Source organism: Myiozetetes cayanensis, unplaced genomic scaffold (genome assembly GCF_022539395.1).
Source record: "Myiozetetes cayanensis isolate MyiCay16 unplaced genomic scaffold, myiCay2020 scf10, whole genome shotgun sequence".
Lineage (NCBI taxonomy): Eukaryota > Metazoa > Chordata > Aves > Passeriformes > Tyrannidae > Myiozetetes > Myiozetetes cayanensis.
Window position 1 is genome coordinate 8,400,852 of NW_026086605.1, and position 60,948 is coordinate 8,461,799.

Genomic DNA, 60,948 nt, shown 5'->3' on the forward strand with positions numbered 1-60,948 from the left:
CATTTAAACTAAGATATATACACATCATTACTGCATTGATTACTGTTCTTTGTATACAAACAAAGAATTGTGTTTGGACTATTTTGTTTAGTGGGTTCTCTCTGTCGTAAAGAAGACAGACATTCCATCTTGATTAGGAAATGACTGTAAGAATGAAAGGAGTTAGGCATCTAATTCTCCTTCACTTAGTACAGAGGTGTAGGGTATACCTATAGAAAAATATTTCTTGGGGAAACCTTTCAAATGCATGATTCTGGTAGATTCAAACTTCATAACCGTGTGAAAGCATATGATGTCATTCTTTTGGGAGTTTCTTAGGAACCAAATGTCTATAGAAATGTTGTTGGTGTTCATGTGACCTGTAGAACAGAAGGTCAAGCCTTAAAGCTGACTTTAAGATCAATTTCAGCTTGGTTTCTACTTCCTTAGAAAGTTACCTTAGCTTATTTTTCCTCCCAAGAAAAGTTTTAAAGTTTGGATTTGTTTGTTTCTGCTTCCCTTGCTGATACTGAAGGAAATTAGAGAAGAAAGACAAGTTCAAGAAAAGAGGTCAATATTGCTGTCTGGGCTGGAGAACCATGGCTTCTTTGGAACTGATAGCAACAAGCCATAGAGGGCAGAAATTTTACAATTTCTAGGCAGCTCTGACTACCTCTGGTAATCAGAATTGCTCTCAATCAGCTGAGGAATGAGAATAGAGTGACAATTCAAACTACCTTTTGCCATGCCATTACCAGGACTGTAATGACCTATAAGTAAAGTGAGGATTTTTAAAGTGGTGGTATCATCACTATGAGGTCCAAGTGAAAAAGGGAATAAACTGCCTGTATAAAAATTTTCTTGGTAATTCTAAACAATGCACTATTAACTTTGATGTGGAGTGACTCCTAAAATGTGCTCTGGTAAAACTTAAATCTTCAAAATATACTGCATTATTCAATGCTTGAACTAGGATCTACATGGAGAAAAACTAATTTCACTGGTGCTAGAATTACAGAACTCAGCAATGGAAATTAAGTAGATGTCCCTGCATTGATCCAGATCATAAGCTTTTGTTGCTTTTTTTAATGCTTTGTTTAGTTTTCATTTGACTGAAGTGAATTTCCACATTACATTCATTTCTGTGCACCTCAGAAAATAATTTACATTTAAAACCATGTTCCAATGACAGAATGAAAGAAACCTGTAAGTTTAATAGAAAATATTTCCTGTGTTTAGAATATTTAAGTAAAATGGCTACATTAGAGAAGTTCCTAAGGTGGTGCTTTCCTGTGCTCAAATACTGTAATGGAAAATACATTTTAAGGCAGAAAAGGAGGAGGGGAAAAAAGGCACAGAGAGAAATAAAAAGCCAAATAGTAATAAAAAAAAAAATCTATAACAGAGCTGGCAAAGCTACATGCCAAATTTCAGCTAAAGACATTGAATTTCAGCTGACTGGTTCATCTAATTTACTGCTTTGTTTTGGACATCAGGTTAAAATGCTTTAAAGAAAAGCTGGACCAAAACAGCTCTGTCCTGAGTTTTCCAAGCGTGATGAGCTCAGCTTGGAGAAACAACTGAGTACTTGACCTTACTGTGCAGAACTTGGGTTCTTTTCTTTTCTTTTCTTTTCTTTTCTTTTCTTTTCTTTTCTTTTCTTTTCTTTTCTTTTCTTTTCTTTTCTTTTCTTTTCTTTTCTTTTCTTTTCTTTTCTTTTCTTTTCTTTTCTTTTCTTTTCTTTTCTTTTCTTTTCTTTTCTTTTCTTTTCTTTTCTTTTCTTTTCTTTTCTTTTCTTTTCTTTTCTCTTCTTTTCTTTTCTCTTCTTTTCTTTTCTTTTCTTTTCTCTTCTATTCTCTTCTTTTCTTTTCTTTTCTCCCCTCCCCTCCCCCTGGGAGGTCAGTTTTAAGCACATGCATAGCATCTAAACCAACATCATTACATTAATTATTCCATTGTCAAATGTTACTCAAAGACAAAGCTTTGGCTTTCTGCAGTCATTAAAAAGCCCTAAAAATAGGGGTACTATCTCCAGATTCCAGCTAAGACAGCTACTTAATCTCTATTTCCATGTGATAGTATGGCAACACATCCTAGAGTTGTTATGTATGTCATGTTCTTGTATGATGTGTCGTAGGTTTGTGTTTCCTTATGATAGAGTGGTAGATTAATGTGCTGGTCTGTATTTGTGTAGCCCCTAAGTGACCTCTCAGATGGAGGGTGTTATGAAAGGTAAGTACATATTAAGAACGGTAAACTCACCTCCACAAAGCCTTGAAAATTCATCTTGAAAGTTCAGCTGCCGTTTACAATTATTAGTGTCATACCTCACTGTCCAGACCCCAACAGGAGGAGAGACACTTGACATATGGACAAAAATTTCCTGTCCCATTTTGCAGTAGTTTCCCCCATTGTGCAGGGTGTCTCAGTGGAAAATCAGAAGGCCGGGCTGTTACCTCTCTGCTGCTCGTTCCCTGTCACAGTAGCCAAGATTTTCAGCTTTCGATGGCATTCCTGAACCATAATGAGCTGCAGGACCTTGCAGCTCCCAATGGTTCCTCTTTGCAGATGATGTGAGCCTAGGTTTGTCATTGTATCCTACTCTAACTCCAAGAGCAGAGCACAAAGGCAAAGGAAGTTGCTCATCCAATTATATTCTCTGTGGAACATGTCCTTATGTGACAAACAGAACAACCCCAGATGAAATGTTTTGGAATTCAGCGGGATGAGTGAAGCACTCAACCCCAAGGATTTCTAGTAACCAAATAGCAAGTGATGCTGAAGATGATGACTTAGATGAGCTGGCAGAACAGCCTGAAGTCTGTGCACACTGCTGCCTAGCCATGTTTTTAAATCATTCCAGTTACCAAAATAGTCTAGAAAGTCTGCTCTGTCTTTCACCTTCCCAACACAAATAAAGTAATGAACATGTTGGCAGGATTTAATTTGTGTATCTTTGCTTTCTGCACATTCTTTCTGGTTTGGGATAGAGAGGTACAGTCCTCTCATCCACAGATCAGGCCCATTTGTGGCAGCAGCTATTCAAGATTAGGCATATCTGGGGATGAAATGTACTGCACAAAAATGTCTGTTACTGTCTTTTCAGCTCTGTGCTTTAGCTCAGTCCTGGAAGGACCTGCTAAAAAGCACTTCTCTTTCCCAATTTGCTCAGCATTTCGCCTTTCTGCAGTCAGCCTAATGCCAGTTAGCTATGATGAGATACTCCTGGAGCATGGCTGCATGGCCACTGAGAGCAGACTGACACTACCAATAATAGGTATTAAATTAGGTATGAAGTGGATAACGCTTGCTTCCTACTTGGAAACTTTCTGGAGGACAAAAGTTCCAGTTTCTGAAAAAAGAGATTTAGTAGATGTAACCTGACTGAAAATGATCTCTACATGAATGAAACTCACAGTATGGTCCCTTCCAATTCAAAATAGTCCATGATTCTAATATTCTATGAGTGCTTCTGTCCTCCCTAATGCCACACACACTCTCAGAAGTCTTGGTTTTCTTATCCATGGATATTGTTGCATATCTGTTTCTTTCTCTCTGAAAATTTTGCTTGAAATTTCTTTTTCTCAGGAATTGCAAATGTGGTGATTTAATCAGCTCCCGAATGTCACGCCCAGGTTTATATTTTCCTACAGTTCCAAAATAAGTCTTTCATGATTGATTTGCTTTTTTGTCTGCTATATAATTTTATCAGTGTCACTTGTCAAAGAAAAAATGCAGCAAAGGTCAAGCTGGAAAGCACTATGCAGTTTTCAGGCACTTCTCATTGTCAGGGGAAGTAATATCAAAAGAGATATGGAAGTGAAAATCATTTTTGGATTCCAAGGTTGTGGAAATGTTTGTTAAGTGACTGCATTATGCAATGTTCTAGCACCTTTTTATTTTTTTTTCCCCTCTTGTGAAAAACAGTCAAGTTGCTTAAAGCTTCTCAATGAGTTTGTCCAGAATTAGCAGCTCCATTCAGGTGACTTTGCTTCTGTTATTGCTGCCACTTTGGAGACGTGGTCTTCCAGTCCACATCAATGGCAAAGTAATCTAAGTTACTGTGGCCTTTACTCAAATGACCCTGTTGGTGACATAGGTCACAAACATCCAACTGATCTTTTTAAGTTACTGTAACTTGATTTAAGGCTTAAGAATATATATATATATATTTCAAAATGATGCCCTCATGCGCTAAAGGTTCCAGCGAAAGCTTGGTCCCTGTGGCACTGAGTCAGAGATGATCTCAGCACACGTGAAATCTCCCACTGTCACATTCACCTCTTGCCTGAGGTGTAGGTGTGATACCCAGACCCTCATGTGGGGTTGTGATTTCCAGCAGCCCCCCAGCGGTTTGGTGCTCACTGGACAACATTTCATTACTGCTGTTGCCCTTTAGTTTTAGTCTGAGCTCTCTCAGTATGCCCCACAAACTGCTGATCTATGGATATGAAAAACTGCAGCCATATCCATTCTGGAAGACGTCCTGACTGTCTAAGCAGATTTAAGAAAATCACTGGTAATAAATCTTCCAATATTTCCTTTGTATATAAAGTGGTATCTCCGTTTCCAATTTCCCCTGATACATTTTATTCTGTGATTTATATCCCATGCAGAAGCAATGCTTTTTAAAATATAGGAGAAGATCTAACAATGCCCAGCTGTAATAAATGGTTTGTAGTTAAATTGTTGCCTCAGTTTAGAGATACCAGGAGGTGAACAGCCTGCTACTCAGAAAGGATTGAGCAACCATCCTTTGTAAACTGGATCCTTCAAGGAAACATTAAGTTGGGAATCCCAGAATTGAGTGCTTAAGTGCTTAAGCCACTTAAAATATTTAGAACAGAGAGCTCACCTGAAAATTTGGGAGTGCTGGAGTGCTCACAGGATTTGCATAGATGAAAGATTTTATGGTAGACTAGCACTGCATTGTCAGATTCCTGTTTGATGTATAATTTAATTTGGAACTTAAAGCTGCTTAGGTTATTTGATTCTTTATTGTGTTTATTGAGGATGTGCTCTGTGAAAATGTTCACAGATTTTACAATCAAAGGAAAAGAAGGATTCCAGGAGTTTAAAGATGAGAGCATGTTAACCCCTCAGATTTAGGAGAACAGAGCATTGCACAGCAGACTGTATCTTGCTTACAGGATGGGGAATGTGTACTACCAAACTGGCATGCTTAAAAAATTTGACAATGGATATTAACCACCTGGCCATAACACTGAAAGGATCTGTTTTAAGAAGTTGTGTAAATAAACTTTGATAGTTTGCATAATAACATGTTCTTATCATCTCTGAAGCTCATGAGTTCAAACAGCAGGACAGGGGAGATTAGCAACAGGAGCCTTTCTTTGGAAATTAAATTCAAATTCATCTGTGTTTTGACAGACTGGAATGTTTTTTGCCACCAGTAGAAGCTCTCACAGACACACTATAGAATTTTTTTTTCTGCATTTTTTACGTATTTATTTTGTATGATAAATGGTACCTTCATGCTTAATTCAGGGCTTTTAGTTCCTTTTTCACACTGCGGAAGGTTTTCATTAAAAACGCAGAAAATGAAGTGCAACCTTTTAAATATCAGGCTAAGGGAAAAAAAAATCTAGGAAATGCTTTTTATGACAGGGCTATTTAAATATAATCACATATCTGTCATCGTGCAGGCCTGCTTATAACAGGCTGTCAATTCTCCTGGAGAGGTGGTGATCTGCAGATGAGGGTTTTAAATAAGGAAGTGTAGGATTTTTAAAAATCTATAATGGGCATCTAAGAAAGAATCTGTAATTTTCATCATTTAAGTCTATTACAGCAGCACTCATCAATCCCAAGTTGGGGCTAGAGCCCCAGTGGGGTAGGCACATGAATCAGTAGGTGTGTGCTTAAGCAGCTACATATTTATCTACAGGCAGACCTCAGCTACAGTGAATAAACTCTTTGCCACCAGCAGAAATGCATCTGGACAAGGAAGCATCTCCATAATTTGGAAAATCTAGGGCTCAGTAGGTGTTCTACAAAGATCACAGTCTTCCAAAACAGATCTTTTATAGAATTTGTCTTCTAGGGTGTTTGCTCACAGGCACTATGTCTAAATCAGCAAACTAAAGCTGTGTAGGAGCTTTCCTTGGCACTGAGGGGACCTGGCATGGAAAAGCACAGATACTACTAGACACACTGCTTGTAAGCTGCCTGACCCTGCCAACAACTCAACCCTACCTTGGAAAATTTTAGAGTTGTGGTATTTGCAGGCATCAGGCAGGCCCAGGACTATTCTAACAGCTTGCCCTTACTGTACTGATCTGAAAGATCTCACTTTTATTTCATTGCACTCCCTCTGCATGTAATGACCAGCTTCTGTTTCTTAGTTTATTCCTGTTGGTTCCTATGGGCAGGCAGCTCCTGCTCTGCACAGCCTTTCCCTTGCCATGGCTGGGCGGGGCACCAGGGGCCTCCACATCTGCCACGTATAGTTCATCAGGACACACAGTGATGGCACTTAAAAATGAATTTTCTTTCTTGGTAGAAAAAAGTATTATGAAAAAAAATTTACTCTGATTTAGAAGTGATTTTGTTAGTCAAAACTGAGAATATCTTCCAAAAAAATATATTTTCAACTGTAAAATAAACAAACAAATCAAAGTTAGGGAATCTGGGAAAAAAAAAAGAACATAAGATAATAGCTTTTTTTTTTCTGAATTTTATGATTCTTAGATGTTTATTTCCCAAGTTAATATCATGTACCAGGTGTTTTACACTTCAAGTCCCTCCGTTTTACAGAAAAGGGAAAACACCACATTGTTCCTTCCAAAATTTACCTTAGATACTGTATTACCTTAAATGAAAAATCAACCAGGGGAAGGTGTGAAAGAGTTAAAAAGGCAGTTTTAGTGAAGAGCTGAGCTCAGGATTCCACACATACTGGAAAGAGGCTTTGCAAGTTAGTTCTAATAAAACATCAGAAAGCAAGGTTAGAATATCAGACAGGAATTCTTCAGGATTAAAGGTAAAAATAAACCAGGCCAGGCCAGAAGATTTATGTATGACTGCAGAACTTCTCCCAAAAAAATGGCTCTCTGACCATCCATCTGTCTGGGTGGTTACACTGCAGTCAGAGCACTCCGTAATTCCCCCCTGGCACGGAGGTCTCACACAACTCCATCTCAGGGCAAGGCTTCCACCTTCCCTTATTGACCAGGAGACATCAAACCTGGCAGATTGCTGGCTCTCAGTTATAAATGCCTGTTGTTACCTCCTGCCTGGGCTGCAGCTCTGCAGTACTGGAGGTGGAATCACCGCTATTTCATGAACTACAGCAGAGTCAGGGCACAGCAGCCTGTCCCAGCGGCAAAAAAAGGGGCCAGCACATCTTTCTTCTCCACTGAGACAGGCTTCCCATGGAGCAGTCCCATCCAACTGGTACTAACAGGACTTTGACTATTGTCTTCTTTCAGAAGAAACAAGCTGTGGTCCAAACAGCCAAAAGCCTCTCCCTAAAAGAGGGAGATGAGAGCTTCCACTCCATCCTGTACCACTTTGCAGGAGCACTGGTAGCACGTGTAGCAAAGAATATGGGGATGATGGGAAGCAGCTTCTGATGCTGAGTGTGGAGAAACATGGAAAGAACAGCTTATACAGAAGAGAAGACCTGTGGCTGAGGAGATTCAATCCTTCTGCCCTATTCCTAATCCTTCAAGTTAAATTAAGGAAATTGTTCACGATCTTCCAGACATTCAGTGCCAAAAAGTCAGGTAGGTGTTAAGAAAGATCATTGATCAGTCACTCAGACTTCCATATAAGTATGTAACAACCAGCAGTTCAGGAGACAGCCTTGTGGCTTCTCCAAAGCCATGGAGTGTACTTCTATGGGAATTAAATATAGCCACAAACCTCACCTCCTACAGACACTGCAAATGTGCCCTTTGCAACAGCCTGCAATGGGAAGGCCCATCCCTTCCCTCACATGAGTAGGATCTGCTGTATTTTGGTGGAAGTCTGAGGTCACAGTTCAGGATCAAACCCTATGTCTGATACTATTTTTGCTTTTTATCTGTTTCAACCAATTGTCTCTTTATCCACTGGAACCAACTAAAAAAGCCAATAAATATCGTGAAGACAGATGAAACTCTAGCCAACTTCAACATTTTTTCAGCATGTGATCAAACATCCCTATAAAAAGCATGATAAAATCTTTGGATCCTTTAGGACTTGAACCTGGAGAGACATCCAGCTCAGCTGAACTCCATGTGCCCTTCCGGAATTCCTAGACTAAGGACATAATCCCCTCAGTTCAGGAAAGTTTTTTTTTTCATTTATTTGCTTATACATTGCTGAAGCTTCAGTGGAACGAGCAGTGGGAGATTTGTCTACAAACAGCAGGGCAAAAGCAAGACACTGGAACGATGGAAGCAGAAATTCAAATTTTGTACAAGTCATTCGCTTTATTTTCCTGGCTCCCAAATCAATTTTAAAAGCTGTTTTGATAAGATTAAGCACTGCCAGGGAAATAAACCTGTCATACCAACTGTTATTACCATTTATATTACCACACTTCTCAGGAAAAACTCCATGGCATTGGGTGCTGCGTAAACACACAGGAATAAGAAAGTCCCATGTCCACAGAGAGCTTACACTGAGATCCTACAACTGATGGACAACACGAGGCAACAAACAGTACAGCACAGCCAACAGTCAGAATCTGACTGCAAACAGTGAGACATTGCTGGTTTAAGAGTGATTTTAGTCCAGGAAAGCCTAAATGTTGACACTGGTTCACTGTTGAAAGAAAGGCTTTGACAACATTGATGAGGAAATCCTTTTAAAAATTAAGGGAAGCCTCAGAGGTACTTTGTGCAATATTTGCAAGAATAATAGTGGATAATGGTGCCGACGGATAAAAAGAGGCTGGAGTTGGTATCTTGAAAAAATCTTGGGAAATACCTTGCAGATAGGAAATGACTATGCTGTGAGGCACACCGAAATCTGCGAAGGTGCAGCATATGCTCGATATTAGAGAGAGCTGACAGCTGAATTCAAGAAAGCCATGTTTCATCATCACCCTTCAGGCTATGAAACCAACACTTGACAAAGCCACATTTTGGATAGGTAAGAGCAGGACAAGATTCTGTAACTAACATCTTGTGATTACAGGTGATGCACTTAGACAGACCAGAGGCAGGTCACAAAGCTGCTGAGGCTCTCCATCCACTGTTATTCTTGCAAACATCTAAAAATACATATTTTTTTTTAAATCAGCAAGCTTGCTATATATTGGAAAAAAGATGCTTACTCTTCTATATAAAATATACCATCCATCCTATTGCACTTCTCTTGGTTAAGATCTGCATTTTTCCTGAATTTCGTGCACTTGCATGTAGTCTGAGCCTCCTGTAAAAGAATCGTTCTGTTCAGCATCCTCAAGTAAATAAAAATTTTAATCCCTTGCTAGTTTAAATTCATAACTAATCCTGTTATGATTCAGTAAATGTTTCATTTTACACTTAGCAGTGAATTTGTGAGGCAAATTTTTGTCACTCTCTGCTTGAGACTCCATTACACCCTCTGCACCGTCCTTGTAAGGTCTAAGAAGTTCTGCCACACGCACGTCTGATTTGAATCTGCGATAACAGCAGCACTTTATAGCACTTCCACCGCTAAGAACATGGCAAAAATGCAAATTAAATCCATCTTCTTCACTCAACTGCATAAAGGAAAATTTAAATGATGGGTTTCTCAGTAGCCCACAGCAAATTTCCTTTGGATTTAACTGCCATTTAGTCATTGATGCTCCTATGCATTGCTTGGTGCATTTCCATTTTTTATTTTCTTCTGTGATTCCACTTGCTGAATGTATTAAGATTCTGCAAAATGGTTACATCTCTCATTCTTGGTGATCTCTGTGCCGTCATATCAACCCCAGATAACTTGGAAAACATCACAGCTCCCGTCAAGTGTGTCAGTGTACACCAGGAGAGGGAGGGAAGACGCAGAGACCTTGATGCTGCTGACACACATTAATGCTTTCATTAATGATAAATCATTGTATCAATAAACACATCATTAAACTGCTGACTCTGCTTTGCTCTGCTTACAACACGTCACACTTGCGTGCTGTTGTCTCAGATGCAGGGTGCACTTCACCAGGGAGCTGATGTGCTTTCCCAAGCTCTGCTGTATAAAGCAGATACCAAACCTGATGTGCTGCCCTGTCATTAGTAAACAGAATGGTGTTAGAACAACTTTTTAGTTCTCAAGGGCAATATTTGCAATGATAGCTTCAAAAACAACATTGCAGTTCCATGGCAGATGGAATTCATGAATGAATATACAGCACAAGGGTAAATTTACCTAAGTATTTGGTTTTACTGAAACAACCTCTTCATTAACACCTAACTACTCCTTAATATTGCAGTTTAGCACTAGTTAAACACTATTTACACCCTGAGCTCTTGCTGGGAGCTCTGAGCACTGGTCTTTGCATGTACTCTGCTTAAGGGAATGCCTGAGATGGAAAAATTACGGAGAGATTTAACAAAGGGTTACAACATGCTAATGCTTTTCCAAAAAAAGAAATGTGCCACTGTTGGAATGCTTTAGAAGGCTACTCTTTTACATGCAAAGGCTGAAATACTCACCTCTGCTTTGATTTTTGTGCCTAAAGAAGAGGGCAAAGGAAAACAAATCAGCTCCATAAAGGCCAGTTACATCAAGGATAGAACTCTGCTACACACACTGGCACATGAAATAGCCATCAGGTATTGTTTTCAGCTTCTGGTGGGATTGTGTGTGCAAAACACCAGGGTGACAGGCAAAAAAAGATAAAATTCAGATTAGGCAGCAGGGTCATGATTTTGAACAGCCACAGGAAACTACTTCAGATGGGAAGGACAGGGCAGGGAGAAGAGCCTTTTAAAGCCCCATTTACCCAAGTTCCTCTTGGCAGGAGATTGCAGAATGCCTTGCAACAACAAGAAAATACCTTGGCCCCGTTAGCGATTTTAACATGAAAGGCTCCTTTCCCTTGCCTTTAGAAACAACCTAATTAATAGTTTCCTAGAGCAGCGACTTTGTCACCACAGAAATCTCTACTGGGCAGTGCCTCCCTGGGCTCTGGCAAAATGCAGGAGCCCAGCTCAGTCCCACAGCTGCCATTATACACAAATTTGTTTGCACGAGGAATGTGCCAGTCTGCGTACACACAGGCTGACTGTTTTAAGAATACTTAGAAGTTGGGGCTGAAGGTGTCATTTCAGAGATGACGACTGACAGCCAGCAAATGTTCAGCTTTATGATCTGAGGCAAATGCTCACTAAGACGCTGAAAGATTTTGAGACCCTGCCTAAGCTTCGCTGAGTTAGTCTTGGCAGAAGTTTTTGATGCGCTTTATAAGAAAACAGAAATTAAAAATAATTTTTGAATGTTTGTAAAACTCAGACTTACTGCATCAGGCTAAGCTGAATATATTTCATCTGGATGGGAATCAAAGAAAGTTAGTTGAGTTTTATAAGTAACGTGTAAAAATGTTTTAAATATTCCAACGGATGAATAGACATGAGGAATAATCTTTAGTGGGGTGGGGGAAACAACACAAAATCAACATAGTTACACTACTACTTCTGGGGCTCACCTATAGTAGATATTACCGATTTTTTGGCATAGGATGCTTTCATTAATGAGAAATCACTGTACCAATAAAAACATGATGAGCAGCACAAATATGGGATTATCTTCATAGGCATGTTGATGTCTGTCTTCAGTTGTACTGGTGCACAGGAGAGCCTGGATTAGCATTCTGTAACCACGTGTTCTGTGTCCAAGCTGAAAAACTGTTATCTGAGTATATTTCTTAAAAACTGTTGTTAAAAATGGTTCAACCATAATTATTATTAAACAGGTACCACAAAGAGTGGTAGGCCCAGTGGTGTTTAGGCTAACAAACACTGCTTCAAGTGGAGCCCAGTGCAGAGATCTATTCCAGTAGCTGTGTTTGCAGTGGGATCTCTGCAATAAACTGAAGGCCACGGTCAGGCAGCCTATGACTCATGCAATACACCACTTCTAATCTCTCTTTTGTAGAGAAACGAAATAAACCCAGATCTCTTGTTTTCAGACCCCTGGGTAACCCTGAAGGTGGGGAGTTCTCACGACTCACACTATTTTACTGACCCTCGGGTCACTGATGGAATGTCTGACACCCACGGCTGCAGAGCCAGGGGGAAAATGAAGTGTGAAATGAAGAGTATTTCTTAATTAAAGGATTTTAATCAAGATGTAACACCTTACAGCAGACACATTTCATAACTTCTAGATCTGTGTTCATACAAAGATTGACAGACAAATCCAGCCTTGGAAGAAAACATAAATTTTTTTAATGCTTATTTTTCCATGAAAAAGCTTTACAAGGAGAAAGAAGTTTCACAGGAGAAAAGCGTACATTCTTTAATCACTGTTTATTTGTTGGATTGATATCCGAGGCTGACATTTCTTCTACACTGTATTTATTTGTTCTTATAATATCACAAGACATTTACCTTTTATTTAAAAAGGATCATAATCCATGAATATTGTTAAGAACAGTCAGGCAACAGAAGAATTTACATTACCTACATCAGCTGTAGATGAAGTGCTTTCGTTTTAATGCTTAGCATATTTTGTAACCACAAATATAAACCACATCTTTTAAAAGGCTTTGCATCACATGTAATGGAAAAACGAAGGTTTAGTATCTCAAAGAGCAGACAAAAATATCCCAATGTCCACAAAGCAACACTGAAATTCTCAAAGAAAAAGAAAAAAAATTCCTGTCTTTCCTCTTAAACCACATGGAGACATTTATTAAGGTGTTAAGTGCTCAGATGTGACTTTCTTCACTAGTATTACACTGCTGAGATTTTTAGATATCCCAGCATCAGAACTTAAATGAAGATACATGGTTTCACAGTGAGAGAACCTGATCCTTCCTCGCTGCCTCTACACACAACCTTCTGCCATGAAAAGAATCTCTGCTGATCTGTAGAACAGATGAAAAAAAACCCAAAACAAAGACCAACCCTCCACCCCTCAAATACCAAGAAGTATCACCTTTGCCCTTCTAGATCAGTGCATGTTTTGCCTTCCATCTCACTCAAACCACAATTTCAGCACGCTGTTTGAAGTCTCCCTGCCAAGTTTATTCTGAAGTGCACAAAAGAGGTAACAATAGTTTCAGAAGTAAGTTCACAAGACTGAGAGGAAGAAACAACCACATTTTAAAGTATTTTGTAAGAAAAGCAGCTTGACAAATAAGCACCTTAATTTCAACTTAATTCAAAACCATGAAGAAGGTAAACTCTTCACAGTTTCAGAATTAGTAGAATTAAACCCCGTGAAACTTCCAAACCATGAAATTCAAATACCTTATTTCAATCAGTACTCCAGATTTCTGTAAAGAAACACTTTCAAGTATTGTTACAAAAGGCACTGATATTTTTCCTTCAGCCATCATGATGTAATGAAAAGGCAGAATTTCTGTCACACTGGGCCGAACTCCTGGCCCTAAAGACATTTGCCACTAACTTGGAGCACCTGGATTTCACTCAGTTGCAGTTTTACAACTACTTTATTTTTCTTTATTGATTTCTTTATAAAATCACATAGATCCATCACAGGTTTTAATGATACAATGATTAACGGTACATTAATGGTAATGACTGAGAAGAGAATGTTTTAATTGTCCTAATTCTACTTTAAAAGTGAAATTAGAAAATTTTGAAGTTAAATATTCAACATATAAAACATTTAGCAATTCTGTTCCTCCACTTCACTATCAATTCAAAATTTTTAAAATCTGATATAGGCAACTCTCGGGACTGATTCTTTGAATGAATGGTTCAAAACCAGGCATTTCAGTTTAATCAAAAGCTCAGGAAATAGGCTCTTATTTTTTAAAAAAACCATTAATTCGGGAATTAAAAATCAAATTTGGAATTGTTCTCTTGCTTTCTATGAAGTCTGACAATGGCCAGATGGGTTGAGTTTCTCCATACTTAGACACAATGGGAAAGAATTCATGTGTGGAAAATCACTGTTCTAAATCATATTGAGTACAGAGTACTAAGTTAAGGTAGATGTATAAACAGATTTTTTTCAAATGGGATTTCTTTATCTCACAATGGTCAATATTTCAAAGGAACTAGGCAAGACTTAAAATCCAGCTGCAATTCTTTTGCTTAGCCCTAGAGCCTGCAAATGGACAAAGAGTTCTCTGGTACACTTGAAAGCAATGGACCACCTAAGAGGTAAAATAAGCAAAAAGTAATTATAGCTACACAAACACTCCTCCACTTACACCTAAGTTTTCTTGCTTCTCATCTGAGACAGAAGTGAATTACCTGATTACAATTAAGTGCAACCTGCAACAAGACAGCAAATTACATAATAGATAAAGTATTTAATCTATAGCATCAAAGTTTCCTGAAACCAAGAGCCATCAGAATCCCTGCATAGGCTACTCAAGTTTGATGGGATGTTCTGGGACATCTGGAAACAACTTCATGACCTCACTGGACAGAGGTAAAGGTAAAAATTCTGACAGTAGCTGCATCAGTGTAAAGCCTGATGAATCTCACCTGAGGACATAATCTTACCCTAATGCTCCCTAAAACTTGCTGCTTACATCCCCACCCCTAAAACAGGGGAGGGGCAAGCAGCTGGTGGAGGGAATTATCTTTCCTACTTGGATCCCTCTGTGGTAACAAGATACTGGTTGCACTTCATTGTGGAAACTACAGGAAGAAAAGGCAGGCTCAAAAACCTAACCAAAATCCCCATGACAGTACGACAAAGAAATTAAGATAAACTCGGAATCTTAGTGATAGATGTGCCCAGTCTTGAACAGCAATGAATCCTAATCCTTAATGACAGTCGTGATTTTACCTATCGTAGCATAAAAATTATAAAATATAGATCAGCTGCTTCTGCTGGAAGACAGTAATCAAATTTGGTTATATGAACAAAATGGAATGTGAAATATTGGAAATATTGTTTTACTTTCATGATTTGTTGTTGAATACAAAAACAGATGGGGTGATTTAATTAAAAAATAACCAGATCTCACTTTTTAAAAAACCCAACTATCTCCAACTACTTGTCACCATTCTTACACTTGCCTTTCTTGGGAGAGAGAAGCTCCTCTAATCCCTGACAAACTGATTTCAACGAAAATTGTAATGATAAATTCCAAATACTAAATCTTTGCTAACATAAACCAGTAATTTTAATTGATTACATGAACAACTGAGCTGGCAGATTTCCGTGGAGAGTTACTGGAGGGTGGCTGATGAGCTGCTGTACATGATAAATTTTCCTTAGGGAGCACAACTGCAGCCTGGAGAACACATATACATAATGTGTCACAGCTCCTCTCCCACGTTATATGAGGAAAAAACCTTACTTTTGAGTTGCAAAACAAAGTTTATGAACACACCTCAGTCTGAGTGTAGGTCCAGTGTGTCTCTGTGGTAAGTCTTAATGAATAACAGTGATTTAACAAAATTACAGATCTTAAGAATGTACATAAATCTCTGCTATGGTCTGCTAAACTACAAGCCATTTAAAACTAGATGTATCACCTATAGCTCTGTGAAGTCAGACATTTAAAGCTTCCATATATGTAGAAAACCTTGTTAGGAATCAAAAATTCAAGAGAATTTGTGGTCAATAATAGCTCTCTCTTTGCTAAAATAAATAGTCAATAATTAAATGAACAAAAGGACAAGCCCCTACAAGAGATCATCACCCTCCTCTGAGCATGTTTTTCTTGATGTTCTCTCAACAAAACAGTTTTACCTATGGTTTCAGCTACAATATTTGCCTATTAAAATAAAAAAAAAGTGCATTAAGAATATATACAATATACTGGAAGCCATATGCACCTTTTCTCTAAGTAGGTAAGGCATTTACATGATGCCATAAAACTACTTTCTCATGTATTACCCATCTGGTCTGTACTTGCTTTGTACCACGTTACCACTGCATTATGCAAACATAATGCTTGACAGGAGGAAAACCTGTGGAGGTCTTCCATGCCTGGTCTTCCAGAAGACCAGGCAGAACACAAACTTTGAAGAAGTGCATCCAATAGAAAAGCTCCAAATGATGTAAGAATCCAACACACAAAGAAATCAACTAGAAATGTACGTGTAAATTACGTGCCCATCAATAGGTTTACACAGTCATCATCCCTACCCTTCTTTCAACAGAAGGGAACAAACTACTAGAAGGATGCTACTGCATTCAAACAATACCAAAAGCTGTTAAAACTAATTATGCTCCCTCTCTGAAACCACATAATCTTTTTTCTAGTCTAATAAAAATTATTGTGCTGCAGTTAAATAAAATTTCTAAAACCATTTAATGGAACTATTAATATACTCATTCAAAAGCAAAAGCTGTCCCAGAAAAGCAAACACTACAACTATAAACTTAAAATGCCACTGAACCTGTTTCCATTATACAGATCAACCACGACTAATGCTCTTCAGAGATTTGCCAGTCATTTGTTACTTTATTAAGGTCTGATGCAAAAACTGTTAAAGTCAGTAGAAAGACATGCTTTGAAAAGGCCTTGACTTACACTTACTGTAAGAGAGAGGTCTGGGAGTGCTGAGCCATACCACCCTGCCTAGAACTTTTATATCAGGAAACACCACAAAGCTAAGTTACCATACAGAGAGGTAGCAGTCATCAGTATATCTGATTTTTCACTATTTAGACAGGGCAGTAACATTTCTTATTTTTCTGTATCACATTTTGCAGATGCCTTCTGGGAGTTAAATGAAATAAATTTCTGTAGCTTGTACATGCCATTCTGTTTGCCTGTCTGGTGAAATTTATGGCACTTGTTTTACTGTAAGAGCATCTTGCAAACCCTGGAGGAAGAAATGGAAACAGGATCCCTAAATATCACAAGTTTTTTTAAAAAATGTGCTTTTCTAATTACAGAACATTCAAATGTCTGTACACTACAAGTGAAAGAGAAGGAGTGACTCTGGGAATGTGTAAGCTGTCCCCTGGACAAACAAAACACAATACTATAATTAAACATTATACACTATAGCTAATTAAATTGAGGAATGCAGTCTATCCCCTATGGCAATGCATTAATTAAAAAGTGTCAACAACAAAATAGATTTTTTTTTTTTATTTTTAAATAGTGGAATATAGGCAGAATTTGATCTTATCAAACTGAAATAGAAAAATATGTCATTCTAGCTGAAAATTTGAGTTGGGGTTGTTCAGCCTGGAGAAGGCTTTGGGAAGACCTCATAGCAGCTTCCAGTGCCTAAAGGGGGGCTACAAGAGAGATGGAGAGGAACTTTTTACAAGGGCATGTAGGGGGGGAATGACTTCAAACTCACAGAAGGTATATTTAGATTAGATATTAGGAAGAAATTCTTTACTGTGAGGGTGGTGAAGCCCTGGCACAGGTTGTCCAGCGAAGCTGTGGATGCCTCACCCCTAGAAGTGTTCAAGGCCAGGTTGGATGGGGCTTGGTGAAACCTGGTCTAGTGGAAGGTGTCCCCATGGCAGGGGGGGTTGGAACTACATGATCTTTAAGGCCCCTTTCAACCCAGGCCATTCTATGATGCAATAAAAAGAGAGAAAAAATCCATATGATGAATTACACATTCAAAATAACTAACAAATTGGTTCCTTACTCTGAACTTCTGAAACTAATGCTTGTTTTTTCCAGAGAGCAACAGAAAATTTTTGGGTTATCTAGAAGCTGATCTAAGGTTTCCTGGCTTCTATCCAAAGGTAAACAGGCAAAAAACTGTGAAAGTCTGAGTTGTGCTAAAGTGTGAAAAATAATATATGCCCAAGTCAGTTTCTTTATCTTCATCCTTCCAGTAGCATTTGCAATCTGTGAACAAAGTAGCAAAGCTTTTTCATTCTTCAAAATGGCCTGTGAGAATTGAGAGGCTGAAACACTTAATTAGGAAAGTTGCTTAAAAACCAAACACAAGAAAAATAATAGTTCAGCCCTTGCCTTACTGACAGGTGAGATAACAACCATTTCTGGTACCACAAAGAACTCTCAGACAGACTGGCATTTCAATGGAAGGAAAAACCACACCAGCCCATATGGCTCCCTTGAAACAAAAGCCTCCTGGGTTCATGACTAACGTTTCAATCAGCCTTTAAGTAAGAAAAAGCAACAACAACTGATACTGGGGATTTACTGACAAGTGTCATGAATAATGGTGACTGTTTTAGAAAAGACTGTATAAAAATTCTTTCACTACTGCACTTTATCATATATGTGAAAAATACTATCCTCAAACTTAAAACAAAATCATCTTCTCAGAACTGATCATCATGACCAGAGCATGGAGCCTAATCCAATTACCACTGAGGCATGGTGGAAACTCTTCTAATTCAAGTAAGATACTTGCACACAGACACCACCTCCCCCCATATTCCTGCTACTTACTACGAAAAACGGAGGGAATTTTACTTGCAAAACCTTTAACCACCAAAGGCAGAGCTTTGCAATACAGTTTAAAGCACCTTACACAAAGGTTAGGTTACCATTTTTCTAGCTAAAGATCAGAACCTCTAAACCTGAATGTAAATAATCCATTATTAAATATACAGTTCTGGTTCAGTGGCCACTATTACAAAACTGGGGACTAACAGTGACTTCAAAAGACTCTGAATCAGACTTCAAGAGTATAACATTCTTCACAATATTACATATTTTCAAGACCAAAGACTTCACACAAGTCTTTACAGAGAAACCATAAAAATAGGGAAGTGATTCACCCTGCCTGAAATGGCTGACATTTAATTTTTGCCTTTTAGATATTCAACCATTATCTACCACCTTCTATAAAATGTAAATTGGTATGTATCAGAAAAGCTCCAGCATGGTTTTGTGGTGTTTTTTCTTTATATATATATATATACACACACATTGCAGAGAGGCACATTCTTTGTTAGAAATCACCATGAAATTCTTCTGTAGAAACTTGAACACTTCCTTTCACAGAAAATTTTCCATGAACCTACGCTCTTCACGTAAGGCGGTCATGTCGAGTTAAAGCGGTTACTCAGTTTGCATAAAATTAGAGCTGCACCTAGTTTAAGATGTATTTTCAAAATACATGTGTCATAAATGTCACTACAGAAAAATAAGCAAGATACTTCTTTTGCAGGCTGGAGAAGGAAACTGTTCCTTCCAACATTCTATTAAAATTTAATAAGGGCACAAAAGGACTTTCGAACTGTTAGTCCAGAATGATCTAGCTACTCTAACAGTGCAAAGAACTTACAGTAACATCACAAAGTAACACCAGCTCTTTCAAAAGGACTCTAAAAATTGTTGCTCGTTACTTAGATTGGCAGACATCCAACGTGTCCACAACTGGCAGCAGAGTCTACAGTATTACAATGTTATTGCTGCTACTGTAATGCAAAGAAATGAGGTTGTGATGATAAATTTTCCCACTAAGCTGTAGGGAACTCTACTTCATTTGACCAGGTATATTATTTCTTAGCTTTCTCCTAAGTTCCAGGAAAAAACAGAGAAAAGTTATCTATTTGTTCTTTATCCCGTAGAAACGGTGGATAGCAAAATGAAGTATGAAATTAGCTGGCTTTGGGTTAGTTGGTGAAAAACGTGTGTATCAGTTCAACTTGAGTTGAGCTGCCTTGGTTGGTACCAGCTATCTGTAAAGGCTGGCTGAATGAGACTCCTTTCATCATACAGGCACTGCTACCTTTGCTGCAGTAGTAGAGGCACGCTTTGATAGCCAGGACAGCTTCAGCTGCCACACAGCTCCTGGGCAACTGAAAGGGAATGACAGTTTGACAGGAAACATCCTTGATTTCTCCAGTCAGACACTGTCCTTGAAGCAACCACGTATTATCTGTAAGAGAACAACAGATGTTATCATTAGGGTATTTAACATCAGGTCTGAAACCTACATAAAACATGACAACAAGGGACTTTATTTCCACATGCAACAGTAGAGATTTCCTTCCTGATTTTTCCAGTTGTGAACAACAAAAAAAGCCGAAGTAATTTAGAAGTGCTTTTTTATCAGTCATTTAAAAATAGAGAGACCCACAGCTTTGTGTCAACACTGCAGGTGTATACATACAGAATATCTTATTCAACTGCAATAGAACTGCAATTTCTCCTATACACTCTTACATTGGTATCAGAGACCTAATATGCCAGGTAAAGTATCTGCCATAAATGCACAAAACTGCAGGCAAATTATGACATTTCCAAACAGCAGTGCTGGTCTTACCAGTGGGTTGGTGCAATTTACCAATGCTCAGGCTGACTGAGAGAATAAAACCTGAGTTTCACATTTACTTAAATATTTGAGAGCATGTGAACTGAAAAATGACTTGCACAATACATATACTTAACTCACTGCATAGTACTCTGTATTTTACTGTGAGATGGATGAAGTGCTCTTTTTGGCACTTTTTAGAAAATACCTAAAAGTTGGCTCTAGAATTTATAAGCTTGAAAAGACAAATTTTACTTGCTTATATTTCCAATTTTTACTAACCCTTGAAGCCATCACATATATCTTGACTTCAACAATGTCTGGGGATTCTGTAGGCCAAAAAGTATGCCAACTCTCCTGGAAACAGCCTACTTGTACTCCAAAATCACAAATTGGGATAAGAAACTACATTAAATTGTAAGGCATATAAACAAACTGCAGACGTCTATATAGTATTTTACAAGCAGAAATATGCAAATATGAATTATAAGAAAGGAGGTTCAAAGTGGTTAGGTATAAATGTATCCGAAATACTTTCTGGAAGAGACAAGAGACAAAAAACCGAATTTCTTTCAGGAATATGCTTCGCCTTCATGGCAAGCTTTCTCCCAGAAACAGACAGTAGGTCTGGAATGAGCTGTACATAGAGACAAAGGGCAAGCACCGAAGGGGATCAGTACCTTTTCAAGCCCTCTCTGGCAGCTCATTGCAAGGAAGTTTAAAAAACATAAAATAATGCAGCATGTAATAATTCAAGCCCAAAGCAGTCTAACAGGTGTTCGCCTTTTCTAATATTTGCACTCCAGCTGTTAAATGTATCAAGTCTAAATACCATGTATTGCATCACAAGGTCAGATGGGAACACAGGACTATGAGGGACATCTTGATTGATCAGACTGAGATCCCCTGTACTGCAGGACATGATGACATAACCCACTTCCTATCTTAGTTACTCCTGTTCAGCTGATAAGACAGCATTGGCACGCTACCTTCTGCTGTGATAAACCAGGAATTGGGTGCTTCTTCATTCAGTTTTGAATCTGGGGGAAGAGTCAAGTTTAATAAAAACTGAATTGTCTGGCCAGGAGCTACAGTTACTGAAGGAAGTTGAACATTTGGTGCGGATTTAGGCAGTTTTGGAAGGTTTGTTATTTTATCCTTTTGCACAGGCAGGTTATCTGGAACATCACATGCTTCTGGCTTCAGGATAGGCAACTGTAAGAAGAAATCAAACAAAATATTTATTTTTATTTTTATTTGTGCTGCAAGCAAATGGGCTTTCACAGCACAATTACGGTTTCAATGGTAACAAGAACAAGGAAAAATGACACATGATATTATGGCTATTAGCCTAAAACTTTCTGACAGAGTGCAGCAAGACTACAAAAACAAAAGGAAGGACAGAATTTTTTTTTTAAATGAAAACCCCCTGATTAATCCAAATAAAGGCAGTATTTACTATTAAAACTATAAAATCCACAACTACTTTAGAGTATACCTTAATTTAACATTTTAACAGTTGCATTACACTTTTACTTTAATTAAAACGTAAAGGTGTTTTCTTCTAACCTGGTGGTAAACTGCATGCTTTGGTAATAAAATCCAAGATCTTAACTATGCAGATTGCAGAGTAAAGTGGAGGGGAGTTTCCCAGAAAAGTCACCAACATGTTGTATGATATGAAAATTTAAACACACATTAAGGCTATGTACTATTAAATGCAAAAAACATACAAGAACACAGTTGGAGCTTTATGTCATAGATATACATATGTACGTCTATATATCTGAAAAAATCATTACAACATAGTGCCAGTGTAAGATGGACAGGAGCACAGTTTTTTTTAGAAGCTAATACAGCAGTGCTCAATTATGACAGTAGCTTTGATCTGACAACTTGGAAGCCTGCTATGTATCCTGCTTCAAGTCACTGACCTCCCAAAATCGTCTCTTACAGTTTAATTACAGGGCTTGGTAATTGATTTCAACTTCCAACTGTTACAACGTGCTCATGAAAGGCTTTCCACACCGAAAAACTGGGCTGTACTCGTGTTTCTGTGTTACTCTTTTCTAGAGGATTGTCACTTTGTGTTTTCATTCAAAAGCTGCCTTTCCAAAGGCCAAAGCTTTCAACAGCTGTGCTGGGCAATGTTTATTTGCCTGATTATCACAGAACACTGTGAATACAGCTACTGTACCCCAAAGTTAGCTATACCATTTTTGTACCACTTGCTAAAGTCTGCAATTGTAACTTATATCAAGGAACACCACTATCAGCCTGTTCAATAAGTATTTACTTGCCATGGAAAGAATTTTTGTTTCCAAGTCCAGCACTTTAATCTGATGATTATTTGTGTCTGCAACATACATCAGGCGGCCATTGTCTTCAACACACAAACCTCCTGGCTCATTAAAAGCTGACTGTGTAAAGCTGGAACCAACAACATTGCCTGCTTCTCCTGTGCCTGCCAGGGTAGCACAGTTCTTCATCTTGGGATCTACAACCTTAATCTAAGACAAACAAAGACAGAAAAAAAGCTTCACTGAAAAAAACCCAGTAGGATTTAAAAGTTCTGTATTATCTTATGTCCCACATTTTCAGAAGACAGCACTAACTTTTGATTACCTTAACCGTGCATCTTAGAGTTATCATTCTTTAACAAGAATGTTTAACCCTCCCCATTTCCTGATGGGACTTTACTTCTTTGGTCTTCATTCAGTGTTCCCTTCACTAATTTCAAAAGTACCCACTTCTCTAGTATAAAATGGCTTGTTTTTCAGATTTTTGTTGCCTTTCTGGAAACGTGCAAAACAGTAAGAGTATAACAGAATTGCCAGGTTAACTTCTAGATTATTTTTCTTCTAAAAATAAATGTATTTTTCCCCCTCTTAAAGTAATAACAAAAAGTTTACAATGTTTTATACAATATCTAAAACAAAATATTATTTGTCACATAAATTTTGATAAGCAGTTAGCGTTATATACTTTATTCCTCAAATTAAACAAATGACTTCTCTTTTAGTTCATATAATCAGCGTACAGTTTTAGACACGAAAGCTTATAAAACATCACAAAAGAACAATCACACAAAACAATCTTGCTTATCTCAGAGTTCCATGGAGGCAACTCACAATACTTCCCAAAACTTGGGTGCTTTTTTAAGAGAAAAGCAAGTCCTCTTGTTCTTTCAGTTTTATCAAACCTGCAGCATTCCTCACTAAGCACTCCTAGCTCGTTTATTCTAGCTCAGCATCTTTGGGAAGACACAAGGAAAGAGTCTTTAGTCTGAACTGTAACTTGGCACTTTAAATTCACCTCCCCCAAGAGACCATCACATCAACACAAAAGAATGTGACAGCAAAACAATGGTAAATAAAAGGGACCATAGGGAAGGAAGGAAGGAAAGAAAAAGAACCCACAAAGAAACTCGTATAATTAGTTTCCTCGGCTTAACAGAAACAAGCACAATCTTTGTATGTTACTAAAACAATTCTTCATAGTAATACAAATTTCAAAGTCTGCATGTAACAAGTTACTACATGCTTACCTTATGATTATAGGAATCTGCCACATAGAGCAGCTTTCTTTTCTTGTCCCATGTTACTCCTAAGGGATGCTGCAGTTTTGCATTTATGCCTGCTCCATCCACATCACCAAAGGCAAACAAATTCTGAAAACGTATTTTATTTGATTAATACACTAGATTATTCAATGTTGACATGAATGTAAATGATTGTAATTAAATGGAAATTCACTGACTTAAAAAAAATCAAGACAATTTTAAAACAAGGATATTGAAAACTGGAAAGTGTGGTTGCTAACCATGGAAATGAAAACTCTCACATCTAAGTTATAAATATGAATCCAGCTGGTTTAATGACCACACGATGCTCAATCAAATTGGCTGTTTTAAATATAAGTGAAGTAATTTCTCATCTGAGGAGCAACAACCTGCACTACAACCTGAGCGTCACAACTGGCACACATTTGCATTCCAAGCAGTGAAGTTAAGAAATGGATGGCCATGGAAACTGATTTACCCTCTCACCCCAAAAGTGGTTCCTCCAGGTCAGGCTTGAGGAATATTAGTAGGGCAGTGTGGGGAAGTTTGAAGTGATTACCAATGGATCTCTCTCTCCTCCTACAAGGTGCTTCACCGCTCCGTCCTTCAGCGAGACGGTCCTCACGGTGCTGCTCTCGCTGTCCGCCACAAACAGGCAGTTCCAGGGATCCTCGGGGGCCAGGGACAGCCCCGAAGGCTGGGCAAAGCCTGCCTTGTGTGGGTATGCATTGTTCCTGTTCTCCTCATTTCCACTCCCAGCAAATCGAAGGCAGACTCCTTTCTTCAAATCACTAAAGGGAAAATAGGGCCCAGTTCCAATAAAGAGTCTGAAATACCTCGGACATTATGCATAGAAAAAAAGCTACACTTGTGAGGTATAAAACCAACTGTACTGCAGCACAAGGAATCATTCAATGCCTTTGTGCCAGCTTTTATATCACCTCAGTACATCATTCATTACTAGGTAACTCGGCAAATGCAAGGAAAAGTAGCATTCAATTCTATGAATGCACCCTACCAAGTCATAGCTGTATAGCAAAAGTAGCATCTTTCATTTCATCCAACAGATGTGGGAAAAAGCAGGCAGACTTTAAAGCACACACGCCTTTAAACTAAATTATTTTTAGTTTAATTTGATTATCTCTCTCTTTGGGGGTTGAAAGCTGTTTATCACGACAAACAGCAATTTCACATGTCTCTCAGCACGGTTGCTTACCTTCCTTTTGGTAGTTTTCCACCTTCCAACATCAATGCCCATATCTGATGGGTGCCTGCCATTGCTATCCATAAAACATCGTCTTCCTGGGTTCCTGAAACTTTTAAAAAGGGATGTATAAAATCAGATGAGAAAAACCCCACTTTGGAACTGTTTCATAAAACAAAAAAGTCACCAAACCAACCCTGCCTTCCCTCCTACTCCAGCTCATTTTTTGCCATGGGGAAGAAAAAAAAAACCCAACAAAAAAAAAAAAAAAAAAAAAACCAGAGCAAGGGAAGTAGAGAGAATATATTTCATCTACTAAAACCCGCTTTTTTTCTTCTGTTTTCTTTCCAGGGCTATAAAAATAGTGGTTTTAATATCCCTACCTGACAAAGGCGATGTTTCAAATGGGATTTACTCTTTGCAACATTTTGCTATTGTGTCTGTTTCACCTGTTATTTTTTGATTCATGCCAGCCAACAACAAGAACATATCTTTGCTAAGCATGGTTTTGGGGGGGTGTAATCTTGAGGGTTTTTTACTACACTAGTGACAAAATGATATATTCCAAAAAGCTACTGGCAGTATTCTACAGGTTTTGAAAGAAAATCTTAATGAACAGAAAGGTGACATTTAAAAACTGTATTAAAATGGGAACACTGTTATCTTTCTAACATGCCCCATCTACTCAGAGACAACATAAACATGTTTTTTCTAATTGAATGTATGAGTTATTGGAATAACCATTAGCCACTCAGCAGAAAAATACCTTCAAGTTGCTCACAGAAACTTTTTATTCACATGAACTTATGAAACATTAAGTATCTCGCAGCTGTTCCTGAAAATAATCTCATGGATATAATCTTTCTCCCACCAAATATTTTGGAGTTTCAAAATAAAAGCAATGTTATGTGAAATGCTTGCAAGCATTTTCAACCTGAGAAGTTAGTCCAAAAAAAATGAAATTACCACCATTCTCCCAACTGAGATCCTTCTGTTTTTATTCTAATCATAAATCTTTCCTACACTACTACTGCAAGAAGAGGGAAAAAAAGCATCCTTCTGTCTCCAGATCAATTTCCTTATACTGTGAGCTCTCTGCAGAATAGAAGTGGTATGATTTTAATGTAGTTTATCTTCAGCCTTTTCAGTTTCTTGGATCAAGATACAAGTTTCCAAGACTGTTATCAAAGTAACTCTGGTGACTCCTTCCTGCTCCTCCATGTGCCTCCTTGCTTTTACATAAACTAGATCTCCAAAATTTAAGCCAAATTTGCAAAGTACCTAAAAGCTTTTTTTTTTTTTTTGTGCAATAAAGGTTTGAAAAATGAGTTGCAAAACGTACATTTTGTGAGTTACCAGAAATGCTACCAAGGTTCCAACAATGCCAAAAACATTCCAATAATAAAACCCCAGAACAATACCTCCCTGCCCTCCAAAAAATCCCTTTTGATTAGAGCTTGTTTCTAAGAGATTTAAATTGAGAAAACAGCCTAAGAAATAATTTTACTATTTTCTATACAGTAAATGCCCAGCTTTAGGATTTAACATTTCCATTATGCATATCTTGCACTTTTCAGATGTTACTATTCTAAGTACTCCAGAATGAAAAATGTTAAAATCATTGGTCTATTCAGAAAGTGAGATTTTTATCTTGCTATGCTGTGCAATTTCTTCTGAGGGATCTCAAAGAGTGCTTTGTTAATTATTTAATATTCACTTATTCACCAATTAAATGATGGAGTAAGACTCAAACTGTTCATCCATCTATCCAACTCACTAATACCATACACTGAAAACTCCCTTGTGACAGCTACGTGTTGAAAAATTAAAAAGGTTTCTTACTCTAATTCCACACATTAAAAGACCTTTCAAATATGAGAAAAAAGTATCAATATCAAATTCAAATTTTACTGAATATGTAGATGGATAGAGAAAAGATCCTTTCTTCAGCTGGAGAACAAGGCAGTAAAAATAAATAAGAGCTCCATAACTGACATAAATTTTAACTCAGCTTTCTACTGGATGGTCATTAGAACAAAGAGAATGGATACAAGAATGGAAACTGCACAAGCACACTCAATTGTGGAAAATATATCAGAGCCTTTAATAAAAAAAAAATTATATAAACCCAGAAAAGTAAAACCAATGCTTATAGCTGCACAGCTAAGGTATTTTATCACACAGTGGTCCTCACTACATATTTCAAAGCTTTATGTTCTGAAACAAAAGACAGAAAAACTTTTTGTTTCAGGATAGAGTAGTTCGAGGATGTCACCACTGCTTGTTATCTTTGTGCTGTTCTTGCAGGAGAAGGAGGCCAGGGGGAATCAGCATGTAAAATTATGGTAATGCCATCATTATCATAACTCCTTATCATCCACAAATGGAAAGAATTTATTTTTAAAGAATTTATTATAAAACAACATAAAAGAACAAAGCAATTCTTTTACATTTATTCAATTAAGCACTACATTCCAACCTATCTTGAGCTGTTTTAACAATCCAGTGTAGTTTCTCCTTATTAGGATATGTGCTTTCTTATCTTTAGTGCTGCCTGTATCGAAGCGAGGTATGGCTTGCAAATGTGATATACTTATGTTACATGCACTAATATTGAACCAGAGCTCTGAATGCACCAGTATTCCACTTTATATGATACTTCAGTTAGTATATGATGTTTCAGCTCCTGAATGTGCCTCTGCTATACATCTGTGTTTTAAGAGTTCATGTTCCTGTCTGTTCACATGCACAACTTCAAGCAGTAACGCCGCTGACTATTAACGGTGAGTCAATCTGAATGCACAGAAATGATTTTGTTTTGCACCAGCCAACAGCAATATCTGTTTGAAGGGATTCCATTCCCAGGACTGCCCACACTTCCAGCTTCCATATCTGGGGACTGCATGCTTGCTTCCAGTCTGGGAATTAAAAGCCTGGGAATCAAAGTTACATTATGTGGCTGGCACCACTGACATTTTCTAAATAGACTGAAGTCTGAAAATATTATTCCTGTCTACTAATTTTGTCTTTAAAGGAAAAAAAAAAAAAGCCAACAAGGAAGAAGTCTGTTGGTATGCTCATCCTCTGCAAATTCTCAGGGAGCAAAAAGGGGCTGTACAACACACCCTGCAGTTCACAGACAGGTACACTGCCCCTGTGCACAGTGAATGCACATCTCAACTTCCTTTAAGTCAAGGAAGTTTAGCAAATTAAATGCAAATCTGACTCACAGAACAACTAGAGAATCGACATTCTTCTTTGGTGAGACAGAGACAGCAAAGCCCCAAAGGCATGCTTTAGCACTGGAAGTCTGGACTGTTACAAGCATACACCATCCTTTTTGGACAACTAAAAATTAATTTCCTTTTTTCCTGTGCTACCTGGAACTCTTTCACATTGTGTTGCATCATGCAAACAGCATAAACCCTTATGAAATAAAATGCTTCTGGAATTTTCCTCCCTAATTAACATACCTTCTCTCTAACTAAGGGAAATCCTTGGACATAGATATCAAGGGGGTGTCACACAATGGGAGATAATAGGGAGGTAAAAATGACAACAATAATGAAATATTTTTTGTTTCTTTCACAAGTTGTCTAAATCAGGCCTTCTAGCTGTAATGGCAGTAAATGTTTAAAAAAAAAAAAAAATCCAAAGCAGAAGAGACTGCATTTCTAAACATGAAAGAACTAATTTAGATTATTTACTTGGATTTACTTAGATAATTTTGGATGCTGGGATACATCACTCTAACTACTAAAAAAAACAAAGCAAAGTCTGGTTATATGTTTACTCATTCCTAATTAAGCACAGTAAACACATACACTTGATGGTACTTCAGCACCACAGTTTCCCTTGACTTCCAACACCCACATTCCACATCCAAAAGCACTTTCGGCATCAAATGGTAACAGTTAAAAAATGTGTCTCATTCTGACTCCAGCATGCCTGTCAAAGCCTCTCTAAGACTTGCTAAGGATGTTTACTTTCAACAGTTTTGCATCTGGAATTTTGCAGTAAAAACCGTATCTGATATCTCAACTAGTCTTTAGAAATCTGATTCGTAGTTTTAGCTTCTTTATCATGAGCATACATTGAGTTCATAGAACAAGACTACAGACTGTGGAACAAAGAGAATGAGAACCATTACTCCAGGTACAAACATCGTAATTTTTTTACAGTTTCAAATCATGGACTTCAAAATTATTTTAAGTTTGACAACTGTTAAGATGGCAACTCTGCTAATACAAATGCTTGTTTTTACTGCAGAAAGTAATCCTCATCATCATGCATTTTGTCAAGATGTAGATAAATCCAACTTAGAAAAGTAGTCTGTCAAAGTAAAATCGTGTGAGATTACTGTTGAATATTGAGTCACAACTCCCATTACAGCCTTTCATTAAGACTTTGGTCTTTGTTTACCAAAGGTATGTTATACTAAAATACTAACATAGGTACCTAATTTCTTGATCTGTGGTGAACATGTGAAATACTAATAACTTTTGTTGCTATTACTATTCAGCAATACCATAAACCCTGTAATCCCTTAGTTTTGGCTCAGAATACACTATAAATCTTTCACTTTACTTCAGTCCTATCTTTAACAAAGTTACTTTTTCTTTAAAATTTCGAGAGTTTAAAAAAAAAAATTGTCATTTACAAGTAATTTAGGATCCTACTCAAGAAGACATGTTCAGACATAAACAGTTCATGGATGATCTGAACTCACCCAGGAGGTGCTAACAGCTTACTGCTTAAGTGATTATTGATTTGGGGTTTTTTTTGGTAAAATTAGGGAAGATTCACCATGAGTAATTCAGAAAAAAAAAAAAAAGGAAAAAAAGAGTGTTTGCTCTGGAATGCAGTGGTACTGAATAATCCTCTAGCAGAAACACAGAGAGGGAAAAAAAAAAATCTTACATACTTTTGCCTTTTAAGGGCTATAAAAATTGTACCACTCTGATAAGGTACTGTACTTTCATTTAAATAATATCTAGGTAAAACTTAAATTGATGTAAAAATTTCCAGCTGGTTTAGTGAAAGCACGGTCAATACTGTACTTGGGAGTGTCTATAAATACATTACAATCATGCAATTTAAGACCAGATTTCGGAATGTGAAACACACGGTTATGTCACCAAGCACAAGTCATTGTCCCGTTCCTTCCAGCAAGAATGCAGCTATCAAGAACATTTCACGCTCAAATCAACTGTGCATTAAAGTATCACTTGCTTTCAACACCCACCAAATAAAAATAGAAGGGGACAACAAGAGAAAGCTAAAAAAGCACACAGTAATTTCATAATGTATTTTTAAGCTGCCGGCCCTCCCCTTCTGTTTCCCGCACAATCTGTGTCAATGCAAATTTCAGCACCACCCTCAACAAAGCCCGAATTTAATCCATGGAGTTCATTCAAGAATTTTAATGGGAGGGCAACACACAAGCTCAGTGGCCACAACTAAAGAAATAAAAGAGATGACAAGGAAGAATATTGTCTGTCTGAATCCTACCATGTGTTTTGTCTCCATTAACTCCCTGACTTAAAGGGAGACATTTGTGCCAACTTTCTTTTAAATGGTGTTTCACACTCAATCTCCTTGTCTCAGACTTCAGCATCTGTATAAAATGGGGCAACAAAACCCCACTCTGGAAAATGCTATGCAGATGCTTAAAAGCATGCTACTTAGTAGTATCTGTTCTGAATATTAACCTATTCATATCCTCATAAAGCTTTTCTCAGTATTTTTAATTTCCTAACAAACTACATATTAAAAATTTAAACAAACAATGAAGTCTTTTAATTGATCAATATATACTCTAAACTGTATGTAGGAGTAACCTCGAGAAATATCAGTGATTCAGGAAAAAGATTTCTCTTAAGAGTTTAAGAGACTTCCCCTTTAAGACTTCAAAAAAGGTCAGCATAAGCTGTTCAATACTATCTAGTGTAGTATATAATCAGGTTAAACATTTAAACTTCCTTTTTTTTTCCTCCCTTTCATGTTCTGGATAAGGTGGCTCTGGACACTGAAAGGAAACTCAGAAACATCACTTGTTTAAAAATTATAAAAGTCATATTAAAGAGCTCTACTATAAATCTATCTTCTGACATGAAAAAAATGCCTCTTGCACACAGATTCAGCTACACAGATCTACGGAAAATGGGAAAGTATGCTACTATTTCCCATATGCTAAGGCAGTTAACACCAAAGTCAAACTTTTAAAATTTGTCATAATGAACCTAAGTTGTTGAACTGCACATTATCTCCTGCAATTTGCACAGAGATAGATATAAACATATGTAAAAAAAGGATACTGCTGTGTGGATGAAAACAGAAATAATTTTTGAAACTCTCATTAATTACATCCAGATGCCTAAATAGATACTGGCATAGCAGCTTTAACATTGACAACAGGGTACCTGGTTGTAGGACAGCACTCTGAGAAGCACAAATGCATCCTTTGATATACTGGATAGTAACAGAAGATCCCACCAAGCTCAGGCAATTTGTAACTTTGCAATCTGCAATTCAAGAATACAGCTTTGACAAACACTGCTGCATTGCTGACAAACTATTTTGATGCCTGGCAACAATCTTAAAGAAATCACCTCAACTCATGACAGTGAAAAATGCTTGTTCAAAATGCACTGCAAACTATTAAAGCAAAAAACTCCTGGTTCCTCGTGCTCTGGGACAGACTTCTGTTTGCGTTCTACTCAGTATAACTCTTCATTTTGACAACTCTCTCTGGTGATAGCTTTCTAAAGAATTTTGTATTGCTATTACAGTAAGCTGTATTTTTCCCCATTTTATCTATTTAGCTTATTATCTTCTCAAAAAAACCCCAAACTTCAAATTGATTTAATCTCCTCTTAACTGACAGTTTATATTGTGTTTTGCAGCAATCTAAATAGAAAACTGACTAGTAGGTTCTACCTGAAGATGAAAAAAATCTATACTGATCTGAACAGAGTGCATTCTGAAGGTCTGATTTTTATGCAAATGCTTATTAAAATTCAGCAGTCAGTGTTAAACAGTGCAGATGACTAATCTTCTATAGATGATTAACTCAGTAAGTATAATGTTCATGTTGATAACAATTATCATATCAATTAACATTTAACAAGCAGAGTTTCAAAAATAAAAAAGTATCAACATATACTCAATTACTGGCAGAAGCAGCAGAGAACATCATAAAAATTAAAAGTAAACTTATAGGATACTTTGAATAGTTCTGTTAACCAGCTAAAGTTTTTGAAACACTAATCAGTTATTACTCTCTTTGCTGATTTGTGAAACAGCTCTGCAATAACGTCCCACAGAGATCAGCTTTCTGGTTCAAGATCTCAGGAAAACCATACCATCTACTCACACAAGTCTACTGGCTCACAGAAGGAAAATTGGATTGAAGAAGATTCACCAAAATTCACGCCTGCATTAATAGCAACGTGCATTCCAGTGAGATTATCTTTCGGGTATTCCTCCTTTCTCTCGCAAGTAGGATTCCATATGCTTAATTTCCACTGGAAAGGTTGCTGACAAAGCCTTATAAAAGGCTTTTTTGGGGGGGTTAGAAAACATGCTAATAAAAGCATTTATTAAATTTATCCTAGTTGTCTACTGAAGTACTCAAGGCTGCTGGTGGTACTCTGTCTGTACTGACAGTGTATTTGTACCAGATGATCTCTCCACTATCAGCATTTATGAACCAGCTCCATGAGTTGGGAGTTGTTCAGCCTGAAGACAAGAAGACTCTGGGGAGACTTCAGAGCACCTTCCAATACCTAAAGGGGTTACAAGAGAGCTGGAGAGGGACTCTGGACAAGGGCATGGAGTGATAGGACAAGGGGGAACGGCTTCAAACTGAAAGAGGGCAGGTTTAGATTAGATATTAGGAAGAAATTCTTTACTGTGAGGGTGATGAGGCCCTGGCACAGGTTGCCTAGTGGATACCCCATCCCTGGAATTGTTCAAGGCCCAGCTGGACAGGGCTTTGAGCAACCTGGTCTAATGGAAGTTATCCCTGCCCACAGCAGGAGGTTGGCACTACATGGACTTTAAGGCCTACTCCAACCCAAACCACTCTAGGATTCTATGTTCCCTTAATCCTAATATGAGCATGTCTTCCTCCCTCATAACTGACCCAAGATTTTAACAAGTGCTTGCATGTCAGTAAAATGTTATAATTTACTACACTTGCAAAGACCTCTGTTCAAGGTGTTAGAGGTAAATCATGCTACTTCCCTATCCCATTCAAGAAATGTGAACATTGAAAGTCAACCTTTTATGCTTGAAATACCAACCCAACAGTTTTATGCCCCATTAAAGCATTGTTCTGTCATTGTTAAGAAACTGGCATCTGCAACTTGCAAATTAAATTGAAATGGAAACATGAGAAAACTGCCTATCAGCTCACAGTTAACAGAACGTGGCAGTTACGAGATGTCAAGTTCAGCTGTGTGTTAAGTGAATCAGCAAAGAAAGCTACTCAAATCCCCAGAAGCTGATTCTGGCATCCTGTTATGCAAAGATTTATTCTATCTCCTGATGCTTGCAAGGTTTGTTCTGAGGTATTCCTCTCCTATCTGACTGACTCTATTGTGACCTTGAGCCTAATGATTTTATGTCACCTAAACAGGAATAAACAGAGGTCCCCAACTAAAACTATTTTTGTTTCCTAAACTCAAATATTTACAAGTGGGCAGACATGTCTATACAGTCCAGGAAAGGAACTTCTAGACAATGCTTCCTTCTTGTAAAATGTACCTGCTGCTTAAGTGATCCTGGCATAAAGCACTGGCCTAAAAAAAGCAATGACAGTTTCCTTTGTATTTGGGTCCAGTAATCACATAACTTGCCTCAAAAGAATTTTTCTTCCATCAAGCAATATTTCAGGATCCAAAGCAGAACTGCACTTACCACTTGCAATTGAAGCCACTGTTTTTTACACTCAGTTGTATAGAAAATTTTTCATAGCTCAGATTAATACCAAAACAAGCAAACATATAGCAAACAGTCACACATATGTAAGTATGAAATGTTAAAGCTCAACTGATACACTACTTGAACTTCCAAAGACCACATCCCACGGAGAGCTGATGGGCTGTTCTTCTCCTTTTGCTCCACCTTCCTTGTCAACACCTTGTATCCCAATGCCTGCTACAGTGGTCACCATCTCTAATTCCAGGTCAATCTATGTGAAGCAAAATGACACACATTGAATACATAAACTTAACTTGAAGTTACAGATAATTCAAGTTAGATGTCAAAACCAGAAAAGTTCTAGCAAATACCAGGTATTTATTTATGTAGGAAAATAATTACTTTTACCACAACGCTTGCTGATGGGCAGGGGAGTGTGGGGGTGGGGAAGCAGCAGGCAGCATGAAAACCACGTGCCTGGAACTCTCTTCCACGTGCCACAAAAATGAACACTGCTCTGTCAAGATTTACTCAGCAGCTGTAGAAGAAAGCATCCCAAATTTCTAGATAAATACTTAAATAAACACTGGATGTGGATGTTTTATTTTAAAATTCTATAGGAATATGGTGTAAAAACTCATATACTGTATCTCCCATCTCCATATCAAATAATCTGAGTACAGCAAATTATTTTTTCAGTTTATTTCATGCCCTAGAGCAAAAAATGGTTTTATTTCATTTCTGCAACCTAAATCCCTTTATTTTTCCTTACCCTTTCACTTACTTTCTAAGTGACTTCCAATACCTCCCATGAATTTATCAGGATGATCATGTAAAAAGGGACTCTTTCACATACGGAATCTTCTAACTTCTGTAGCAGTAAATGCACTCCTTTTGCAAGGTCCATGGTCTGCACAAGCATTTGAAATAATTTCCTGTAGCTATTGTGTTACTTTAATTCTTGGATACCATCATGGCACATTTAAATGAAAGGGAACAGCTTACTATCACGGAAAATGCTGGAGCAATATGATCCAGATCTTCAGGTGTTTCTGTGCTGTCTTTGCTACCTGCAACACTTAATTTCCTGTGGTCACCAGGCTACAGTGGTGAATATTAATAAGATGAGGACTCCGGAGAAAACCACTTTGATCACTAATCAGACATAATGGTGAGGATCTGAGTACAAGATCTTCTGAAATGCACACAATACTTGCAAATAATAAGGCTACAGTATACTGCATAACCAAACTTAACTTCTGATTATCTTAAATTTCACCTAATCAAATGTAAGATCCAATTCCTACATGCTAAAACTTTGCAAGTGTTTAATCAAAAAGAATACACAGGCAGTCAATTCTGATATTAAGGCAGTTACCTGTTACTTTAGAGACCCAAACAGTTAACGGAAGTTTAGATATTCACTGAACCACAGCAGTACAATAACTTTAGATAAGAATCTGATACTACTGGAAGGGAAACAAAACCAGTTTTTGCTTCCAGTACTAAGAATAGATGTTTCTCATAACAGGAAAGTAAGAGTGACTAGGAAAAAAACCACAACAAAACCCTGTTATGCTGTAACAAGGAGCCCATCTCATCTTCAATTGACAGGAAGCATAAAAGTACATGCAGCCTTAAAAAAACCCCAAACCTACACAACAGCACTTATATTTATAAGATATTGGACCAAATTTTCTTTCTGACATTAAGGATATTCAGAAAGTAATTCATTTGATGTAAATTTTCACCTGTGTAAGCAGAATACAGTGCGATATTAAATTTTTAGTTTCCTTATGGAAAATTTACCTTCCTAATAAGGTGATTTTCTGTATCAGCCACATAAATAACGTTATTTTTTATAGCAATCCCTTGTGGTGAGTTGAAAGCTGCCTCTGAAAATCTTCCATCTCTCCTTCCACTGTTTGGACCTATAAATAAAACAAAGCAAACTCGAAAGTAATTGTAATAAAAAGCCACCCTAAAGTGCATACATTTAAACCTGTAAGAGAAGTAGTTATTCTAAGAGCTGCTTTCACAGCGCCTTGTACACTTCACATCATTACTGTTTTGTGTAGTCTCATTTAAGTCACTGTGATATGTAATTAAAATAGCCTGGTGCTAATGAGTTTTGAACCCATTCTGAGTAAGTTCTCTGCTTCTTTAAACTCATATTTCAGAGAAGTCTTAATAAGGTTCTAAACTGTTCTAGAGAGGTCTAAATAGGGTTCTAAATTGCACTAAAGCAACAATGAAAGACAAAACCACCGACAGCTCTTTCATTCCTGACTACATCAAAACAAGCCAACAGGAAAAACTTTAATTTCCAAAACTCAATTTCATTTCATTAGTTTAGAGTTTGGTGTAATCACAAATGAAACTAATATCTGATTAGCAACATTTTCTCATTAATAATAATAATAATAATTAGGTAAAAGATGACATGGAACTAATTACACAAAAGAACTGCAAGAATGATGGAGTGACAGTCTTCTGCACAGAACAATCAAGAAACAGAAAGGAACATGACCTGAATATAACAGTGTGAAGGTAAGCATCGTATTTCAGAGGGAGTAGCATTTAAAGTGCATTAGCAGTATATGTCAGCAGGAGACATTTAGGTATGAGTTATGTGTGTATCGTGATTTATGATGCAAATACAACAATTTCAACCTTTGTGCATGCCCACGTTTATTGCTGTATTATCAACTTCATTACATTATTTTCTGCCCACTGAGTCATTTAACTGAGTCACTGAAACACACAAACTTTTACAACCCACTGTCAGAAGTCCATTTAGACCTTAACAGATATGAAGGACTGAAGTACTGGTGTATCAGATTCCAGTAGCTCCCCTTGTAAGCATGAGGGTGCACATCCCCAAGGAACAGGATAGCACAGAGTGCAGTACCATTTGGGAGGTTAGGACACTCCCTCTGAATTCCTGTTTAATGACCATTCCAGAACACTACTGAGTAGCCTGTGGGCAGAGATTCATCTCACATATCAAGCAGAAACCAAATTCTCTTGCTTTTGCCATAAGAAACTCTGCCTGTACTTCCTACAGGAGAAGGGTATTTAGAATAATGCCTTAATGATAAATCAGGTTAACATGGATAAATAGTCCATCTACCCCAATGCATTGTTATTTCAAACAGCAAGAGATTTTTCCCTCCTTTCTTTAGAAACAGCAGTGCCACTGGTATTTTTATGAGATTTGTAGGATCCTGCCATGGGGCAGGCATTAGTCAACAGAAGACTAAGTAATATAGGACACATCGGCACACAGGTCATGATTCTCAGACATAAATGAACCATTGTTTTCAATAATTTGGGGATCTGACCACTTCCTAAATCTGTCTATTGTGGTTGCTCATAGATGGACTGTCCTAACAGTTATGTGCATGGTGCATTACGATGCAACTTTGAGCACTTGAACCACAATTCAGCGTTCTCTTCTTCTGTTGGAAGGAGAGGCATTATGATCTGTCTTATCCCTACCTTGCTGCTGAATGTGGATGTAACATCCCTTATATCTAAAACCATTTGTAACTCTCTCAGAAGAATTACAAATTGCATTTTCATAATTCATACTGGACAGCACATGAAAACAGGAACTTTAGTCAGTGAAGCAATGACAAAAAATTAGGCATCTCAAACAATATTGCATTAACAAAGTCCCACACTGATGGTCTTACACTATATCACCCCCAATCAAGAGAAGTGATTTTAGGACAAGATAAAATTCTGGCAATACTTATAAACTGCCAGGTCCTTAAAGAAAAGAATCAGCCTACCAGCCCAAGTGAACATCCTCTACTCCTAAACTGAAATTACTAGGATAAACTTACATATATATACACCCTTACCTCCAATAGTGTGTAGAATTTGTCCATTTTTACGAGTAACCAAAATCCTATGGTGTCCAGTGTCTGCTATTACCAGCCTTTCTCCTGAATTATCTACAGTCACTTTGCCAGGAAACAGCAGAGGAGAAGGTGGGAGGGAGTCTCTGTACAGCTTTATTCCAATGCTGTTATCTTTGATTTGTCCTCTTTCCTTGTAGAATTTCAGTGTTATAGAAGTAAATAAAAACAATTTCTCTCTGTGTCCCTCTCCAACAAGTGAAAACAGCATATTTCCACGAGGCCCAAGGATGACCAGGGTTGGCCAGCAGGACACTTCTAGTTCATGCCACAGTGTTGCATCTGCATCATTTACTACAGGGTGGACAATGTTGTACCTCAGAACGGCACTTTTAATGTTATCCAGAACCTTCTCATTTGGGAATTTCGCTGAATGGACACCAACAATAACAAGACCATCTGAAAGGAAAAATGAACAACAGTTATCTCACAGTGTGACTGACTGCTTTCCAGGAGGATAGAGAATCTGAACAAACAAAAAGCAATTATGTCTCAGCAGGAATACAAAGAACTACGTATAGAAAATACTGAAACTCAGAAATAACATTTGAGTAAAATGACAGAACCTTAGGACCATTACTTCCCCAGCTGGTTGACATTTACTATGTCATAAACTGTTCCTGAACCTCTACATATTAAAGTAGAAAATACTTTCAAAATAATTATGGGTAAGTTGCAGTTCAAGTGATACTTTCGTTTTTTTCAGATGCTTATGACACCTAATTACCTTCTGATTCCTATACACAACTGTGGTGTTTAATTTTATTCCACCATTAACTGCACCCACAAAAATAACATTGAATTCTGGAAGTCCAGAGTTACCTTGATATATCCATCTCTAGATAAACAGTAGAAAAAAATGTATAGGCTTCTGAAATCAACACAGTATTCTCTATTTCAAATAAAAATGGTAGTGCTGACAACCGTGATGAAATGACACATAACACCTGTTACAAACCAGGCAGGCTTGAATATAACAATTTCACAGATACAGAATTAAAGAGTCACTATAACTGATACAGTCTTTATCACCTCCACAGTTGCAGAATGTTGCAATATCAGACAGCTGAAGTTGTACTATCATTAACTGCTGAACTCCAACCACCAGGTCAAATATTTTAACTGTAAAAGGACCAGCACCAGGGCTTATATTTGTCCTTCAAAAACATCAATAAAACTAGAAAGACAATTCTATAGTGAACACCTGAGTAACACAAATAAGTTATCCTCTCATGAAGAAAATTCTTGTGGAAATGACGGATGCTGTGCTGAGAAATAACAATATGTGCACCATTTAAAACACTTTATTTGAGGGATTATAGCAGAGCACAACACTGGATTTATGCCAAGCTATTTCTGAATATTAAAAAGTACTTCCTCTTATAGAAGTAATTTCTGGACTGCTGATAACATGAACTGAATATGCACTGGGGTTTAAAATAACTTTCTGAATGCCACTTGAAACACAGAAATAGCAGCACTGAAGATAGCAGTGAGAACATATCAGATAAAGATGCTGGGCGACATTTAATCCTATGGAAAGCAGTCTTCATTTTGAAACAGATCTCTGAAGTTCCAGACAATAGAACTATGGCATATATACTATGATATATATAATGATTTAGGATCACCCTGTACAGCCTCTTGTGTTTAAACTTTTCATGCCTGATGATCCCATTGCTTAAGATTCAACATACTCCACATAAGAGGGCATTTGAACCACATAAAAAGTAATCAGAGTATCAAAAATGTATGTACACAATGTACAATCAAGAAATTTATTTCTTATAACTGAGAAAAAAATAGGCAGTATTCCTTCAAATGCTCAAACAAGAGATTAAAGATCCAAATGCATTATGAGACAGATGCTTTGCTAAATTAGGATGCTTTGTTCTTCCAACTTTTATCTTTCTCAAGTTTTTTGAGCCAACCACTCTCCCCTTCTCTTTCTCCTAGTGATTAGTAATTCACATTTACCTTGGGTGAAGAAGATGCACACTGATATAAATATATGTACTGAAGTATTTTTCTATGGTTAAAAAACCACAACCCTTACTGCCTTGATATATACCTTTATCCATATTACTGTAACATTAAGACTTACACACTTAGCACTGCAAAGAAAGATTAAATAATTCTGGAAGGGTTGATAAAAAACCCCCATGAAAACAGTAGAAAAGGACCAAAACGTAGATCTATAGTGAAAAAACCCCCCAGCGTATTTTTCTCTTTGTTTGAACCATTAAGCACCTTAATCTCTTCCTGAATCCAACTGCTATCCTCTGCTTCCTAATGGATTAAATTTAAGATTAATGTTCCACACACCTGCTCTTCTTTCCCTTTACCTCCACTTCCACCCCATTTATCTTTTTTCTTACTCTGGTTCCTGCAGGAACAGGATAGCTCAAATCCAAAAACAACTTATAAGGGCAGTTCAAATACAAAAATTGTTTATCACCATCAGTAAAGTACTTTCCTCAAGTAATAGTAACTCCTGTGACAGGAAGTTTAATACAAGTCAAAGAAAAAAAACATGTCACCAGGTGGACCTTAACCTCAGAGTGCTGCAGCCTCTTCTACACCAGTATAGAGATGTACAAGCAGTTTAAAGAGAAAGCCTGGGGGAAGAAGCTGTTAAAATGAAAATTTTGTTATCAGCCAATTTAACAACTTAGCCTTAAATAACAGCTATATTAATATAATATCAGTATACTATAAAATATTTATAATTTAAAGATATTATTCATTATATGATCAATACAATCTTCTGAAATCTCAGTCTAGACTTTCTTCCCAACACGCCTGATTATCCACAGCAGTTCAATTATCACTAGCTAATCACCTTCCACTTAAAACTGACTCCTTCCCAAAAAATGCCATGAAGGTTTTTCTTTATCAGAGAAAGTTCCTAATATCTGAAACATTATACCACATTTCAATTTTTTCCAAAGCAAACAGCTAAGCTTTCCGAGGTAGAAAAATCAGTTTGAGTCTTCTGTGAAGTGCAAAGTAAATGTATGTAAAGGACTGTAAATGCATGTAAATTTCAAAGATATTGCAATCTCTTTTTCTAATGAAAGAAGGTAGCACATGAAAATAAATGCCGCCAAAATAAATCCCAATCAGAAACAGCAATGGAGAATCAGACTTAAGGATTTTAAGATAGTTTTATTTACTACATATAGTACAAGGTTTTTAGGGCTGAAAGTAACACTGTTCTTTATCTTACAGTTCAGTCTGTTAAAATATCCATGATAAGTGAGTAGCTGACACACTGTGTAAGACCACAGCTTATCTCTGACAAGTCATCATGATGACAAGAGACTGCATTCTAAATAGATATTACCCTGCATTTTTATTCACTCAGAGTGAGAGACAGGTCTCATTTCAGACATGACTTTAAAGAGCATAATTCCCCCTCTAGAATACAGGACTATTAATGGTATACAATATGATGCCAATACAAAAAAAAAATTTAAGTCAGGCTTATATATTTTGTTATTTGAGTTCCAATGGAAAAAACCCTAATTAATCTTAATTATATCCATACTACCATCTTTATTATATTCTCAGAGCTGCTTCCTCAATCAAGTATAAAAGAGTTACATTTATTAACTTTGAGCTTCTATCTTACATCACTGAGTAGCTTTTTGCAAATATCCTTAAAGACATCCGATTTTAAGCACACATCCTATTTGTCTAATTATAACAGACACAACAGATGCTTTATTTAACCCTATTTAAAAATGTGATGGAAACATACACAGTCATCCTTTTTAGGCTACTTAAAAGATTAGAAGACATTTTTAGACGCCCCTGAAATATTGCCAGGAGTTCAGTAACCAGCAACAAAGTGACTCAGCTACACCGCCTGCAACACCGCCAGAAAATTGTATTCCAAGCAAGCCAGAGCACTCTTACCTTTATCAGAGTACTGGTGCTCTAAGGCGTGGAGATCAGGCAGCAGGTGCAGGCAATTGATGCAGCAATAAGTAAAGAAATCCAACACCACAACTTTTCCACAAAGGTCTTTGTGAAGGGAAATAGGACCTTCAGTGTTCAACCACTGTAGATCTGGAATTCAGAGAACGGTGATACCCAGTTAGGGAAGGGCAGGGAAAGGCAGACACTTATACCTAATTTACACTACACCTCACAATGCCCCTGGTATATTTAACGTCAAAAAAAAGAGTATGACATCCCTTTCTATGAAAGTAGAAAAGCAAACAGAAAGTATTTATCCAACTCATCCTTATGTCCCACAATTCTTCACAAATATTATTAAGATCTACTCTAATATCAAAGTGTAGTTTATAGCTTTAAATAGGCACCTTTTAATTGAAAGAACAGGCAAGTCTCAGAACAAATTTCACACATTTTAAAACATGATTTAGATTATTCAACTCCCAGCACCATCATGTGGGTAGCAACCATTTCAAACTCACATAAAGGCTAGTAAAAGTTAGAAAGTGTTAAACTCTTAATGATTTTTCCAACAGTTTTTTAAAGAACTGATTTCAGAGATCATTGAAATATTTTTGTGCTTATAGACTTGATCTTGATTTTCAAAGTTTGAAATGACAGGTGTAAATTAATGCTGTCACATGGGAAGAAATACAACATTTTCAGATGGACTTGGCAGGACTTATGGTAATTTATTCTAACAACTTTACACAAGACATTAAAGTGTTCTTTCCTCACTGGTAACTGATATTCCTCTGATCCCATTAAAACCTGGTATCAAGATAAGGAATAAATATCCTAGAATATGGTCTGCCATTACTATCCCTTAACATTTCTGAATATCTTACAGGGAAAAGACAGATGTGATACAATGTTAACATGAACTAAGTTTTTGAAGGCCTTTTCTTAAAAAATGAATGTTGACTAACCTAAAAATCCTCAGAAGTTCCACTGACAGTTTCAGCAAACCAAGTTCTTGCAGCCCCAGAAGTTATTCCTGCTGAAGTCAGCAGGAGGCTGTTTTCTGTTTCACTAAAAGGAAGACTGATCTCTACTTCCATATACTTATAAACATAAATGGATGCACACACATTTAGCTTTGGTGACAATAATGAGAATAATTTACCAAGTGTATGCATTGTTTCCACAATGTAAGGGCTTTACTTTTTAAAAGAAAATGGTAGTTCATTTTGCTGCATTGCTCCCCTTTTCATTAGAAATAAAATACCTTTTATTAAAAACCACTTGAAATGAAAAATGTTGGCTATCTATTTGAGCTCTTTTTAGGGGAGAAAATAAGTCTTGACAGAACACAGGAAGTGAAACAGTATTTATCACAAAAGCTAAAATTCAATTCAGGGGTCCAAATCTACACAGAAAGAACATTCCCTTCGCTTCAGTGGTTAAAACCTCATAATTCATTTCCATGATACATGTGATTTTAACCCTGAAGTTCACCTCCTGAGGTCTCTGTCTGGTAGTCAGATGTGAGCTCCCACAGCTCCAGAGAACCTCACTAAGGTCTGAAGGACTATGAACAGCACCTGCAACATCGTACAAGGTTTAACCCTTGATTTCATCCTTAAGAGGAGACACAGAAATGCATTAAATGTGTGAAAGGGGCAAACCACAGAAGGAAGATCAATGACATCTCCAGGACAGTTTGTATGATCAGGGGCATGGAAACTGACAATCAGGGACACGGAAACTGACAATCAGGGACACTGAAAGTGACAATCAGGGACACTGATAGTGACAATCAGGGACACTGATAGTGACAATCAGGGACACGGAAACTGACAACTGGGTAAGTCACAGGGAGAGAGCGAGCTGGGGAACATCCTAAGGGATATTCAGGGAAACCAGGAGAGCTCAAGAGAAAGCTGGGAATTAGTAAGGTTCTCAGTATGACCAGAGGTGACAGATACCAATTCGCTGTACAGGTGGGAAGAGCTTTATTAAAAAAAAAAAAAAAAAATTAAATTAATGAAGCTAGCAGAGGTTTAGAAAAACCGGGCAGACAGCTCACTGCGGGAGCCAGAGCTCCGCCACCTCCCCAGCAGGCCCCGGGGCGCGCCACCCACCTCCGCCGAGCTCGGGCACCGTCAGGTCCCGCTCCCGGCCGTCCACCTTCTTCAGGTACTGGTAGACCAGGTTCTCCTTCTCCTGGGCGGTGTCGGCGTCGAGCAGCGCGTACTCGAGCTGTGTCTGCGCGGGCAGCAGCCCCGCCAGCCCGCCCGCCGCCATCGCCTCGCCCGCCCGCTGTTTACGGGCCTGGCGCTTCCGCGCCGCACATTCGGCACCGCCCGCGGCCCCGGCCGGAGCGCCGCGGTGGAAGAAGGAAATAAACCGCAAAGAACAGGAACGCGGTAACGCGTCCGCCTTAAAGCGGGACCCCCCTCGCTTACTCCCTGTTTTTACATATCCTTGGTATCCACAGCAGCACATTCCCGAAGGGAGCCCGCAGTGGGGATTCCCGCGCGGCAGATTCAACACAGGCTCGCCTTGTCCCGACCGGCGGCTTCTGTAGTTGGTAAGGTGTGAAAATTGAGCTGCACCGGGACAAAGCCCAAAACAGCAATTTAAACGCTGGGATTTTTTTTTTTTTTTTGAGAGGATACTACGGGAGAAGATGAAAGCTGGGCGACAGCCGCAGTGACGAACCTGCCGGAGCGAATGCGCGGCGGGGAACGGGCGGGGAGGCGCCTGCCCGCCACCCGCGGAACCGGCGGGAGCTCCGGGACACCCGGGAGCATCCCGGGACATTCCAGGGGACACCCCGGGATACTCTGTGGGCACCGGGGCGCTCCCGGGGAGCATCCCGGGACAGCCCGGCGGCGATCCCGTAGCCGAACCCTTCGTCAGTGTGTTTTTAGGTCTCCCTGCTGGGGAGCGGGGTGTGCGGGCTGACCCTCCCGGGGCCGGGTAGGTGCTGAGGAGGGGAGAGAGCTGGAGGAAATGGTTCGTCCTGCAAGCCTTGGCACGCTCGGGTCCTCTTTAACAGAAGAAGCAAATCTTCGAAGAGGCGCTCATTGAATTATTTTTTTTTAGGATAGGATCCACCATGCTTCTGTCCCGTCACGGATTGCTGCTTGGTTTGTGGCCCAGTGTTGATTTTTTAATGTGGGGTTCTGGGCCTTTTCCTCATATAGTGAAGAGAAAATATATTAGCGGGAGGAAAGGCAGATTTGTGGACTGTTGCTTAAAAGAAAGGGGTGTATTTCCTTTGTTGCCATGTCTGAAGATGCTTTACTGGAAGAGGAGGACATCTGGGAGTACAAATCTATTAGGAAGCAAAAGCATCAAGGTAATTCACAGAGCGTCTCTACACCTGTGCAGAAAGTAAGTGATGGCAATGGTAGGCCAAAAAGAAAGAGAAATAGGAAAAAGAAATCCGTGGAAAAAACTGATACACCGCAGAAAACCAAGCAGAGGGCACGGCCAAATCAGGATGCGGATCAATGTAAGGATGACAGTAGTGAGCACTCCCAGGAAAGCGTGAATGGCCTGACAGAACAGAGCTCACAAAAGGCAAAGCCCGTGCATGATGGATACTGTCCCAGCTGCCAGATGCCTTTCTCTTTGCTATTGGTCCAGACACCTCAATGGCATGTTGATGAATGTTTGGATACTCCAGGATCCATTGAAAAAGGTATGAATAGAGTAAGAAACAAAAAGCCTTCAAAGAAAAGTTAGAGGTGTCTCACATAATGTTGCTTTAAACCTTGTTTTTCATATTTAGCTCAAAATCTGAGATAGTAGTTGGTATGATTTTTTAAATGTTATTACTGATCAATACTGGTTTTGTAAAAAATTTTTGCTTCTTTGTGAAGAATGTGGAAATCTGACATGAAAATGTCATTTCAGAATCAAATCTCAAAACTCTGAGAGTAGGGATAAAGGTTCATGGCTGTTTATCAAGCTCCAAGTTTTAGTAGTTGACTGAAGAAGGAGAAGTTGCATATTTGCATTTGTCTAAGGACATCTGGAACCTGAAGTACGCTAATTTACTTGAAATGTTAGCTCGTGGTCCAGTGTGAAATAGAAATTTTGTACAGAATTTTACATGAACATTTTTTGTATCGTAACATAACACAAGGTAAAGTTTTGTTTGGAGTTCTGTGCAAGAGGAATAAAACTGACACATGCCAATTTCAAAACGGAAACATGCCAAATTATAGTTTCAAGGGGAAATACCATACATATCTGAACAGATTCAGGAATCCAAGTTATGTCCTTAGTGCACCTCCTAACTTTTGAAAATCAGAAAACATACAGTCAGGAAACTTGAATAAAGGCTGCTTTAGGTAATGCAGTCACTTTCCTTTTTATATCTTTGTAGCTTTCCTTGAACTTTCTTCTTCAGAACAATGACGTGTAAGTCCTTAAATGATGATTTTGGCAGCTGTTTTAATTTAAGGCAGGTGTGTTAACACCTCACTGCCATCTTTTACACCCATAATTAGCAGATGGAAACTTCTTGTGATTGATTTGTGCATTCACCTTAAAACCCTCAACAATTAGGCTAGCAAACCCTCAACGTAAAAACGCAGGAACAGCCGTCATTTTTTCTTCTGGCATCTCAATGCTGAATATTTTTTCACGTAAGTAAATACAGAACTTTTTTTTTTAAGTTATTTGTAACCTAGCAGACAATTTGAAATGGAATTTCAGGTTGAGATCAGAACTGAGATTTGTTTTATTTCAAAACACTCTGGTTTATTTGTTTATTATTTATAGTTTAAACGTTCGGCCTTTTTTGGTGCTAATGCTCTGAGCTTGTTGCTTGTATGTGGGGCAGTTCAAAACTAGAAGGTATGCAATTACCTGAGCACAGCATTGAAACAGGCTTAAGTATTCTTGCTGTTAAAGGGCTATTAATTCTTGTTAATTCAGGCACAGTGCTGTATTAGCTGCAGAAGCTGTTTGGTTTTAGGTTGGAAGCATTCTCATTTCCACCCAGCTCAGGGCAGGAGGCCTTGGCAGCTTGAAAATTCCTTTTTAACTTGTGCCTTCTCTCCTTCAATAGCTGTATTTATTAGAAAAAAGTTTTTAAATTGTGTGTCACTTGTGATTTTTATTTTAATAATTATGCCAGCTGTTTGCAAAGATATTAACATTTCATCTCTATTTATCTTCTCATAGAGTGTCCTGATGGTTTGCTGTGTACTTCCACTATTCCATCCCACTATAAGCGTTACAGCCATTTTCTGCTTGCAGCAAACAGAGCGGGAGATTATCTTGTAAACTCCTCAGGAAACTCTTTGGAGATGCAGATGACATGTTCTGCTGCTGCAAAGCCCAGCTGTTTCCCAAGGCATGTGGAGGAAATCTCACAGAACGAGAAACCACCTAATGATACAAAACATGTTCCAAATGATGACTGTGCATTGATGGTACAGAGCTCACCGCAAATGAAGTCTCCAAATAGAGTCAGTGAAAGTACTTCCTTGTTTGCAGATGTTCAGAAACCTCAACAGACATTTCAGCTTACACAGACCACAGATAGTAGTTGTAAATTTGAATTTTATGATTTTGCACCCTCTCAAGAAAGTGAAGCAGGAGAAGATCTGTGCAGTCAGAAAGGTGCAAGTCAGCCGAGTCTGCTACAATCAAACGTGGACTTCAATGACTATGAAATTTCTTACTCTCCACTGAGTACATTTGAGGAAAGTGAAGAGGAAACTGAGGAAGAGGAGGAGAAAGTAAAAGTGTCACAGAATAAATTATTCGAAGTGCAGAACTTGGAAGATGAAGACTCTAGTTCTGAGGAATTCAAAACACTTGATGAACTTCTCTTCCAGAAGAGGCCTCAGTATGAGCATAGCAAAACAGGAGATTCTGCAATTGAAAAAACCCTCTGTGAGGAAGTAAAAACATTGAACCATCTGGATCATCAGCAAGGGGTGGAAGCCAGTGGGTCCTCTTTTACTCCTAATTGTGAGGAGGATGAACAGCCAGGATTGATTTCCTCTGATGCTAAAGCGGGTAACACGGAGTCAGGAGGTACTGGTGCCTGTGCTTTGGGTTCTGCATACAGGAGTTTTCCTGAGGCATCATCACTGCTAGACAGAGAAGATGCTGGCTCCCTTCTGCCACATAAGAGTAACGTTTTGAGGGAGCCAAGTAACATTTTAATTAATACAGATAAAGTGACTGCCAATGCAATTGAAGAAACAGCTCACCAGGAGAGTTTGCAGACAGTAGTGGAGAAAAAAGGAAATCTTAATACAGCTGCTGTGTGCTTTCCCAGCACCAACTCTAAGTCAATGGCATCTCATTCTGTAGCAAACATGAATGTTAAATCCAGTCCTGCCAAAGAACTTAAACAAATGGACATTGGTGTTTTCTTTGGGTTAAAACCCAAAGTAAAAGAGGAAAGTAAAAGAGAGACGTGTTTGAGTGAGAGAAAGCAGATACCAAGTTCAGTAACTCCCAATGGAAAGAGGCCCAGACAGCAAAAAAGGAAAGCTGAGGGGTCTGTGGAAGATGTAGAAGAAGTTACAGAAAGTTCAAGTAAAAATGAAGCCGTTGCAGATGTAAGTTCTGGTGGCCAACGAAGGTGGAGAAAAAAATTTAAAGAATTACCTACTACAGGTGAAGGACCAAGGAAAAAATACTGCCCTTTCTACAAGAAAATACCAGGTAACTTGCTTTTTTGTAGAGGTTAATTAATTTTGACTAGAGTGTTGTATTTTTTTCCTAATTTTAGGCTTTGGTATTTTTACTCTTGGGAAATTTGTGTAACAAAATGAAAAATATTTAGATGCCACCAGCTGAATTAGTTCTGTGCACGGTTGGGTGGTTTTAAGAAAGTATAACCCAGTGTAAAAGGACCATTTGTCAGTTTGCTTGCATTTTAAAAAAATACATTTGCAGAGATGCACAGGTGTCTTTATGCAACATATTTATGCAAACAGCAGCTCACTGAAAGCATATAATGGCAAATCTGGCATGTTTCATCTCAGCAGATATATTCAAAGACCCCAGATTGCTTGCTTAATAATGATGTGGTTGCATGCTTTAAGAGGAACGTTAACTGTAGCATAATTGAAGAATTGCAGTTTGATTGCAAAATGCATTCTGTTAAGCTGCAGTTACCTCTTTTATTTTGTGTTAAGAAGTTAGTATTAGATTTCAATCTATCTGAACTTTCAAAAATGTCATCTGAATGCAGGTAAATGTGTTTTATTTGCTTAACCAGTTGCCATCTGTGTAGGATGGCAGCTGAACAACATATTTGGGAGGCCTGTGAAAGTATTTGTATGTGGATACTATGTGAAATTTTTATTTTAGTAAGTGAAAATCTCTTTTTGTGACTGTTGACTGACACACAAACCGTGTTAATCTTTAAATGGCTCCTTCAACTGTATGAAGTGTAACTATTACCTTTTAATTGGGAAGAAAGAAAGAAAGCAAAAGGAACATCTAACTTCGGTTCTGAACTGTGAACGTTCACTGACTGCCTTCTCTTCCCTTTTTGCTCTAGGAACTGGTTTTACAGTTGATGCCTTCCAGTATGGAGAAATTGAAGGCTGCACAGCTTATTTCCTTACGCATTTTCACTCTGATCACTATTGTGGGCTCACAAAAAACTTCAGGTTTCCAATCTACTGTAATAAGGTAAGGTTTTTCAAGATTGCTAGATATTGCCTATTCTGCATGCAAATGTAATCATTTCTGTACTGATGAAAGTAAATAGAAAATCAGCAGTTCCATTGTTAGGTCAGTTAGGCACAGTTGTTATGTACAGGGGAATCTGCAATTTGCTTGTAAGAAATCCTTACCCTGATTTGACTGCTGAAGAAGATTGGTGAAACTTCCCTGTCTAGATACCATGCAAATGATCAAGTTTAAAAGGATCTCTAGAGGTCATATAGACTGACCTCCTTTACAGTGTGGGTCTAACTTTAAAATTAGACCAAACTGCAGGGAGCCTTTGTCAGCCAAATTTTGAAAATAGGCCAGATTTCACTATGTGTCCTTGCAACCTGTTGCAGTGCTTACCCACTTGGAATTTTTTTTCCTAGCGTACGTTTGAAATGCCTCTTTTTGCAACTTGAGATTGTAGCTTGGGTTTTTTTTTTTTTTGTGTGTGCATCATGAAGAAGCATCTAGCTCCATCTTCTCTATAACTCCATTCAAGTGATAGAAGTCTGAAATTAGATTCTGCTTAAGCCATCTCTTCTCCATATTAAGTGAGTTGTTTTAGCCTGGTCCTCTGTGTCCTGTGCTTCAGGCTGCTGAATGGCCAAGACTGCCATTAGCTGTCATGTGTCCAACCGACTCTGTACTTGTAACATGGTAGGGCACCTTGCTTAATCAACCCATCCAGAGTTTGCATCAAAAAAAGTGTTTATCATTTACTCTGGAAGTTTCCTGGAATGGTTTTGCCCCTTATTGCCCTTCCAGTAGGTGTTGGAGCGATTGCAGTTCTCCATTGTAAGATCCAAGGGCCTGTTACCTGGAAACTTCTTCAGTTGTTTAAAGAAGGCTTTCCTCACCTCTTCTTGACTTGGCAGTCTGTAATATGTTATTTCCCCTTGTTTTCCTCCTCTCTAATTCCAATCCATAATCTGTTGACGGGCTTTGAAAAGTTTCCTTTCTTAGGACAGCTTTTTTCAGGTTGTTTTTTTGAGAGGTGAAGTGCTACTGAAGGCTTGAGTATGGCCAAGACCTTACAGATTCTCTCTAAACCAGACTGTCTGGCTTTGAGAGCTTTTGTTTCTGAAACAAACAAATGCTTCTTTTAGATTTTGTTCCTGTCCCATTTCAAGTCCTTTTCCTCTTTCAGATAACTGGCAATCTGGTGAAGAGCAAGCTTCGAGTCCAGGAGCAGTATGTCCACGTGCTGCCCATGGACACGGAATGTACAGTGGATGGGATCAAAGTGTTGTTGCTCGATGCCAATCAGTAGGTATCATTGCATTTGTTGTGGAAAATTTGTATATATAGATTATTAAAGATAACCAGCTGCACAGATGCAGTTTATGTTCTCATGATTTTTAGGTTTTCAGTGGATCTGAGAAAGTAAGGGTGGAAATACTTCACACTCCTGAGGTGGCTTAGTAACATGCATTTTTACTTCAGAAGTGAATTAGACATGTAGGAGCCTAAATTTCTTGCAAGTAGTTAACTCACCTATTTCAAAAACTATCTTCAAAAATGAAACAGGCTTTTTTGAATTTTAGTTTAACTTTGTTTTGAATATGTGGTGTTAACCATTCTGAGTGTGTTTTATTAACCATTCATAGCTCCATAATTTTATTTTGTTTGGAGTGCATTATATTAGCCACACATAGCTCCATAATTGTTATGCTTGTTGAGGGGTAGAATGATTTTTCTAATGGTCTGGACACTTTGTTTTTTGGTGTCTAGTTGGGAACATAGTAGATTTGATTATCAGATACCTTAGGCTTCTGTAGCTTCAACTGACAATAGGGAAATCTTGAGCTAAAGAAAACTGTGGTACTTTGGATCCCGTGAGAGACACAACATTTTTAAAACCGAACTTCAAAGAAAAGCCTGTTGAAATTTGGAACAAGACTTCTAGATTCGGTGGTAAAGGGTGAGGTTTCAGTCTCTTGCACTAGCACTAACTGGTAATGCTGGATTTAGAGTTCAGTAGCACCAGCCTTGTTGTCTTGCCTTTCTGCCTCTTGGTATCTTATTTGGCCATGGGCTAGAGGAAAAGTCTCTTCCCTGCAGTATATATAGTGAAATGTGGGACTGTGTCATAGCTGATCTTGAATATTACCTAGTGTAGGATTTGTTTGTAGTTGGAAAGATAAGATTCCATGAAGTCCTCTAAGAACCCTTTCTAGGAATGAAGGAAGCTTTGTTGCTTGTGTAATTTGGACACTTCTGATTTTTCCTGTTTGTCTCTCTGATCCTCTGCTTTCATTTAAAAGGCCTATATACCTTAGGTACAAAGTTGAGCTTCTTGGAGAGTTCACCAATTCTGTCATTTTACCTCTGATTCATGCCAGTTTTTCCTCTTTTGAGATTTCGTTTACCCTTTGCAGATGGTTGGTATTTAAAGTAGTCCCACTCTGGTATTCCAGTCTGAGCTCTTGCTCTTCAGGTACCAACTGCAGAGAGTGCAATGGATTTGCTGTTGCCAGTAAGAGAGTCAGTATCCGTAATCATGGAATTCTGGATGGAGAATAACATTTAATATCTGCAAAGAGAATTTAAAAGAAAATGCTTCAGTAAGTCCTGCAGGACCAAAGATGAATCTGCAGTAATACAACTTTGTTTCTTCTGAATAAGAATGCTGCTTCTCTTTGGTATGCTGTTTCCCGTTTGAATCAAGCAATAGGACCTCAGAGATTGCAACTGAGGCAGCATCTTTGTTGTACCTAGAAGATGGGGCTTGATAACTTTGGTGTTGATGTGTTGGGGTTTTTTATTAATTCTTTTCATCATGTCATGTCATGATTTTCAGCTAAATTAGGCTGTTATTTAAAATGCTGTTCTGCATACCTTCCTGCTGCTGCATGGTGGTTTGTCTCTTAAGGCATTTTACCAGTACAGAGAGCTGACAGAACTCGTGTGGGGTTTGTTTCAGTTGTCCTGGTGCAGCAATGATCCTTTTCCATCTACCCAGTGGAACTGTTGTTCTGCACACGGGAGACTTCAGGGCAGACCCTTCCATGGAGCGCTACCCTGCTTTGGTTGGTCAGCAAGTCCACACCCTGTACCTTGATACAACGTAAGTTGTCCTTAAACTGAATTTTTTTTCAGTTTACCCTTGCTCTTTTCAGTTTAGTAAGACTTTATGTCAACCAAATAAATGGAAGTATAAATTACATTATTGTTTTAACACTTATTTAGTGTTGAATAAAATAAGATATTTATTAAAATTTCATGTATGTGTAGCTTGTTCAAATGTTACACTGTTACATGAGAGAATGAAAGTGGGTGGTGGAGAAGATGCTGAAGTATTTGCTCAGATAACCATATTATTTATAAGTGGTATCGAATTCTGGCGGTAAAAACTCATACAGTGTTCAACTCTAAAATAAGAGCTTCATGGAACACTGATTTTCTGTGGATTCAACTCTATTATGAAAAGAGCTGTGGAGGAATTCAAAGGGTGAAAGAAAGCCAAATAGTTGGATTCAGTTTGTCTGGGTTTTCATTAGACCTTTCTCTGACTCATGTATATAAAGTTGTTTTTCTCTGCGTGATGACTAATGCCCAGCTGCAGACTTGTATTTCTGTTCCATATGTTTCTGTGAATGAATAATGCCTTATGTTATGGTTTGTGTGTAGGACAAAAAATAGACATAAGGATGTAATTAGTACGTGATACAAATATCCAGCTTGAAGGAGCATTTGATATTTATAAAGAAGAAGCTGTAGAATTCAGTGTCAGGGAGTGAATGGTGGCAGAGAAAACGCTGATATGCTCAGTGTAAATTTTGTTGCAGCAATTTCACCTGGACACCTCAGTGTTTCTAGTAGACTGAAATTCTAAAGAAGAATAGTGTCTTTTTCATTTATTGTATGCTGTGCAGTTTTGAGGGCCTTCTTGGTAGTCTCAAATGTCTTTTGTCTTGTGTAACAAACTGTTACACTTTGTTTCTCTGCCTGCAGATACTGTAGCCCTGAATACACTTTTCCTCCGCAACAAGAGGTGATCCAGTTTGCTGTCAACATCGCCTTTGAGACAGTGACTCTAAACCCACGTACTCTGGTTGTCTGTGGCACTTACTCCATAGGAAAAGAAAAAGTTTTTTTAGGTATGTAAAAGAAGTGTGCTGGATCAAATAACTATCTAAGCTAGTGTTAAAATATCACTTTCTTGAAGACATAAAAGGTCGCTTAGTCTGGATGTTCAGGTATTGTGTAAAGAAATTAAATATATTTAATAATACTACTGTTATTTGTTTAGTTTTCTAGTCAATAAGATTTAACTTTCTAAAATAAATAGTTTTCTGCTGTGTTTACATACCCTCCATTTCACCTCAGTGATGTTTTACCAAATAAATATGACTTAGAATTTATCAAGGTATTTCTCTTTGCAATTGTCCTACAAAATTCTGCTGCTAAAATGTTGGGGCAGAGTTTTTTAACAACCATTACAGGTTTCTCTTCTTAATTAAAAATTATTTAGTACAAAAATCAGGAATATTTCCAAAACAAGCAAAAAAAAAAAGAACTCTTATCATTTTCCTTATCTTATTTCTTCCCAATTATCCTAAAGCAATTGCTGAAGTTCTGGGCTCAAAAGCGAGTATGTCCCGTGATAAGTACAAAACACTGCAGTGCTTGGAGTCAACAGTTGTTAATTCCCTCATCAGTATGGACTGGAATGGTACTTTGCTTCATGTTCTTCCCATGATGCAAATTAATTTTAAGGTAAGTTCAGAAAATATTCTGAATATTTCAATAATATAACCAATATATGTTGATTAACCTGCTAATAAACTTCTCTTGGCTTCTCCCAACCAGTGCTGTGTTTGGTGCTTTTTAATCTCTTGTCAGATCATATTTATTTAGTGTAGTTTGGACATGTAGCAATACATTGAAAATGAAATGCAATTAAACATTAATAACTTCTCCAAACATGATGTGGTGCTTGTACAAGATAAGATGAGGATTGTTCAAAGACTTGCTCTTTGGAGGCCTTTTTGAAGTAGATTTATGTAACGACTGCAGGATCTGTCCTATTAGCAATTAATATATTGTGACATGGAGTCCCTATTTTCAGCCTTTTACCTGGTCAGATGTAGGAAAAGACTAAAAGGGCTTTCTGCATCTGAGTCTCTGTTTTGAGGCAGCCTGTGAACACGACCAATTTCCAAATCTGGTGTCTGATAAAAAAGTAATAGAGTTCTCTGTCCTTTTCAGTCCAATTTCCGCATATTTATAGCCATATTTTCACAATTTAAAAGAACATTCACTCTCTGTCTGTGCTGATGATTTACACGGGGATAAGGTTACTTGAAAATCAATGAAAACTCAAACATAAACAAATACATGCACTGTAGGACACCTCATATGTACACATGCTTTAGTTTTTCCACGCGCAGTCTTCTCTAGTATTTGTAGCAAAAGCAAGTAAACCATTTTATTTTAAAACATTGTTTCATCTAAGTGGTTTTCAAATGCACGTTTTTGGTTGAGATTTGAGTGAGTTTTTGTTGTTGAGAGTTTCCGTGGGGATTTCTTAGTTAGGAAGGGTGACCAACTCCTGAGTGTTTCTAAATAGACTACAAAATGCCAAATAGCATTAAGGTAAAGCAGCAGACTCTGAATTAAAGGTAACTTGGAAGAAAGAGGAAAACAGAGGTTGTTTATGATTTACAAACCTGGATTCCTTTTCCTGTTTTGCTTCAGACCTGCTGTGCCATCTCAAGCAAATCCTTCAGAGCAAGATGGTATTTAGCTGCAGGACTAGTCAAGGTCAGAGCTGACCTAAAAAGGAGAAAAAGAGGCTATATGATTTGGATGGGAGCTGCAGGAGATAGAACAAAATATCTTAATGTTTTAACTTTGCTCTATAATGTTTTCCATGGTGGGGCAGAAATTGAGTAATGGAAACGTGTATGGGTTTATTTTTAAAGTGTTGTCTTAACCGGTAATATGTTTTAGTTTCTTCTGCAGATTTCTGGGTAGTTATGTGATGCTGCTATCACCTGTCCCAGCATGTATCTAAAACAGGAGGTTCTAGATGAATCTAAAGCATGATAGAAGCAATGCCTGCATCCTGGAAAGGGCCAGGAAAGATTAAAGGCACAGTGATGTAGTGGATGGGAGTCTTGATCTAACAGCAGGGCCCTCTGGACTGGGGCTCTGACCTCACATGTGGAGTTGTTGAATGTGGTCTCGTGCTGTCATTAGTAATGTTGTAAGCTGGGAGTGCTGTGAGGACTTCCAGAGTGCTGAACATCCACTGAGGCCAGCAGCTAAATGAGTGCCTGGGTGGAATGTATTATTAGTAAAACATGAAGAACATTAAATGCTCAAAGATGAGTTCATATGACCATCTAGCTTGCTTCTGCACGTGAGCTCAGCAAAGACAGTATTTAAAAAATAAATTATCTGATCACTTGCAATCCCATTCTAGTTAAAGAATGGTGAATGATATCATCCTGTTTTTACAGACTGTGTAAATGTTGATGCCATCATCTCCACTTATATGTTTTTTGTCTTTGGTTGGATTATACAACATATGTTTTTCTTGATTTACTGGCTCATTACTGGGAAAGCCAGAATTCTTTAGTGATCCTCATCACTGAATGCCAAGGGTTTCATTTTCTTCTGGGTCTTTCCTGCCTCTTCTGTTTTGTTTGATCCTTAGCACCACTCAAGAACATAATCCTGCTTCTTAATTGGGCTAATTTCCTGCTCATGTAGTTTCACCTATGAACCTATAAATCCACAAAATAATGAATAAGCTTTTTGTGTTGTTGTAATTACTGTTGGATTGGGCTGGGTTCTTTGTGTTCTTTTGTGGGTTCTTTTTCTATGTATAGCTCTGGCTTTCTTGAAGAGTTTGTTTGTTGGGAGGTGATATCAAACTTTCTTCAGGTGCTATCTTGGTCAAAAAGTGAGATGAGGTGCTGTACATTCTTCTGGTGGATATTCTAAATGAATAACATTCACATAAATTTAAAAAAATAGAAATGATGTCTAGTTAATTTTAAAGTAAAATAGTAATAAAAATAAACCTTTCATTGATGCAATATTGCTAGTGGATTTGATATATAAAAAGAAAATATTAAAAAATTAATCAAAGAGATGTGATTCGTCATGGCAGTATTTAGTTTTACCCCAGTAAAATACAAGGGTTGCTGTATGTAGTGACAAATGGCTGTTCTTGAATAAGCCAGATGAGTTTAAGTGGTCTTAGGGCTCATGGTAAATTAAATATTTAATCACTTTTGAGTCTTTTCCTACCTTATGGAATCTGTTTGTGTGTACTTCTGGCTTTAGCAACACTGTAGATAACGGGCTGTCATGATGATTGAAGGAGGTTGATTTAGCAATGAAATGTATTTTCTGTTTTAAAAGGATGAAGGTTTAGAACAGCATTGGCAAAAGCAATAAAAGAAGAAATTGGAATGTGTATTTAAAGTGGACTTGTTATGAATAAACACTGTAGTAATTTGTTTTGGGGAAAGAGGCCATCTTTTCCAAAATGTACGCATGGTTCTTTTGCAACAAACAATTTTTTGTAACGATCAGAAATTGAGGCTTCTGACACAGGAATATGCAGTGGCAAATTTCAAGAGAACTTGTCTCTCTGGGTCTGTGAACTTAGCTCTAGCATTGAGGTGAGACTTTCAGAAGTGTCTGTGATCTAAATGCACAAATAGTTTTTTAGAAGACTGAAATTGCATCCTTAATGTGAATGTTGTGCACTTGATTTATAACAAAATTTGAAAGCAGATTAGCATTGATTAATATAATAATAATTGTATTTGAAGTACTATATTTAGATTTCATTAGAGCAAGGGTAGCAAATATGTGAATAATTACCTTAAGCTATGTTAATCTTTCCAAAATGAAGTGTGAAGGAGAATTAGACTGCTATGGTTATACCTTTAATCAAGTGAGGACTGAACAGTTGCAGTGTATTGAGTCATGGCAATGAGCCATAATTCCTGTTGCTGAATGAAATGTGTGCTGTGGTAGGGATTTTGTTATTCCATTATGTGCTTTGTTGGATTCCCTATGTTGCTACTGTACATTGTACTGAAGGTGTTTTTACGTGTGGCAGTGTCACAGGCAGCTTTCTGCTGCCCTGTTCAATAGTTTTCAAGTGTCTGACACGTTGGTTAGTGTTCCATCAACAGCCCATCTATCCCCCCCTGCCCTTCTCTTTTTATCAATCTTTATTTTGTAATCCTCTTCCTCCTGCTAATAAAAAGTTTATGATTCTGACTTTGAAATGGAGAATGTGCCTTTAAGATTTTATAGAGGACATATGAAATTGATTTTCTACTTTTAACTGGAAGTCATACCTACTTCCCTTTATCCAGGAATAGGATTGTATGTTCCTTATACATGGAAACTTTTTCAAGTTAAATTTTTTTTAGAGTGAAAAGATGAGAGGTGATTTCCTTCCTGTCATGAGTGGAGACTTGGTAAAGCTTAGTTTAGTCATGCAGTGGCTTGCTGCAATTTTTTTTTGGGTAGCTTAATTAACTCTGGGTGCTTCTGGGTATAAGCAGGCATTGGGATCTCAGTGGCATAAATGAATCAGATGATTTTGCACTGAGGCAGCTTTCACCACATTCTGTCTCCCACTCAGCTGCAAGAGTGGTGACCTCCAGCCTAGAGGAGAAAATTAATGACTCGGGGAGCAAGATTCGTAAGAAAATGTGATTTTACCTTATGTGTTCTGATCTGTAGTGCATAGCTTTCCTTAGGTGCTTAATTCAGATGAAGCAATTGACATCCTATGGGACAAGTTGTTTTGCAGATGTGAATATGTATCATTAATAATTTCAAGGCAGATGATATTTAAAATTGAAAAGATAATAACACATGAAAATAAAATGTAGTCTGAAGTCTGTCCATCATGAAATCTCCAACCTTTAGTCTAATGAGCTATTTATTGGGTTTAAGTATATGTTATTTTTTTTCACAGGGCTTGCAAGATCACTTGAATAAGTTTTCTGAGAATTTTGATCAAGTTCTGGCTTTCAAACCTACTGGGTGGACCTACTCTGATTCATGCCTTTCTTTGGCGGATATCAAACCTCAGACAAGAGGAAACATCACCATATATGGTAAAAGAGTGGCAAAGATTTAACTTTGTGTGGATGCTTTTCATATTTTTTGTTCTGGAAAATCCCACTGTTTTTTGTAACCAGTACTTTTTCTGGTAACTCATTGGAAAACTGAACAGGTCTCTCCAGGAGAGGTCTGTGAACTGAGTAATCAAGAACACCATAAATGCAGATTTTTACATACATTTTGCACCTGTCCTCCTCATGTAAATAAAGGCTTTCATCTGATACACGTAGAGAGTGCAGGAATGGGAGTCTTGGCCTGACTGATGCTGGTGGCAGTGCAGTTCCAGAGCCAAGATTTTGTTCCATGTCTTACTTGTTTCTGACAGACTGAGTCTTCCTCTCAGGTTTTTTTTGGTGGGTGGAGCTGAATACCTTAATTTTCATTTAACCAGGTGATTGATGTTGCTCAGTTTGCACTGATGAGTGACTTGGTGACTTAATGCAAGGTAATTTTCCTAGAAGAAAGATTGGGGGTTTTTGTTTTACCTTAGCTATAAACTTTAGATCCCAAATAAAAATTTAAAAAAATTTTCTCTAAGGTATTTCTTAGCTGAAAAGTTTGCAAAAATGCTTTAGCAAGAAGCTAAGTAGACTGACAGATCACTGTGGTTTTTTTTCATTTCAGGGATTCCTTACAGTGAACACAGCAGTTACCTGGAAATGAAGCATTTTGTTCAATGGTTGAAGCCACGGAAAATCATCCCCACTGTAAATATTGGTGACTGGAGAGCCAGAAGCCTGATGGAAAAGCATTTTAGAGACTGGATGACTGAGGGCAGTGGGCATAAATAAATATAAGGAAGAATGTGTAGTTCAAAGGAGGTAGGCTGGAGTGGGAATTGTGAGTTCCTGTGAGTTTTATTTATCTCCTTTTTCCACAGAGCTTTCTTTAGGGAGGACTAAACTGCCATTCTCTGAGGAAAGCTGAACCTGGAAAAAGAAAAAAAAGGCACCTTGCTTTCTTGTGTATCCACTACTTTTTCCCCTCTGCAACTTGAATTTTTTGCAAGTGCATATTTCAGGTTACTTTTGTCTTGCTCCTTTTTCCCCATTCTTTATTTTTCTCAGATTATTGAGTTGTGCAGATATGCAATGCTGGGGATGGAACAGTCTCCAGGTTAATAATTTCTGAACATTAAGTTATCATAAGAAAAGAGACAATGCTAAGCTTATGTCACATGCTGTCAACTCAGGCTTCAGAGAAGCTTGTTTCATGAGACAGAGCTGGCTATTGTGATTTAAATCTTGTAAACAAAACTTACCTTGTGAGAGAGGATTGACTCGAGCTCTTGTAACATGTGTACTTCAGAAAATGGTTTTTTGTAAAAGACATTGCTACCTACATTCCGCTCGAGATTTTCTGCTTTTTTTAATTATCTTTTTTAAAATAAAGAATATACGTGATGCCTGTGTGTTCTTTCTGAGCAAAATACAGTACTACTACTTCAGTACTGTAGGTGCTAACCTAAGAAACCTGTCTGCACTGTCCTTGGTGAATGTGCAGTTCATGTTGTTTGTCTGAGGTTGCTCCTGTGTCCTGGTAGTGCCAGTTCTCAGCACCTGGTCCAAGCACAGAAGGGGTTCCTCGCTGTGCAGCCCCCATTTGGCTTTGCAAGGTTCGTATGCAGGTTTGTCACTTGAATGCTGGAAAACCGAGAAAGGCAGATACAGTACTGGCAGCTGAAAGGTAAAGCTCACTTTTGCATTTTTTTCCCCCCTCAATCCTACCAGATTATCAGCGCTGCTTTTTCTGTATCTTCTTGGTATTCATGATACTGAAGTATGTGGTTGCAGGCAGGCACACTACTAATTAAGCACCAAAGTAAAAACTATTCCAAACTTCCAGGATTGAATCACATGTAAAAAAATCATCCCTCAACCCCTCAGAGTAGCTTGTCTGAAATCTTCAGTGCCATTTTTTGTTGTGAAAACACTTTTTTTTTTTTTTAATGATCAGTGTAAGTATAAACAGATCCTTGTCTTTGATTGACAAGCTCTGTAACGTGAAGTCCCTTATTTTATTTGTCCTGTGAGAGAAGTAACTGTGAGAAACTGATGGAAAAAAGATTCTTTGTACTGAAAGAATCGTGAATCAGTATTTCACTCACATATGGCATTGTAAATGCTTCAGTTTAAATTTTAAGTAGTTAAAGGAATCTGAAGCTTTTGTTTTACATCATGCATGATGCTAGCTAGCTATCAAAAGAACTGGTAACTCTCTTGGACAGTAGTGCTCATTCCTAGGATTCTTCTCCTTTTTGGAGGTGTGTGAAAAAGTATCTTTTATTTATATATTATTATATATTTTTGTATTTATATATATAATATTATTATATGTTTATTTATATATTAC

The 60,948-nt window shown here is 37.9% G+C and overlaps 2 protein-coding genes across 2 annotated transcripts; one reads left to right on the plus strand and one right to left on the minus strand.

Moving 5' to 3' along the window:
* Positions 1-12,406: 12,406 nt before the first annotated feature.
* Positions 12,407-44,263, minus strand: NHLRC2 (NHL repeat containing 2). The gene is made up of 11 exons (XM_050340827.1): positions 43,926-44,263; positions 41,800-41,952; positions 37,822-38,277; positions 35,762-35,883; positions 34,094-34,223; positions 25,040-25,139; positions 24,383-24,614; positions 23,809-23,931; positions 22,562-22,771; positions 21,251-21,476; positions 12,407-19,886 (listed from the first exon to the last, which is right to left on the minus strand). The coding sequence occupies exons 1-11, from the start codon at positions 44,086-44,088 to the stop codon at positions 19,621-19,623; spliced, it is 2,181 nt and encodes a 726-aa protein (XP_050196784.1). The 5' UTR covers positions 44,089-44,263; the 3' UTR covers positions 12,407-19,620.
* Positions 44,264-44,555: 292 nt separating this feature from the next.
* On the plus strand, positions 44,556-59,999 carry DCLRE1A (DNA cross-link repair 1A). Its single transcript, XM_050305326.1, has 9 exons — positions 44,556-45,493; positions 46,987-48,486; positions 49,331-49,464; positions 50,636-50,754; positions 52,412-52,555; positions 53,443-53,588; positions 54,053-54,207; positions 58,448-58,589; positions 59,221-59,999. Exons 1-9 carry the CDS (start codon positions 45,076-45,078, stop codon positions 59,385-59,387), a joined length of 2,925 nt encoding a protein of 974 aa, XP_050161283.1. The 5' UTR covers positions 44,556-45,075; the 3' UTR covers positions 59,388-59,999.
* The last annotated feature ends 949 nt before the right edge of the window (positions 60,000-60,948 follow it).

Coding starts and splice junctions, on each gene's coding strand:
- DCLRE1A (XM_050305326.1), top strand. CDS start 45,076: ATGTCTGAAGATGCTTTACTGGAAGAGGAGGACATCTGGGAGTACAAA. Junction 53,589..54,052: donor AAAAGAAAAAGTTTTTTTAG/GTATGTAAAAGA, acceptor ATTATCCTAAAG/CAATTGCTGAAGTTCTGGGC. Junction 54,208..58,447: donor TGATGCAAATTAATTTTAAG/GTAAGTTCAGAA, acceptor TTTTTTTCACAG/GGCTTGCAAGATCACTTGAA.
- NHLRC2 (XM_050340827.1), bottom strand. CDS start 44,088: ATGGCGGCGGGCGGGCTGGCGGGGCTGCTGCCCGCGCAGACACAGCTC. Junction 41,953..43,925: donor GGTGCCCGAGCTCGGCGGAG/GTGGGTGGCGCG, acceptor TCTGAATTCCAG/ATCTACAGTGGTTGAACACT. Junction 38,278..41,799: donor GCACCAGTACTCTGATAAAG/GTAAGAGTGCTC, acceptor TTTTCCTTTCAG/ATGGTCTTGTTATTGTTGGT.